General features: G+C 41.3%; 1 protein-coding gene across 1 annotated transcript; it reads right to left on the bottom strand.

The window, feature by feature from the left end:
* Window positions 1-22,734: 22,734 nt before the first annotated feature.
* On the bottom strand, window positions 22,735-70,849 carry fam49ba (family with sequence similarity 49 member Ba). The gene is made up of 11 exons (XM_029642273.2): window positions 70,707-70,849; window positions 53,320-53,409; window positions 51,170-51,291; window positions 50,374-50,479; window positions 47,128-47,264; window positions 28,114-28,191; window positions 25,299-25,415; window positions 24,824-24,903; window positions 24,429-24,555; window positions 24,002-24,072; window positions 22,735-23,235 (listed from the first exon to the last, which is right to left on the bottom strand). The coding sequence occupies exons 2-11, from the start codon at window positions 53,390-53,392 to the stop codon at window positions 23,166-23,168; spliced, it is 981 nt and encodes a 326-aa protein (XP_029498133.1). The 5' UTR covers window positions 53,393-53,409; window positions 70,707-70,849; the 3' UTR covers window positions 22,735-23,165.
* Between the last annotated feature and the right edge of the window lie 1,240 nt (window positions 70,850-72,089).

Here is a 72,089-nt window from a genome sequence, read left to right as displayed (position 1 = left end):
GTTGAGTAGAGTTTTGGAGGCTATTTTGTAAATGACATCGCCGAAGTTGCGGATCGGTAGGATGGTCAGTTTTACGAGGGTATGTTTGGCAGCATGAGTGAAGGATGCTTTGTTGCAAAATAGGAAGCCGATTCCAGATTTCATTTTGGATTGGAGATGCTTAATGTGAGTCTGGAAGGAGAGTTTACAGTCTAACCAGACACCTAGGTGTTTGTAGTTGTCCACATATTCTAAGTCAGAACCGTCCAGAGTAGTGATGCTGGGCGGACGGGCAGGTCCTGGTAGCGATCGGTTGAAGAGCATGCATTTTGTTTTACTTGCATTTAAGAGCAGTTGAAGACCAGGGAAGGAGAGTTGTATGGCATTGAAGCTCATCTGGAGGTTAGTTAAACATTGTGTCCAAAGAGGGGCCAGAAGTATACAGAATGGTGTCGTCTGCGTAGAGGTGGATCAGAGAATCACCAGAGGCAAAGGGGGACATCATTGATGTATACAGAGAAGAGTCTGTGGCACCCTGTGGCACCCCCATAGAGACTGCCAGAAGTCCGGACAACAGGCCCTCCAAATTGACACACTGAACTCTATCAGAGAAGTAGTTGGTGAACCAGGCGAGGCAATCATTTGAGAAACCAGGGCTGTTGACTCTGCCAATAAGAATGTGGTGATTGACAGAGACGAAAGCCTTGGCCAGGTCGAACCTAAAACTCTCTGTGGATAGAAACTGGACCTCTACCAGTTTGAATAGTGGTTGGGAACCTAAAACTCTCTGTGGATAGGAAACTGGACCCCTACCAGTTTCCTGCATCACTGCTTGGTAATATCCACAGTGGTCTGCAGTATAGCATAACTGCTTGGTAATATCCAGAGTTGTCTTTAGTACTGCATCACTGCTTGGAGTGGCTTGCATCACTATCCAGAGTGGTATTTAATACAGCATCACTGCTTGGTACTATCCAGAGTTGTCTGCAGTACAGCATCACTGCTTGGTACTATCCAGAGTGGTCTGCAGTACTGAATCACTGCTTTGTACTATCCACATTGGTCTGCAGTACTGCATCACTGCTTGGTACTATCCACATTGGTCTGCAGTACTGCATCACTGCTTGGTACTATCCAGAGTGATCTGCAGTACTGAATCACTGCTTGGTACTATCCATATTGGTCTGCAAAAAAGTAGTACTGCATCACTGCTTGGTACTATCCAGAGTGGTCTTTAGTACAGCATCACTGCTTGGTACTATCCAGAGTTGTCTGCATTACTGCATCACTGCTTGGTACTATGCAGAGTGGTCTTTAGTACAGCATCACTGCTTGGTACTATGCAGAGTTGTCTGCAGTACTCTATCACAGCTTTCTACTATCCAGAGTGGTCTGCAGTACAGCATCACTGCTTGGTACTATCCAGAGTGGTCTGCAGTACTGAATCACTGCTTGGTACTATCCATATTGGTCTGCAGTACTGCATCACTGCTTGGTACTATCCAGAGTGGTCTGATGTACTGCGTCACTGCTTGGTACTATCCAGAGTGGTCTGCAGTACTGCATCACTGCTTGGTACTATCCAGAGTGGTCTGCAGTACTGAATCACTGCTTGGTACTATCCAGAGTGGTCTTTAGTACAGCATCACTGCTTGGTACTATCCAGAGTTGTCTGCAGTACAGCATCACTGCTTGGTACTATCCAGAGTGGTCTGCAGTACAGCATCACTGCTTGGTACTATCCAGAGTTGTTTGCAGTACTGCATCACTGCTTGGTACTATCCAGAGTGGTCTTTAGTACTGCTTCACTGCTTGGTACTATCCAGAGTTGTCTGCAGTACATCATTATTGCTTGGTACTATCCAGAGTGGTCTGCAGTACAGCATCACTGCTTGGTACTATCCAGAGTGGTCTTTAGTACTGCATCACTGCTTGGTATTATTTACATTAGTTTGCAGTTCTTCATCACTGCTTGGTGCTATCCAGAGTGGTCTGATGTACTGCGTCACTGATTGGTACTGTCCAGAGTGGTCTGCAGTACTGAATCAGTGCTTGGTACTATCCATATTGGTCTGCAGTACTGGATCACTGCTTGGTACTATCCAGAGTGGTCTGCAGTACAGCATCACTGCTTGGTACTATCCAGAGTGGTCTGCAGTACAGCATCACTGCTTGGTACTATAATGAGTTGTCTGCAATACTGCATCACTGCTTGGTACTATCCAGAGTGGTCTGCAGTACTGCATCACTGCTTGGTACTATCCAGAGTGGTCTGCAGTACAGCTTCACTGCTTGGTACTATCCAGAATTGTCTTTAGTACAGCATCACTGCTTGGTACTATCCAGAGTTGTCTTTAGTAAAGCTTCACTGCTTTCTACTATCCAGAGTGGTCTTTAGCACAGCATCACTGCTTGGTACTATCCAGAGTTGTGTGCAGTGCAGCATCACTGCTTGGTACTATCCAGAGTTGTCTGCAGTACAGCATCACTGATTGGTACTATGCAGAGTTGTCTGCAGTTCTGCATCACTGCTTGATACTATCCAGATTGGTCTGCAGTACTGCATCACTGCTTTCTACTATCCAGAGTGGTCTGCAGTACAGTATCACTGCTTGGCACTATCTAGAGCGGTCTTTAGTACAGCATCACTGCTTGGTACTATCCAGAGTTGTCTGCAGTACTCCATCACTGCTTTCTACTATCCAGAGTTGTCTGCAGTACAGCATCACTGCTTGGTACTATACAGAGTGGTCTTTAGTACTGCAATAATGCTTGGTATTATTGACATTGGTTTGCAGTACTTCATCACTGCTTGGTACTATCCAGAGTGGTCTGATGTACTGCGTCACTGCTTGGTACTGTCCAGAGTAGTCTGCAGTACTGAATCACTGCTTGGTACTATCCATATTGGTCTGCAGTACTGCATCACTGCTTGGTACTATCCAGAGTGGTTTGCAGTACAGCATCATTGCTTGGACCTATCCAGAGTGGTCTGCAGTACAGCATGACTGCTTGGTACTATCCCGAGTGGTCTGCAGTAGAGCATCACTGCTTGGTACTATCCAGATTGGCCTGCAGTACTGCATCACTGCTTTCTACTATCCAGATTGGTCTGCAGTACTGCATCACTGCTTTCTACTATCCAGATTGGTCTGCAGTACAGTATCACTGCTTGGTACTATCCAGAGTGGTCTTTAGTACAGCATCACTGCTTGGTATTATTTACATTGTTTTGCAGTACTGCGTCACTGCTTGGTACTATCCAGAGTTGTCTGCAGTACTACATCACTGCTTGGTACTATCCAGAGTTGTCTGCATTACTGCATCACTGCTTGGTACTATCCAGATTGGTCTGCAGTACTGTATCACTGCTTTCTACTTTCCAGAGTGGTCTGCAGTACAGCATCACTGCTTGGCACTATCTAGAGTGGTCTTTAGTACAGTATCACTGCTTGGTACTATCCAGAGTGGTCTTTAGTACAGCATCACTGCTTGGTACTATCCAGAGTTGTCTGCAGTACAGCATCATTGCTTGGTACTATCCAGAGTGGTCTGCAGTACAGCATCACTGCTTGGTACTATCCAGAGTTGTTTGCAGTACTTCATCACTGCTTGGTACTATCCAGAGTGGTCTGATGTACTGCGTCAATGCTTGGTACTATCTAGAGTGGTCTCTTGTCCAGCATCACTGCTTGGTACTATCCAGATTGGTTTGCAGTACTGCATCACTGCTTTCTACTATCCAGAGTGGTCTGCAGTACAGCATCACTGCTTGGTACTATCCAGAGTGGTCTTTAGTACAGTATCACTGCTTGGTACTATCCAGAGTGGTCTTTAGTACAGCATCACTGCTTGGTACTATCCAGAGTTGTCTGCAGTACAGCATCATTGCTTGGTACTATCCAGAGTGGTCTGCAGTACAGCATCACTGCTTGGTACTATCCAGAGTTGTTTGCAGTACTGCATCACTGCTTGGTACTATCCAGAGTGGTCTTTAGTACTGCATCACTGCTTGGTACTATCCAGAGTTGTCTGCAGTACATCATTATTGCTTGGTACTATCCAGAGTGGTCTGCAGTACAGCATCACTGCTTGGTACTATCCAGAGTGGTCTTTAGTACTGCATCACTGCTTGGTATTATTTACATTAGTTTGCAGTTCTTCATCACTGCTTGGTGCTATCCAGAGTGGTCTGATGTACTGCGTCACTGATTGGTACTGTCCAGAGTGGTCTGCAGTACTGAATCAGTGCTTGGTACTATCCATATTGGTCTGCAGTACTGGATCACTGCTTGGTACTATCCAGAGTGGTCTGCAGTACAGCATCACTGCTTGGTACTATCCAGAGTGGTCTGCAGTACAGCATCACTGCTTGGTACTATAATGAGTTGTCTGCAATACTGCATCACTGCTTGGTACTATCCAGAGTGGTCTGCAGTACTGCATCACTGCTTGGTACTATCCAGAGTGGTCTGCAGTACAGCTTCACTGCTTGGTACTATCCAGAATTGTCTTTAGTACAGCATCACTGCTTGGTACTATCCAGAGTTGTCTTTAGTAAAGCATCACTGCTTTCTACTATCCAGAGTGGTCTTTAGCACAGCATCACTGCTTGGTACTATCCAGAGTTGTCTGCAGTGCAGCATCACTGCTTGGTACTATCCAGAGTTGTCTGCAGTACAGCATCACTGATTGGTACTATGCAGAGTTGTCTGCAGTTCTGCATCACTGCTTGATACTATCCAGATTGGTCTGCAGTACTGCATCACTGCTTTCTACTATCCAGAGTGGTCTGCAGTACAGTATCACTGCTTGGCACTATCTAGAGCGGTCTTTAGTACAGCATCACTGCTTGGTACTATCCAGAGTTGTCTGCAGTACTCCATCACTGCTTTCTACTATCCAGAGTTGTCTGCAGTACAGCATCACTGCTTGGTACTATACAGAGTGGTCTTTAGTACTGCAATAATGCTTGGTATTATTGACATTGGTTTGCAGTACTTCATCACTGCTTGGTACTATCCAGAGTGGTCTGATGTACTGCGTCACTGCTTGGTACTGTCCAGAGTAGTCTGCAGTACTGAATCACTGCTTGGTACTATCCATATTGGTCTGCAGTACTGCATCACTGCTTGGTACTATCCAGAGTGGTTTGCAGTACAGCATCATTGCTTGGACCTATCCAGAGTGGTCTGCAGTACAGCATGACTGCTTGGTACTATCCCGAGTGGTCTGCAGTAGAGCATCACTGCTTGGTACTATCCAGATTGGCCTGCAGTACTGCATCACTGCTTTCTACTATCCAGATTGGTCTGCAGTACTGCATCACTGCTTTCTACTATCCAGATTGGTCTGCAGTACAGTATCACTGCTTGGTACTATCCAGAGTGGTCTTTAGTACAGCATCACTGCTTGGTATTATTTACATTGTTTTGCAGTACTGCGTCACTGCTTGGTACTATCCAGAGTTGTCTGCAGTACTACATCACTGCTTGGTACTATCCAGAGTTGTCTGCATTACTGCATCACTGCTTGGTACTATCCAGATTGGTCTGCAGTACTGTATCACTGCTTTCTACTTTCCAGAGTGGTCTGCAGTACAGCATCACTGCTTGGTACTATCCAGAGTGGTCTGATGTACTGCGTCACTGCTTGGTACTATCCAGAGTGGTCTTTAGTACTGCATCACTGCTTGGTATAATTTACATTAGTTTGCAGTTCTTCATCACTGCTTGGTGCTATCCAGAGTGGTCTGCAGTACTGAATCAGTGCTTGGTACTATCCATATTGGTCTGCAGTACTGGATCACTGCTTGGTACTATCCAGAGTGGTCTGCAGTACAGCATCACTGCTTGGTACTATAATGAGTTGTCTGCAATACTGCATCACTGCTTGGTACTATCCAGAGTGGTCTGCAGTACTGCATCACTGCTTGGTACTATCCAGAGTGGTCTGCAGTACAGCTTCACTGCTTGGTACTATCCAGAATTGTCTTTAGTACAGCATCACTGCTTGGTACTATCCAGAGTTGTCTTTAGTAAAGCATCACTGCTTTCTACTATCCAGAGTGGTCTTTAGCACAGCATCACTGCTTGGTACTATCCAGAGTTGTCTGCAGTGCAGCATCACTGCTTGGTACTATCCAGAGTTGTCTGCAGTACAGCATCACTGATTGGTACTATGCAGAGTTGTCTGCAGTTCTGCATCACTGCTTGATACTATCCAGAGTGGTCTGCAGTACAGCATCACTGCTTGGTACTATCCAGAGTTGTCTGCATTACTGCATCACTGCTTGGTACTATCCAGAGTGGTCTGCAGTACAGCATCACTGCTTGGTAGTATCCAGAGTGTTCTTTAGTACAGTATCACTGCTTGGTACTATCCAGAGTTGTCTGCAGTACAGCATCATTGCTTGGTACTATCCAGAGTGGTCTGCAGTACAGCATCACTGCTTGGTACTATCCAGAGTTGATTGCAGTACTGCATCACTGCTTGGTACTATCCAGAGTGGTCTTTAGTACTGCATCACTGCTTGGTATTTTTTACATTAGTTTGCAGTTCTTCATCACTGCTTGGTGCTATCCAGAATGGTCTGATGTACTGCGTCACTGATTGGTACTGTCCAGAGTGGTCTGCAGTACTGAATCAGTGCTTGGTACTATCCATATTGGTCTGCAGTACAGCATCACTGCTTGGTACTATAATGAGTTGTCTGCAATACTGCATCACTGCTTGGTACTATCCAGAGTGGTCTGCAGTACTGCATCACTGCTTGGTACTATCCAGAGTGGTCTGCAGTACAGCTTCACTGCTTGGTACTATCCAGAATTGTCTTTAGTACAGCATCACTGCTTGGTACTATCCAGAGGTGTCTTTAGTAAAGCATCACTGATTTCTACTATCCCGAGTGGTCTTTAGCACAGCATCACTGCTTGGTACTATCCAGAGTTGTCTGCAGTGCAGCATCACTGCTTGGTACTATCCAGCGTTGTCTACAGTACAGCATCACTGATTGGTACTATGCAGAGTTGTCTGCAGTACTGGATCACTGCTTGGTACTATCCAGAGTGGTCTGCAGTACAGCATCACTGCTTGGTACTATAATGAGTTGTCTGCAATACTGCATCACTGCTTGGTACTATCCAGAGTGGTCTGCAGTACTGCATCACTGCTTGGTACTATCCAGAGTGGTCTGCAGTACAGCTTCACTGCTTGGTACTATCCAGAATTGTCTTTAGTACAGCATCACTGCTTGGTACTATCCAGAGGTGTCTTTAGTAAAGCATCACTGATTTCTACTATCCAGAGTGGTCTTTAGCACAGCATCACTGCTTGGTACTATCCAGAGTTGTCTGCAGTGCAGCATCACTGCTTGGTACTATCCAGCGTTGTCTGCAGTACAGCATCACTGATTGGTACTATGCAGAGTTGTCTGCAGTTCTGCATCACTGCTTGATACTATGCAGAGTGGTCTGCAGTACAGCATCACTGCTTGGTACTATCCAGAGTTGTCTGCATTACTGCATCACTGCTTGGTACTATCCAGATTGGTCTGCAGTACTGCATCACTGCTTTCTACTATCCAGAGTGTTCTTTAGTACAGTATCACTGCTTGGTACTATCTAGAGCGGTCTTTAGTACAGCATCACTGCTTGGTACTATCCAGAGTTGTCTGCAGTACTCCATCACTGCTTTCTACTATCCAGAGTTGTCTGCAGTACAGCATCACTGCTTGGTACTATCCAGAGTGGTCTGCAGTACTGCATCACTGCTTGGTACTATCCAGAGTGGTCTGCAGTACAGCTTCACTGCTTGGTACTATCCAGAATTGTCTTTAGTACAGCATCACTGCTTGGTACTATCCAGAGTTGTCTGCATTACTGCATCACTGCTTTCTACTATCCAGAGTGTTCTTTAGTACAGTATCACTGCTTGGTACTATCTAGAGCGGTCTTTAGTACAGCATCACTGCTTGGTACTATCCAGAGTTGTCTGCAGTACTCCATCACTGCTTTCTACTATCCAGAGTTGTCTGCAGTACAGCATCACTGCTTGGTACTATCCAGAGTGGTCTGCAGTACTGCATCACTGCTTGGTACTATCCAGAGTGGTCTGCAGTACAGCTTCACTGCTTGGTACTATCCAGAATTGTCTTTAGTAAAGCATCACTGATTTCTACTATCCAGAGTGGTCTTTAGCACAGCATCACTGCTTGGTACTATCCAGAGTTGTCTGCAGTGCAGCATCACTGCTTGGTACTATCCAGCGTTGTCTGCAGTACAGCATCACTGATTGGTACTATGCAGAGTTGTCTGCAGTTCTGCATCACTGCTTGATACTATCCAGAGTGGTCTGCAGTACAGCATCACTGCTTGGTACTATCCAGAGTTGTCTGCATTACTGCATCACTGCTTGGTACTATCCAGATTGGTCTGCAGTACTGCATCACTGCTTTCTACTATCCAGAGTGTTCTTTAGTACAGTATCACTGCTTGGTACTATCTAGAGCGGTCTTTAGTACAGCATCACTGCTTGGTACTATCCAGAGTTGTCTGCAGTACTCCATCACTGCTTTCTACTATCCAGAGTTGTCTGCAGTACAGCATCACTGCTTGGTACTATACAGAGTGGTCTTTAGTACTGCAATACTGCTTGGTATTATTGACATTGGTTTGCAGTACTTCATCACTGCTTGGTACTATCCAGAGTGGTCTGATGTACTGCGTCACTGCTTGGTACTCTCCAGAGTGGTCTGCAGTACTGAATCACTGCTTGGTACTATCCATATTGGTCTGCAGTACTGCATCACTGCTTGGTACTATCCAGAGTGGTTTGCAGTACAGCATCATTGCTTGGACCTATCCAGAGTGGTCTGCAGTACAGCATCACTGCTTGGTACTATCCAGAGTGGTCTGCAGTAGAGCATCACTGCTTGGTACTATCCAGATTGGTCTGCAGTACAGCATCACTGCTTGGTACTATCCAGAGTTGTTTGCAGTACTGCATCACTGCTTGGTACTATCCAGAGTGGTCTTTAGTACTGCATCACTGCTTGGTATTATTTACATTAGTCTGCAGTACTTCATCACTGCTTGGTACTATCCAGAGTGGTCTGCAGTACAGCATCACTGCTTGGTACTATCCAGATTGGTCTGCAGTACTGCATCACTGCTTGGTACTATCCAGATTGGCCTGCAGTACTGCATCACTGCTTTCTACTATCCAGAGTGGTCTGCAGTACAGTATCACTGCTTGGTACTATCCAGAGTGGTCTGCATCACTGCATCACTGCTTGGTACTATCCAGAGTGGTCTGCAGTACAGCATCACTGCTTGGTACTATCCAGAGTGGTCTGCAGTACAGCATCACTGTTTGGTACTATCCAGAGTGGTCTGATGTACTGTCATGAGTCTCAGTGCTATCGTGACGGCATACACTCACAGCCCAAGAAAAGCTTTGATATGGTCACAGGAGCATGCGTGCATGCTCTGAAACAGACACACACTCATTGACATGAACACACTCTCTCACGCACACACACATACATGCACACACACCCCTCCAACCTTATCTCTCCACAGTGTATTGCAAGCCTGCACTAGTGCATTAGGATCCATATCAAGTTCACTCATTCGAGACCCTCAGTTCGTGAATCCATAAATCGTCAGCTCCCATCTTCATTTTCCCTACAGGGAACACACACAGTAGTAGTCAGCAAAAACAAGGATCAGACCAATATGCTGCGTGGTAGGTGTCCATGGTTTTTAACAAGAAAAACTAAACATGAACATAAATACAAAATAATAAAGTGAACTGGCAACGAAACAGTCCCGTGTGGCACAAACACTGACACAGGAAACAATCACCCACAAAATACCCAAAGAACATGGCTGCCTAAATATGGTTCCCAATCAGAGACAACGATAAACACCTGCCTCTGATTGAGAACCAATCCAGGCAACCATAGACTTACATAAACACCTAGAATGAACACATTGAACGCAAGGGAAGCCAGTGAGCATTGATAAAAAACTAAAATAATAATATCCAATCAGCATTGAGCTAAACTGACTGAGCTCAACTGTGAATGGTCCTGGCGCACCAAAAAAAAGTATTTGGCTTCACACCAATCACAACGCATCAAATATGAAACATAATTTACAGAAAAAAACGTCAATTGATGGAGATAAGAATTTAATTATACTTGCGGTTTTACTTAATTCTCCGTACTGGTCAATGATTATAACGGAGACTCTGATCCAACCATCAATTCATACCCCTGGTCTGAGATGATGGAAGTTTATTATGTAGCTAGATGTAGTAGGCTAATGTTAACTAGCTGGTTCATCGTTGCCTGTGTCGTGAAAGGAAGTTAGCCTAGCGAGCAAGCATTTTAGCCAGGTAGCCAGGTACAACAAAAAATTAAAAGTGTGTACTGTATGACAGAGTCATAGACCGTTTCGCCAACATGAAACAGTTGGCATTGAGACAGAGTATATTTTGCCAATGTAGTTGTTCATCCCACCATTTGATACAAGGTCCATCGACTAGTTCATCGACTACAGCTCAGCCTTCAACACCATGGTACCCTCCAAGCTCATCACTAAGCTCAGGGTCCTGGGTCTGACCCCTCCCTATGCAAGTGGGTCCAGAACTTCCTGACGGTCAAGGCTCATCCTACATATAACTACTGCTATACACACACCTTTTCTATTCAGGTCCATACTGTCTATACACACCATTATATACAGTGCCTTCAGAAAGTATTCACACCCTTTGACTTTTTCCACAATTTCTTGTGTTACAGCCCTAATTTAAAATGGATCAAATTTAGATTTTGTGTCACTGGTCTACACATAATAAAATCTTAAATGTATTGAGTCAATAAGTATTCAACCCCTTTGTTATGGCAAGCCTAAATACTTTCAGGAGAAAAAAAAGTCACAAAATGTTGGTTGGACTCACTCTGTGTGCAATAATAGTGTTTAACATGATTTTTGAATATATATATATATTTTTTACCTTTATTTTACTAGGCAAGATCAGTTAAGAACAAATTCTTATTTTCAATGACGGCCTAGGAACAGTGGGTTAACTGCCTGTTCAGGGGCAGAAGGACATATTTGTACCTTGTCAGCTCAGGGGTTTGAACTTGCAACCTTCCGGTTACTAGCCCAACGCTCTAACCACTAGACTACCTCATCTCTGTATACCACACATACAATTATCTGTATGGTCCCTTAGTCGAGCAGGGATATTTTAACACAGTTTCAACCACAAAGACCAGGGAGGTTTTCCAATGGCTAACAAAGAAGGGCACCTAAAATAAAAAGCAGACATTGGACATCCCTTTGAGCATGGTGAAGTTATTAATTACACTCAGTATAAGGATATAGGTGTCCTTCCTAACTCAGTTGCCAGAGAGAAAGGAAACCACTCAGTGAGTTGGCTGAGGATGGCTGAGGATGAATCAACTACATTGTGGTTACTCCATAATGCTAGTCTAAATGACAAAGTGAAAAAAAGGAAGCCTGTACAGAATACAAATATTCCAAAACATGCATCCTATTTGCAATAAGGCACTAAAGTAAAGCTGCAGAAAATGTGGCAAAGAACTACATTACATTATGTCCTGAATACAAAGTGTTGTGTTTGGGGCAAATCGAACACATCACTGAATACCACACTCTTCATATTTTCAAGCATGGTAGTGGCTACATCATGTTATACACTGGAATTGTTTACCAAGATGACATTGAATGTTCCTGAGTGGCTGAGTTACAGTTTTGACTTAAAATGGCTTGAAAATCTATGGCAAGAAGTGAAAATGGCTGTCTAGTAATGATCATTATACACTGTCCATATTTGAAATGTGTAACTAAACAAAGTGATTGAGTTATATATCTCAACATTTTATCAAATGAAAATAATGTTGAATAAAGTTATTTAAAATGGGACAGATTATATTATTCTGCCGTTTAAGATGAACTGTTTGTATGAAGTATAGATCTAATACTCAACTAATACTATATTCAAATCAATTGTTTCGTTCGCAATCAATCGTTCGTAATCAACAGGTGTAGACTAACAGTTGACTGCTTACAGTTTACATTCATCAGGCTAAAGATTCTGATGCTCCTACTTTGTTGTTATTTCAATGGGGAAATAGAGAATCTAGCGATTTTCCTACCAAATAGTCTGCCGAGGTCCTTCTGGTAGATTACGCAATTTAGATAATGGACTGGGAAAAGATCTGCAATGGCAGGGAGGGGATAAACTATAGCTCTAAGGTGGGCAGCTATCCTCATAGATACAGGTAGATAAGACCGTTACTAGCCCTCTCATTGAAATGTCTTTACACATTCTATAAAGCAGACACTTGATGTGAATGGTCTTGGGGTCAGAATAGGGAATGAATGGGTAGGTAAAAATAAATGGCCACTGTAGTCTTACAAAAACATAATAGAAACACTTTCTGTGATATGGTTGTTTATAATGCATTATGAGTCATTATGATTGCACTTCTAGTGCCTGTTATCACCCCATAGTGCATCAAAATACTTTCCAGAAGCATAAGAGCTCAACTGTGACCAAAGTTAGTGTATAGGGAAGAAAGATCTACTCATTATATGAGAGTATAAGGTCTGTTTCCAAGTGAGAAATATTATTTTAAACTTGCAGTAGAAAAGTACAGTCAGTGTGTCAGAAAGGGATTCTGTTCATCAAGAGGCATCTATAGTGTCTGCTTTGTGGGGGTGTAGGGAGAAGTTGCCTTTGACGCTGACATTGGATCAGTTTTGCATGTTCCCCATTGATGGTTAGGTTTAGGATTGGAGAAGGGGAAGCAGATCCTAGATCTATACCTGGTGGAAACTTCACCCCCAGAGCCACTGCAGGGATAAATATGTGACTGTCTCCAGACTAACAAGTGTCCACTGCCACCTGCAGATCCCTGACTGCATTTATGTTCATATTCGTCTGTCATGAGTCTCAGTGCTATCGTGACGGCATACACATCACAGCCCAAGAAAAGCTTTGATATGGTCACAGGAGCATGTGTGCATGCTGAAACAGACACACACTCATTGACATGAACACACTCTCTCACGCACACACACCCCTCCAATCTAATCTCTCCACAGTGTATTGCAAGCCTGCACTAGTGCATTAGGATTCATATCAAGTTCACTCATTCGAGACCCTCAGTTCGTGAATCCATAAAACGTCGGCTCCCATCTTCATTTTCCCTACAGGGAACACACACAGTAGTAGTCAGCAAAAACAGACAAAGGCTGCATACCGAAACATGTTTTGCCATTCTCTCTGCATGCTTGAAAGGTAGCAGATGCCAGGAGAACACTACCTGGCTGAATGCATAGTGCCAACTGTTTGGAGGAGGAATAATGGTCTGGGGCTGTTTTTCATTGTTCGGGCTAAAAACCTTAGGGAAATCTTAATGCTACAGCATACGATGACATTCTAGATGATTGTGTGCTTCCAACTTTGTGACAAGTTTGGGGAAGGCTCTTTCCTGTTTCAGCATGACAATGCCCCCGTGCACAAAGCAAGGTCCATACAGAAACAGTTTGTTGAGATCGGTGAGGAAGAATTTGACTGGCTTGCACAGAGCCCTGACCTCAACCCCATTGAACACCTTCGGGATGATCACCCAACATCAGTGCCCGACCTCACTAATGCTCTTGTGGCTGAATGGAAGCAAGTCCCTGCAGCAATGTTCAAACTTCTAGTGGAAAGCCTTCCCAGAAGAGTGGAGGCTATTATAGCAACAAAGGGTGGACCAACTCCATATTAATGCCCATGATTTTGGAATGAGATGTTCGACGAGCAGGTGTCCACATGCTTTTTGTCATGTAGTGTATTTTTTCTTTAAGAATAAAATCATTTATCTTTCATCTCTTTGTGTTTCATCATTTTCTTTAAATTCGCAAAGAGGCTTAATTTGTCTCACCGGAGAAAACATCAGAGCGAGCAAAACAGTGCCCCAGTATGTGTAGCACATTTATCTTATGTTGTCTGGCCCAAAACTGTATGACAATGTTGTCACCCATAGCATTGAATTCAGTAGCAAGGGAAGCCAGCGGTCACTTGGCCTCCTTTGATAATTAAAAAAGTATAATAATAGCGAATCAGCATTGAGCTAAACTGAGTGAGGTCAACTGTGAATGGTCCTGGCGCACCAAAATAAAGTGTCAATGGAATCCAGTTTAGATTTGGCTTCAGACCAATCACATCAAATCAAAAGCAAAACGTCAGAAAAAAATGTAATTGTGGCATCTCATTGTGTCGTTGTCCTCCGTTGGATAGCTAGAGAGCTAACATCTTCCCTTTCCTAAATATCCATGGATGGATTTGGACTTGTGGTTTTACTTAATTCTCCGTACTGGCCAATGACTATAATGGCAATTCTGATCCAACCATAAATGCATACATTTTGCCCCTGGTCTGAGAGGATAAAGTTCAAAATGTTCATTGGAAAACCTCTCTGGTCGTTGTAGGTGAATATGTGTTTGAAATGCATTGCTCGACTGAGGGACAGATAATTGTATGTGTGGGATACAGAGATGACGTAGACATTCACAAATCATGTTAAAAACTATTATTGATGATACTTCCTGAATTATTTAGGCTTGCCCTAATTAAGGGGTTGAATACTTATTCTCAAGAAATTTCTGCTTTTCATTTTCAATTATTATTAATTTTTTTAACAAATAAACTCAGCAAAAAAATAAACGTCCTCTCCAACTGCGTTTATTTTCAGCAAACTTAACATGTGTAAATATTTGTATGAACATAACAAGATAGAACAACTGAGACATAAACTGAACAAGTTCCACAGACATGTGACTAACAGAAATGGAATAATGTGTCCCTGAACAAAAGGGGGGGAATCAAAATCAAAAGTAACAGTCTGTATCTGGTGTGGCCACCAGCTGCATTAAGCACGGCAGTGCATCTCCTTCTTGTGGACAGCACCAGATTTGCCAGTTCTTCCGGCTAGTGGCCAGAGACTTTAATGTAGGGAAACTTAAATCAGTTCTACCAAATTTCTATCAACATGTTAAATGCACAACCAGAGGGAAAAAATTCTAGATCACCTGCACTCCACACACAGAGACGCGTACAAAGCTCTCCCTCGCCCTCCATTTGGGAAATCCAACCACAACTCTATCCTCCTGATTCCTGCTTACAAGCTAAAATTAAAGCAGGAAACACTTGTGACTCGGTCTATAAAAAAGTGAAAAGATGAAGCAGATGCTAAACGATAGGACTGTTTTGTTATCACAGACTGGAACATGTTCCGGGATTCTTCCGATGGCATTGAGGAGTACACCACATCTGTCACTGGCTTTATCAATAAGTGCATCGAGGACGTCGTCCCCACGGGGACTGTATGTGCATACCCCAACCAGAAGCCATGGATTACAGGTAACATTCGCACTGAGCTAAAGGGTAGAGCTGCCGCTTTCAAGGTGCGGGACTTACAAGAAATCCTGCTATAACCTGCGACGAACCATCAAACAGGCAAAGCGTCAATACAGGGCTAAGATTGAATCGTACTACACCGGCTCTGACGCTTGTCTTATGTGGCAGGACTTGCAAACTATTACAGACTACAAAGGGAAGCACAGCCGTGAGCTGCCCAGTGACACGAGCCTACCAGACGAACTAAATCACTTCTATGCTCTCTTCGAGGCAAGCAACACTGAGGCATGCACGAGAGCATCAGATGTTCCGGACGACTGTGTGATCACGCTCTCCGTAGCCGTCGTGAGTAAGACCTTTAAACAGGTCAACATTCACAAGGCTGCGGGGCCAGACGGATTACCAGGACGTGTGCTCCGGGCATGTGCTGACCAACTGGAAGGTGTCTTCACTGACATTTTCAACATGTCCCTGATTATGTCTGTAATACCAAAATGTTTCAAGCAGACCACCATAGTCCCTGTGCCCAAGAACACAAAGGCAACCTGCCTAAATGACTACAGACCCATAACACTCACGTCCAAACAGATCCACAGATAATGCAATCTCTAATGCACTCCACACTGCCCTTTCCCCCATGGACAAAAGGAACACTTATGTGAGAATGCTATTCATTGACTACAGCTCAGCATTCAACACCATAGTACCCTCAAAGCTCATCACTAAGCTAAGGATTCTGGGACTAAACACCTCCCTCTGCAACTGGAGCCTGGACTTCCTGACGGGCCGCCCCCAGGTGGTGAGGGTAGGTAGCAACACATCTGCCACGCTGATCCTCAACACTGGAGCTCCACAGGGGTGCGTGCTCAGTCCCCTCCTGTACTCCCTGTTCACCCACGACTGCATGGCCAGGCACGACTCCAACACCACAGTTTGCAGATGACACAACATTGGTAGGCCTGATCACCGACAATGACGAGACAGCCTATAAGGAGGAGGTCAGAGACCTGACCGGGTGGTGCCAGAATAATAACCTATCCCTCAAAGTAACCAAGACTAAGGAGATGATTGTTGACTACAGGAAAAGGAGGACCGAGCACGCCCCATCTACGGGGCTGTAGTGGAGCCGGTTGAGAGCTTCAAGTTCCTTGGTGTCCACATCAACAACAAACTAGAATTATCCAAACACACCAAGACAGTAGTGAAGAGGGCACAACAATGCCAATTCCCCCTCGGGAAACTAAAAAGATTTGTCATGGGTCCTGAGATCCTCAAAAGGTTCTACAGCTGCAACATCGAGAGCATGGTTGCATCACTGCCTGGTACAGAAAATGCTCGGCCTCCGAATGCAAGGCACTACAGAGGGTAGTGCGTACGGCCCAGTACATCACTGGGGCTAAGCTGCCTGTCATCCAGGACCTCTACACCAGGTGGTGTCAGAGGAAGGCCCTAAAAATTGTCAAAGACCCCATCCACCCCAATCATACACTGTTCTCTCTACTACCGCATAGCAATATGTACCGGAGTGCCAAGACGAGGACAAAAACGCTTCTCAACAGTTTTTACCCCCAAGCCATAAGACTCCTGAACAGGTAATCAAATGGCTACCTGGACTATTTGCATCGTGTGATCCCCCCCCCCAACCCCTCTTTTTACACTGCTGCCACTCTCTGTTTATCATATATGCATAGTCACTTCAACTATACATTCATGTACATACTACCTCAATTGGGCCGACCAATCAGTGCTCCCACACATTTGCTAACCGGGCTATCTGCATTTTGTCCCACCACCCACCACCCACCAACCCCTCTTTTACGCTACTGCTACTCTCTGTTCATCATATATGCATAGTAACTTTAACCATATCTACATGTACACACTGAAGCATTTCACTGTAAGGTCTACACCTGTTGTATTCGGGCGCACGTGACGAATAAACTTGGATTTGATTTGAGATGTTACCCCACTCTTCCACCAAAGCACCTTTCTGGGGGGGAATAGCCCTAGCCTTCACGCTGGTGAGGATCTGCGTTACAACAGACCTACAAGCCCTCAGTCCAGCCTCTCCCAGCCTATTGTGGACAGTCTGAGCACCGATGGAAGGATTGTGCATTCCTGGTGTAACTCGGGCAGTTGTTGTTGCCATCCTGTACCTGTCCGGTAGGTGTGATGTTCGGATATACCGATTCTGTGCAGGTGTTGTTACACGATCAGTTGTCCGTCCTGTCTCCCTGTAACGCTGTCTTAGTCGTCTCACAGTACGGACATTGCAATTTATTGTCCTGGCCAGATCTGCAGTCCTCATACCGCCTTGCAGCATGCCTAAGGCACATTCATGCAGATGAGCAGGGACCCTGGGCATCTTCCTTTCAGTAGAAAATCCTCATTAGTGTCCTAAATGTTTAAACCCTTTACAATGAAGATCTGTGAAGTTATTTGGATTTTTTACTAATTACTTTGAAAGACAGGTTCCTGAAAAATAGTTGTTTCATTTTTTTCTGAGTATTTGTAATAATTCCACTTTGACATTATAGGGTATTGCGTATAGACCAGTGATGGAACAAATCACAAATTAATACATTTTGAATTCAGGCTGTAAAAACCAAATGTGGAAAAAGACTAGGGGTGTTAATACTTTCTGAAGGCACTGTATGTCCATATTATATATGATAATTACCAGATTTAAATTGTAACCCCCCATCGACTCAAGATGAGTGGTTTTGAGCTCTGGAAAGTTTTTCTTCACTCCCGCGCACCACTGTTGTGGTTCAGTGCAGTTAGAAAGCACTAGTTGCCACACTGCTGTATAAAATGAAAACGCACCTGCAAAAGAAAAGTGTTTTGTTGTGCTGTTCTTACGTTTGTATCGTTGTTTCATGTCCGATTGTGTTGGTCCAATAGTGTTGTTGCATATCATTTGAGCTGTATGCATCACAGGCAAATTCATTCTGTCATTTCAATTTGACCGTCAGAACCATGATGAGCTTGTCTGATTAGGCTTCTCAGTAAAGCAGACTGATTCTGAGTAGCCTTCCATCAGCCTACTAAACGTTCCTGTAGCTCGCCATCTGTCAATGAGTAGCTCGCAAATAGATACTGAGAAATAATCAGTAGGTCCATTATTACATGATTAAAACAGTGAAATATTTTTCCTCCCCAAGCTGTTTACAGGCCTTTAACCTCTTGCCTCTACTTGGGACGCTTGCGTCCCAACTAGAGCTCTGGAAATGCAAATGTGCTACGCTAAATGCTAATAGTATTAGTTAAAACTCAAAAGTTCATTAAAATACACATGCAGGGTATCAAATTAAAGCTACACTCGTTGTGAATCCAGGCAACAAGTCAGATTTTTAAAATGCTTTTCGGCGACAGCATGAGAAACTATTATCTGATAGCATGCACCAATACACTACAACAGAAAAGCACAGCAGGGGACGTAAACAAAATAATTAGCATTTCGGCGTTACACAAACCGCACAATAAAATAGAAAACAGTCATTACCTTTCACCATCTTCTTTGTTGGCACTCCTAGATGTCCCATAAACACTATTGGGTCTTTATTTCGATTAAATCGGGCCATATAAAGCCAAGATATCGTTATATGTAGACTGTGTGATAAACGAAAAAAACAGCGATTTCACAACGTAACGTCATTTTTTTAAATTCAAAAAGTAGACGATAAACTTTCACAAAACACTTCGAAATACGTTTGTAATGCTACTTTAGGTATTAGTAAACGTTAATAAGCGATAAAAATCATCCATAGGCGATGTAGAAATCATTAGCTGTCGTCTTGGAAAAAATTTCAGGAGAGAGCTCTTCCGGAATGATCTGGGCGGAGACCGGAGGTAAGTCGTGCCCCTCTTTCGGTTCAACCAAGAATCAAAGATGATTCAATTCACAAGACTCTAGACAACATGGGGATGCTGTGGGAGTTGAATGCTCGGTCTTATCTAATTCGGCTCACTGTTAACAATTGCTGGAAGTGGCGCAAGGATATTTATTTCCATTTTCTGTGATCAGGTTTTCCTGCGCTTTCCGATGTAACGCACGTTATGTAATAGCCACAGTCGTGATTTAACCAGTTTTAAAAACGTCCGAGGGTTTCCTATCCACACATTCTAACCATATGAACGTACTATATTCCTGGCATGAGTAGCAGGGCGCTGAAATGTTGCGCGATTTTTAACAAAATGTTCAAAAAAGTAGAGGGTCGACTGAAGAGGTTATCCTGTTGGGGCTAGGGGGGCACAAGGAGTTCCCTGAAGGGAACACACCCTCCCATTCAGCTGATAAAAATATTCTTTCGAAATATTTAACTGTCACACATTAACAAGTCCAATACAGCAAATGAAAGATAAACATCTTGTTAATCTACCCATCGTGTCCGATTTTTAAAAATGTTTTACAGCGAAAACACAACATGTATTTATGTTCGATGACCACCAAATTCAAAGACACACAGAGCGATATTTCATTGTCTGAAGAAAAGCATAGGAACGCAAGAGGAACGACCGCGCGTAATGAGACAGAGGCTTTCTGCCAGACCACCCACCCAAAGAGCTATTATGATCCCCTCCTTCATAGTAGAATCATACAACCAGAATCTAAAGACGGTGACATCTTGTGGAAGCCCTAGGAAGTGTATTCTCGTCCATATCTAAGGTGGGCATCCAATGGCACTGTTTTCTAAATTGAGTTCTCACTTCCTGTTTGGATTTCTTCTCAGGTTGTTGTCTGCCATATGAGTTCTGTTATACTCACAGACATAATTCAAACAAAAAATATTTTCCACCATAATTTGCAAATAAATTCATTAAAAATCCTACAATGTGGTTTTCTGGATTTTTTTTCTAATTTTGTCTGTCATAGTTGAAGTGTACCTATGATGAAAATTACAGTCCTCTCTCATCTTTTTAAGTGGGAGAACTTGAACAATTGGTGGCTGACTAAATACTTTTTTGCCCCACTGTATAAAAGCAACAGATACCATTAATAAGAAGGGGCTAGAAGCGTCTTATATGGTGAGCTACCAAGTGGCTGGGACAGGCAAGCCCCATACTATTGTGGAGGACTTAATTCTTCCTGCTGCTGCGGATATGGCTGCGTCAATAATGGGGAGAAAAGGCCCAACAAACTACAGACAATTCCTTCATCAAACAACACTGTTTAATGATGCGTCAGTTACTGCGTCACATACAAGCCAGTGAGTTCTATGCGTTCCAGCTGGATGAGTCAACAGACGTGGCGGGCCTGGCACAGATCCTGGTATATTCCGAGCCGGTCATGGGTGCATCTCAGGTACTAAACGATATCATAACCGCCATCGATAAAAGACAGGACTGTGCAGCCGTCTTCATCGACCTGGCAAAGGCTTTCGACTCTGTCAATCACCGCATTGTGATCAGCAGACTCAACAGCCTTGGTTTCTCAAATGACTGCCTCGCCTGGTTCACCAACTACTTCTCAGATAGAGTTCAGTGTGTCAAATCGGAGGGCCTGTTGTCCGGACCTCTGACAAACTGGCCCGTCTATAGGGGTGCCACAAGGTTTAATTCTCGGGCCGACTCTTTTCACTGTATACATCAATGATGTCGCTCTTGCTGCTGGTGATTCTCTGATCCACCTCTACGCAGACGACACCATTCTGTATATGTCTGGCTCTTCTTTGGACACTGTGTTAACTAACTTCCAAACAAGTTTCAATGCCATACAACACTCCTTCCGTGGCCTCCAAGTGCTCTTAAATGCTAGTAAAACTAATGCATGTTCTTCAACCAATTGCTGCCCGCACCAGCGATGTTGCTTTCATTTACAACTGCGACCTGGCCAAGACAAAGCAAAGCATATGTACATATTTACCTCAATTACATTATACCCCTGCACATGGACATGGTAGCGGTGACCCGTGCATTTAGCCACGTTATCGTTACTCATTGTGGAATTTTTTTCTTCTACTATATATAATTTCTTTCTCTCTGCATTATCGGGAATGGCTCGTAAGTAAGCATTTCATTGTTAGTCCACGCCTTTTGTTTAATTTGAATTGATTTGAAAAGAACATCTCGCTCTGGTTAAGAAGACTTCAAGACTGCATGCTGTTTTTGATGTGACAATTCTAAATGACAAAGAGGATAATCCAGGGTGTTCTATGAGACAGGGCTTCTCTACAGTAGCTACTGAGGATACTACCTTGGATCACTTTCCTTTATTAACACATCCCACCAACGAACTACTGCGTCTTGCTCTACATCATCGGAGGCACAGTGGAATCGAGTTAGAAGTAGGAGAGGATTTTGTCACATGGAATGCCGCTGGAGAGACGAAGCAGGTACGGGGAGTAAAACATTTAATAAATAACGCACAAGGAACGAGACAGGAACAGCGTCAGCAAACAGGTAACGCAAACAAAAAACTATTAATGCAGAAGGCGGGGAACAGAGCTGGGGAACAGACAAATATAGGGGAGGTAATAAACAGGTGATTGAGTGAGTCCAATATCGCTGATGCGCGTGACGAGGGAAGGCAGGTGTGCGTAATGGATGATAGGAGTGCGTGATGCAGGGCAGCCTCGTGCCGTCAAGCGCAAGGGGGGGAGAGCGGAAGCAGACAGTGACACATTTGCAGTTATCGAACTGTTTTCGGTTATCGAACTGTTTTACAACTCTGAGCCCCAAGCAGATCTTGTCTGCTAAATGAACTAGTGTAGCCCACAGCCACTTGGCATAGATAGATCAGGACCTAACATAAGGACAACTCAGAGTATGCTATTCTGTTCTTCTGAAATAGACTACATTTTCTTCATATCATGTTTCTTATAAATAAATAATGGATTTATCGTGAAGGTGTAGGCTATATTACATGGATTGATTAGACTTCGCAAAATGTAGATGTTCTAAAGGTCTGCATTAGTGGCTTGTTAGGCTGTGTGTGGAAGCCAGGAGATGCTAAATGTATTTGTTAATTAATGGTCATTTACCATGAGACTGACAGTTATTTGCTTGACAATCACCGGCTGACTAAATGTTGTGAACGCCACAGCCCTGGTTGTGTCAATGCCAGGCTATAAAATAAAGTGTTACCAAATGATCTATTAATCCTACATAATTTCATAAGAACTACTAAATGGCCTAGGACTGCGTTTCTGAGAAAGAGTTTCCCAAACTGTTCATGTTTCTCATGGGGTTGTAGGGTGTGGTATTCATAAGGGAAATAGTTTGTACTTAAATAGTGAGGTAGGAGTCAGTAATGGTGACACATTATTTGAACCCGTAAATCTATTAAGAAATAAGTGATCAGAGAAAAGCTTTAGAAAAATCACAAAAGCTTTATTTTCCCTCTCACATGAATTGTCATTGAAAAATAACTTGACATTATATTATACAAATACTGTAAAACTCCCCCTGTAAAAATTCTAATACAAGATTTATGCTGCCATCATATAAAATGAATTCCCTTGAGCAGTATCTTCTTCAATAAAAGTACCTCATACTGTGAAATTATTACAAATGATTATTGTTTCAGTCAAAATGTTCCAGTGAAATGACTTTCCTTACTGATCCACAAATGTCCAGACATCCAGCTGATGAGACACTAAGTCAGTAGCTGCTACTTGATATGGCCTTGTTACATGAATGATTTCTTTACAACAGTACCAAACATGGTGCCTCTCACTGGAAATAGAAGATCATCCTTATTCCAGAAACTACAGAACGTTGGATGCTATTTCAACATTCTCTCAGTTAACTTGCAACATATTTTTGATTTGCTTGGAGGTAGTCTCGTCATTCAGATGTTTTGTTGTGTACCTGAACGTGAAGAAAGAGAGTACAGTCTGAACATCTATCCAAAACAACTCTAGTGTTACCTAAAAACAATATTAACAGTAGATTGCAGCTAAATGGTATAAATCATCTTAACATCCACATATTTGCTCTGAAGAATTGCTGAGTCATTTGATGTACTGATGGAAAGGTCTGGACTCTAGGGTAAGATAACATAGATAAGAAAGCATTTTATTGTCTGCTTCACGGAAATGTGACTCATAAATAAACTCCTTGCAGGACATAAAAATAGATAACATCCAACATACAAAAGCATGTGGCGGGCAGGGGACTGAACAGAATGGCTAAGTCAGTATAAAATATCATCACTTCTGGCAAAACGGTGTTCAAGAACAAATCAACAACATGCTAGTATAGTAGTGGCCTGAGGGAACACACTTAATGTGTTATAGCTGCTGCCTTACCAGGAAGTAACGGAGATCCTTAATAAATACAAATACAAACACAAACAATGTAATATAACATGGGTGGACAACTTCAGTCATGGGTGGCTGCAATGCCAAACTCTTACACATCTGATTAATCTAATCATGGTCAACTTTGAAGACCCATAAATTGGTTGATTACATGAGTCAGGTGTGTTAGTGTGGCCCTTTAACACGGAAGTTGTGACCCCTGTCATTGAAAAGTAATTTAACATGTAGTTAGCGTGTAAGTACACACACACACACTATTATACATTCAAGATGGCAGATAACCATAGCATGTATAGGACAGAGAAGCCACTTACCTGAGAGCATTTAGCAGGCCTTCCACACTGCTTTGAGGCTGATCCTTTAAGACTTTGATGCACCCTTTCATCTATATCAAAACAAAGTCAGTTACACATTTATGGTTCCATATGTCAGTGTCCCTGTATGTATTCCTGCGGGATCCCTAGGAGGTGCACATTTTTGTTTTAGCCCAGCAGTAACACACCTGATTCAACTAATCATGGGCTGGTTGTTAGTGGATTATTTAATGTGTGTTGTTGGACTAGAACAACGTTTCCCCTCCCTGTTGATACAACAGTGATACATTATATATATGATTAAGTATCAGTTTGGCCTTTTAGATCACAATGAATCAGATTACATAGACAGGGGAGACCTGATCCTAGATCAGCAGTCCTACCCTGAGACGCCACAATAAATGTCATAAGAACTCTGTTAACGCACCTCGATCTTGGAGGACTTGACGAAGGCTCCAGCAGGGTGAACATAGTCATAAAGAATGATCACTCCCACCATCACACGCAAACAGAAGGACACAGTATCCTCGCTGGCAAAACGGCTACGGTATTCCCTGTGGACGCACACACACACACAAACACGCGTGCGCAAAGACACGTGTGTAGACACACAAGCGTACACACGCAGTCACATGCATGCCCCCAAACACACAGACAGATTTTAGATAATGTTTAGTGTTCAAAGAAATTAAACCTCAAAGCAGATGCAACAAAGCAGACAGACTTCATGGTAGAAAGTACAGTACAGAGTCATTTGTGATCTGACTTTCTGAATGTCACAGAGAGGAAAATAAATTGGACTAGAAAAGAGGTCTGTCTCACGGAGTTTCCAGCATGACTTTGCACACGCTGGCCATCGTGCACAAGCAGTCCGTTGTGTTTTCAATGGGTAGATCTGTGTTCTGGTCAAATCAACAGAAAACACCATCTTATTGACACAGTTTTTGTAACCTTTCACATTGATGTTTTCCTAAAGCAAAACAGCACTAAACGGTGCAATTTTATTTGACTGTACGATACTGTTTAAAGAAAAACTGCTGTACGATAAGCCAGAAGATGAGAATAAACTACGTAGCTTACATATTTTGCCATGTCTGTTTTCCATGATCACTGTCAAATAAACTGATACTGTAGCTCCCTCTTTATCAGAGACAAATGCTGCCCTGTTCCATTACATTTGGCAAATTACAATTCAACTAAAGTATCATCAAGTTGTCCAGTGAACTGCCTATCCAGGACTTTCACACTATGAAATAGGAGCTATTATTCTTAAACAATGTAATGCTTTTTCACTTACGTCTGAAACAAACTTTGTTGTAGCGTCGCTTAGCGTTTTCAGCATGGGCGTGGCATTGGCGTAGAACAGAGACATCCGATTGGCCAGCTCATTGTTGACTTCGTTCTCCTCCTCTGCCTGAAAGCAAAAGAGTTGGGCCAGGATTGAATCAGATCAGTGGTAACCCATGTTAGCAGACAAACACGTAGCTTTTCATGGATTTTGTTTCAGCGGTGTCTGAGATGTAACTGCGTTAGAGCTGTCAAATCGGTGACCGCATGGCTGATCTTATGGTCATTGTCACAAAACAACACCGTCAAGAGTTAGAAGCTCTAAACAAGAAAGTCAGGCTATCTAGAAATAATGACACTCAAATGTAAAATCATTAAAGAAACTGATAGGGATTTCTATCAGCCTAATTGAGGTGTAGAGTACATCATGCATTCCTGTGTTCAAACTTGTAATGTGGCTGCATGGGATTTCTACTAATGCGACATCAATAGCATCCAATAGCAATGTCCGCGATAAGTAACGTAAGGAGCCGCTTGTGTATTTGACAGCTCTAATGTAGTTATACCTCAAAAACAAAACAAAAGCAATGAAAAGCTATGTGTTTGTCGGCTAACATGGGTTACAGCTGATCTAATTGAATCCTGGCCTTGGTGTCTTTCAAAAATAGAATTGAAAGAAGTATACAACAGGATTAGTGCTGTTAGGATGTCATAAATGTTTTATCATTCTTTAAAAAGTATTTTTAAAAGTGTTAATATAACACCATACTTCACAAGAAGGCCGGACAGAAAAACACCAGCATCAAAACTTATGGCTATATCCTTAAATATTGCACTTAAAAAATATGTATTTGTTTTACAAATATTTAATTTAGTATATCATTTCAAATTCGTATGCAAAATACAGTTGAAGTTGGAAGATTACATAGACTTAGGTTGGAGTCATTAAACATAATTTTTCAACCACACCACAAATGTCTTGTTAACAAACTATAGTTTTGGCAAGTCGGGTAGGACATCTACTTTGTACATGACAAGTAATTTTTCCAACAATTGTTTACAGACAGATTATTTCACTTATAATTCACTGTATCACAATTCCAGTGGGTCAGAAGTTTACATGCACTAAGTTCACTGTGCCTTTAAACAGCTTGGAAAATTCAAGAAAATTACGTCATGGCTATAGAAGCTTCTAATTAATGTAATTTGAGTCAATTGGAGGTGTACCTGCAGGTACCACGTTCATCCGTACAAACAATAGTACGCAAGTATAAACACCATGGGACCACGCAGCCGTCATACCGCTCAGGAAGGAGACGCATTCTGTCTCCTAGAGATGAACGTACTTTGGTGCGAAAAGTGCAAATAAATCCCAGAACAACAGCAAAGGACCTTGCAAAGATGCTGGAGGAAACAGGTACAAAAATATCTATATCCACAGTAAAATGAGTTCTATATCGACATAACCTGAAAGGCCGCTCAGCAAAGAAGGAGCCACTGCTCAAAAACCGCCATAAAAAGCCAGACTACGGTTTGCAATTGCACATGGGGGCAAAGATAGTACTTTTTGGAGAAATGTCCTCTGGTCTGATGAAACAAAAATATAACTGTTTGGCCACAATTACCATTGATATGTTTGGAGGAAAAAGGGGGACGCTTGCAAGCCGAAGAACACCATCCCAACCGTGAAGCACGGGGGTGGCAGCATCATATTGTGGGGCTGCTTTGCTGCAGGAGGGACTGGTGCACTTCACAAAATAGATAGCTTCATTAGGAAGGAAATGTATGTGGATATATTGAAGCAACATCTCAAGACATCAGTCAGGAAGTTAAAGCTTGGTCGCAAATGGGTCTTCCAAATGGACAATGACCCCAAGCATATTTCCAAAGTTGTGGCAAAATGGCTTAAGGACAGCAAAGTCAAGGTATTGGAGTGGCCATCACAAAGCCCTGACCTCAACCCTATAGAAAATGTGTGGGCAGAACTGAAAAAGCATGTGCGAGCAAGGAGGCCTGCAAACCTGACTCAGTTACACCAGCTCTGTCAGGAGGAATGGGCCAAAATTCCCCCCCAACTTAATGTGGGAAGCTTGTGGAAGGCTATCTGAAACGTTTGACCCAAGTTAAACAATTTAAAGGCAATGCTACCAAATACTAATTGACTCTACTGTATGTAAACTACCCACTGGGAATGTAATGAAAGAAATAAAAGCTCAAATAAATAATTCTCTCTACTATTATTCTGAAATGTCACATTCTTAAAATAAAGTGGTGATCCTAACTGAACTAAGACAGGGAATTTTTACTAGGTTTAAATGTCAGGAATTGTGAAAAACGGAGTTTAAATGTATTTGGCTAAGGTGTATGTAAACTTCTGACTTCAAGTGCAACTTGTGAATTTTGGGCAATTCATTCTATCAAAACTGTAATAAGACATTACACAGTCAGCACACTACTTGCTGTGCTGTTCTGCATGCATTCTACGTGTCATTTACGTGTCATTTTACATGCGCTCTTCTGCCTCATTACATAGGCCCTCAAGTAATTATTCACAAGTCGCATGGGCTCTTCATTGGAGACACAAGGTCAATGAGCCACCTGTCTCGTCAACGCCCATGGGGCTTTCCCTTTGACAAATGGGAGGATGAGGTGACTAATGTACTACTGTTAAAATCCATTTACTGTGGGTATGTTTAACTGTGTGTGTGTGTGTGTGTATATACAGTATCAGTCAAAAGTTGATATGAAAAAGTATGCACTCACAAATGTAAGGCGCTCTGGATAAGAGCATCTGCTAAATGACTTAAATGTAAATGTACACTCACGGCAACATTGTTGATGCGCATGCGGTTGAGTGTTCTCCTGTAGTAGCTGAAATCATTCTGGATGGCAGGGTTCGTCATCTGTAGTAGAGGGTGCAAAAGTCAACACAAAATCACACATAATTATCTTCAATGTCCCACAGTGGAGAGTAGAGGAGGAATTGTGCCAATTTGAAATCCAGTTATTAGTACTTAGCCTGTCGTACTAGCCTATCTCCTGAGGGGCGGCAGGGTAGCCTAGTGGTTAGAGCGTTGGACTAGTAACCGGAAGGTTGCGAGTTCTAAACCCCCGAGCTGACAAGGTACAAATCTGTCGTTCTGCCCCTGAACAGCCACTGTTCCCAGGCCGTCATTGAAAATAAGAATTTGTTCTTAACTGACTTGCCTGGTTAAATAAAGGTAAAAAAAAATAATAAAACTAAAAAAAAACTCTGACTGTCTTGTTGAGGCCTATCTCCTGAACTCTGACTGTCTTGTTGAGGCCTATCTCCTGAACTCTGACTGTCTTGTTGAGGCCTATCTCCTGAACTCTGACTGTCTTCATGCTGCGCTGGAACAAAAGTGTGACAGCAACACTTGGCTTGCTTAAAAATATATTGTTCTTGTTCACAATTCATTGTATCGTCTGTCTCGCAAACAAACATAACAACACCTTAGCCAGCTGCACAGACGAAATATAGCAATTTGATGGCATTTCAAGCCGAGGAGTGAGATTACCAATCAATCTAGAATGGGTAACTACTAATTGGCTGGTGCTATTTATCTCCAAAACTAAAAGCTTCGCTCAACCCTAAACCTCATCTGGATCTATTATTGAATAATGTGGCTATTGAGCAAGTTGAAGAGACTAAACTGCTGGGTTTCACCCTAGATAACCAACTCTCATGGACAAAACATATAGCCTCAATGGTACTAAAATGGGAAGAGGTCTGTCTATGATAAGGCATTGCTCTGCTTTCTTGACATCTCAATCAACCAGACAGGTCCTACAGGCCCTAGTTTAGTCGTACCTGGACTACTGTCCAGATGTGTGTTCATGTGCTGCAAAGAAGGACATAGGCAAATTGCAGTTGGTCCAGAACAGAGCAGCATTCAGTTGTCCACATATTGCACTTAGATGTCCACGAATGTCAATGACATGCATGTCAATTTCTCCTTGCTTAAAGTTGAAGAGAGATTGACTGCATCACTATTGATCTTTGTGCAAGGTGTTGATGTGTTGAAGGTACCGAACTGTCTGTTCCAGCAGTTGGCACACAGTTTGGACACTAACTAGTATCACACACATAACCAAAGGTCTACTCACAGTCCCCAAATCCAGAACAGAGGCTGGGAAACACAGTATTAAATAGAGCCATGGCTACATGGACACTCTGCCACCCCAGGTAACTCAAGCTAGCAATAAAAACAGAAAAGAACGGATAACAGAACACCTTACGACACAACGGGGACTGTGAAAAGACACAAATTTTTATATATTTTGAATGGTATAATGTATTGTAATGTATATTATGTATTGTATTATGTACTGTATATTATAAATTGTTATGTATATTATGTAATGTATTATGTTGTGCTATGTATATGATGCATTGTATTATCATGCCGTGTATTATGGATTGTTTTATGTTGTGCTATGTATATGATGTATTGTATTATAGTGTATTGTATTATGTATTGTGTTATGTATATTATGTAGTCTATTATGTATTGTATAATATGTTATGTGCTGTATAATATGCATTGTATTATGTAGTGTTATGCATATATTACGTATTGTATTATGTAGTGTATTATGCAATGTTATGTATATTATGTAGTGTATTATGCAATGTTATGTATATTATGTATTGTATTATGTACTGTATATTATGTATTGCTATGTATATTATGTATTGTTTTATATATTGTTATGTATATTATGTAATGTATTATGCATTGTATTATGTTGTGCTATGTATATGATGCATTGTATTATCATGCAGTGTATAATGTATTGCATTATGTAGTGTTATGTATATCATGTAGTGTATTGTGTTGTATTATGTAGTGTTATGTATATTATGTAGTGTATGATGTGTTGTATTATGTATTGTGTTATGTATAATATGCATTGTATTATGTAGTCTATTATGTATTGTATAATATGTAGTGTTATGTACTGTATAATATGCATTGTATTATGTAGTGTTAAGCATATTACGTATTGTATTAAGCAATGTTATGTATTGTATTATGCATTGTATTATGTAGTGTTGTGCATATTACGTATTGTATTAAGTAATGTTATGTATTGTATTATGCATTGTATTATGTAGTGTTAAGCATATTACGTATTGTATTAAGCAATGTTATGTATTGTATTATGCATTGTATTATGTAGTGTTATGCTCATTACGTATTGTATTAAGCAATTTTATGTATGTTATGTATTGTATTATGTAGTGTTATGTAAATTATGTATTGTATTACGTACTGTATTATGTAGTGTTATGTAAATTATGTATTGTATTACGTACTGTATTATGTAGTGTTATGTAAATTATGTATTGTATTACGTACTGTATTATGTAGTGTTATGTAAATTATGTATTGTATTACGTACTGTATTATGTAGTGTTATGTAAATTATGTATTGTATTACGTACTGTATTATGTAGTGTTATGTAAATTATGTATTGTATTATGTACTGTATTATGTAGTGTTATGTAAATTATGTATTGTATTACGTACTGTATTATGTAGTGTTATGTAAATTATGTATTGTATTACGTACTGTATTATGTAGTGTTATGTAAATTATGTATTGTATTACGTACTGTATTATGTAGTGTTATGTAAATTATGTATTGTATTACGTACTGTATTATGTAGTGTTATGTAAATTATGTATTGTATTACGTACTGTATTATGTAGTGTTATGTAAATTATGTATTGTATTATGCAATGTTATATATTATCTATTGTATTATGTATTGTGTTGTGTATAATATGCATTGTATTATGTATTGTATTATGTAGTGTTATGAATATTATGCATTGTATTGAGTTATGTATATTATGTGTTTTATTATTATGCAGTGTTATATATATTATGTAGAGTATTATGTACTGTATATTATGTATTGTATTATGTAGTGTTATATATATTATGTAGAGTATTATGTACTGTATATTATGTATTGTTATGTAGTGTTATATATATCATGTATTGTAATATGTAGTGTATTCCGTACAGTTATGTAGAGTATATTATGTATTGAATTATGTAGTGTAATGTATATTATGTATTGTATTACGCAGTGTTATGTATATTATGTACTGTATTATGTTCTCTGCTGCCTGCGACTGGAACGAATTGCAAAAAATCTCTGAAATTGGAGACTTTTATCTCCCTCACCAACTTTAAACATCTGCTATCTGAGCAGCTAACCGATCGCTGCAGCTGTAAATAGGTATATAGCCCACCCAATCCACCTACCTCATCCCCATAATGTTTTTATTTGATTTGCTTTTCTGCTCTTTTGCACACCAGTATCTCTACCTGCACATGTTCATCTGATCATTTATCACTCCAGTGTTAATCTGCTAAATTGTAATTATTCACTCATATGGCCTATTTATTGCCTACCTCCTCATGCCTTTTGCACACACTGTATATAGATTATTTTTGTTCTACTATGTTGACTTGTTTATTGTTTACTCCATGTGTAACTCTGTGTTGTCTTTGTCGAACTGCTATGCTTTATCTTGGCCAGGTCGCAGTTGCAAATGAGAACTTGTTCTCAACTAGCCTACCTGGTTAAATAAAGGTGAAATAAATAAATAATATATGGTACATAACTGTACATTTTTTATTTTATATATTGTATTATGTAGTGTTATGTATATGACATATAGTATTATGCATTATGTATTGTATTATATTATGTAGGGTTACGTATATTATGTATTGTATTATATTATGTAGTGGTATGTCCAGTGCATTCAGAAAGTATTCAGACCCCTTCACCTTTTCCACATTTCGTTACATTACAGCCTTATTCTAAACTGGATTAAAACAAATATTTCCCTCAATCTACATACAATACTCCCCCAAAAAACACGTTTTTTTTATTTGTGCAAATCTATTAAAAATAAACAACTGAAATATCACATTTACATAAGTATTCAGACCCTTACTCAGTACTTTGTTGAAGCACCTTTGGCAGCGATTACAGCCTTGAGTCTTCTTGGGTAGGACGCTATAAACTTGGTACACCTGTATTTGAGGAGTTTCTCCCATTCTTCTCTGTAGATCCTCTCAAGCGCTGTCAGGTTGGATGGGGAGTGTTGCTGCACATCTATTTTCAGATCTCTCCAGAGATCTTTGATAGGTTTCAAGTCTAGGCTCTGGCTGGGCCACTCAAGGATATTCTGAGATTTTGTCACGAAGCAACTCGTGCATTGTCTTGGCTGTGTGGCCTGATTGATGGAGTTCTGCAGAGATGGTTGTCCTTCTGGAAGGTTCTCCCATCTCCACAGAGGAACTCTAGAGCTGTCAGACTGACCATCGGGTTCTTGGTCACCTCCCTGACAATGGTCTTTCTCCACCAATTGCTCAGTTTGGCCGGGCGTCCAGCTCCAGGAAGAGCCTTGGTGGTTCCAAACTTCTTCCAAGAAGAATGATGGAGACCACTGTGTTCTTGGGGACCTTCAATGCTGCAGAAAAGTTTTGGTAGCCTTCCCCTGCTGTCTCGGAGCTCTACGAACAATTCCTTCGACCTCATGGCTTGGTTTTTGAACTGACATGCACTGTCAACCAACTGTGGGACCTTTATATGGACAGAGGTGTGTGCCATATAATGTCAAGAACAGCTCAAATAAGCAAAGAGAAATGACAGTCCATCATTACTTTAAGACATGAAGGTCAGTAAATCTGGAACATTTCAAGAACTTTGAAAGTTTCAAGTGCAGTCGCAAAAACCATCAAGTGCTATGATGAAACTGATTCTCATGAGGAATGGCACAGGAAAGGAAAACCCAGAGTTACCTCTGCTGCAGAAGATATGTTCATTAGAGTTAATTGCACAGATTACAGCCCAAATAAATGTAGTAACAGACACAGTAACAGACACATATCAACATCAACTGTTCAGAGGATACAGCGTGAATCAGGTCTTCATGGTCAAATTGCTGCAAAGAAACCACTACTAAAGAACACCAATAAGAAGAAGAGACTTGCTTGGGCCAAGAAACACAAGCAATGGACATTAGACCTTACACACCACCAGGCTGTGTAAGGGCTATTTGACCAAGGAGAGTGATGGAGTGCTGCATCAGATGACCTGGCCTCCACAATCACCCGACCTCAACCCAATTGAGATGGTTTGGGATGAGTTGGACCACAAAGTGAAGGAAAAGCAGCCAACAAGTGCCCAGCATATGTGAGAAGTCCTTCAACACGGTTGGAAAAGAATTCCTCATGCACCTGTTTGAGAGAATGCCAAGAGTGTGCAAAGCGGTCATCAAAGATAAGGGTGGCTATATTTGTGGTGGCAGGTAGCCTAGTGGCTAGAGCGTTGGACTAGTAACCGGAAGGTTGCAAGATAGAATCGCCGTAGCTGACAAGGTAACAATCTGTTGTTCTGCCCCTGAGAAGGCAGTTAACCCACTGTTCCTAGGCTGTCATTGAAAATAAGAATGTGTTCTTAACTGACTTGCCTAGTTAAAAGAAAATGTATTTTGATTTGTTAGACACTTTTTTGGTAAACTCAGCAAAAAAAGAAATGTCCTCTCATTGTCAACTGCTTTAATTTTCAGCAAACTAACGTGTAAATATTTGTATGAACATAACAAGATACGACAACTGAGACATAAACTAACAGAAATTGAATAATGTGTCACTGAACAAAGGTGGGGTCAAAATCCAAAGTAACAGTCAGTATCTGGTGTGGCCACCAGCTGCATTAAGTACTGCAGTTCATCTCCTCCTCATGGACTGCACCAGATTTGCCAGTTCTTGCTGTGAGATGTTACCCCACTCTTCCACCAAGGCACCTGCAAGTTCCTGGACATTTCTAGGGGTAATGGCCCTAGCCCTCATCCTCCGATCCAACAGGTCCCAGACGTGCTCAATAGGATTGAGATCCGAGCTCTTCGCTGGCCATGGCAGAAGACTGACATTCCTGTCTTTTAGAAAATCACGCACAGAACGAGTATTATGGCTGGTGGTATTGTCATGCTGGAGGGTCATGTCAGGATGAGCTTGCAGGAAGGGTACCACATGAGGGAGGAGGATGTCTTCCCTGTAACGCACAGCATTGACATTGCCTACAATGACAACAAGCTCAGTCCGATGATGCTGTGACACACCACCCCAGACCATGACCCTCCACCTCCAAATCGATCCCGCTCCAGAGTACAGGCCTCGGTGGAACACTCATTCCTTCGACGATAAACGCGAATCCGACCATCACCCCTTGTGAGACAAAACCGTGACTCGTCAGTGAAGAGAACTTTTTACCAGTCCTGTCTGGTCCAGCAACGGTGGGTTTGTGCCCATAGGCAACATTGTTGCCGGTGATGTCTGGTGATGTCTGGTGAGGACCTCTCTCAGCCTATTGCAGACAGTCTGAGCACTGATGGAAGGATTGTGCATTCCTGGTATAACTCGGGCAGTTGTTGTTGCCATCCTGTACCTGTCCCGCAGGTGTGATGTTCGGATGTTCCGATCCTGTGCAGCTGTTGTTACACGTGGTGTGCCACTGCGAGGATGATCAGATGTCCGTCCTGTCTCCCTGTAGCGCTACCTTAGGTGTCTCACAGTACGGACATTGCAATTTATTGCGCTGGCCACATCTGCAGTCCTCATGCCTCCTTGCTGCATGCCTAAGGCACGTTTACGCAGATGAGCAGGGACCCTGGGCATCTTTCTTTGGTGTTTTTCAGAGTCAGTAGAAAGGCCTCTTTAGTGTCCTAAGTTTTCATAACTATGACCTTAATTGCCTACCTTCTGTAAGCTGTTAGTGTCTTAACGACCGTTCCACAGGTGCATGTTCATTAATTATTTATGGTTCATTGAACAAGCATGGGAAACAGTGTTTAAACCCTTTACAATGAAGATCTGTAAAGTTATTTGGATTTTTACAAAATCTTTGAAAGACAGGGTCCTGGAAGAGGGGCGTTTATTTTTTTGCTGAGTTTACATGATTCCATATGTGTTAATTCATAGTTTGGATGTCGTCACTATTCTACAATGTAGAAAATAGTCAAAATAAAGAAAGACCCTTGAATGAGTAGGTGTGTCCAAATTTTTGACTGGTATTGTATGTAAATAAGGTATTTATGTTTTATATTTTTAATACATTTGCAAACATTTCTAAAAACCTGTTTTCACTTTGTCATTATGGGGTATTGTGTGTAGATAGCTGAGGATTAAAAACAATTGAATCCATTTTAGAATAAGGTTTAACTTTAATTTTCCCTTAACATTTCTTATTCTCCTTTCTATTTTTCTATAGTGCTCTGCTATCTCTCTCTCCCTTCCTCCTCACTTCGGCCTAAATTCAATCATATCCCAGCATATCCCAGCTAGCATAGCTGTTGTTTTGGCAGTGTCGGAGGTGGAACTGTGTTAGAGCTGTGAAGATCCACAAGTGGCTCCCGGCATTACACCTAAAGCGGACATTGCCATTGGATGCACCGAGTTGCATTAGTAGAAATCTCATACAGCTGTGTTACAAGTGTGGACACTTGTGAAGTAATCTACACCTCAAATTAGGCTGATAGAGATCCGTATAATTTGGGGTAATGGTTTTCAATTTGAGCATCACTGTTTCTATATAGCCTACACTTTTTTGTTCTGAACATAATACGCAGGTGGAAAGGGTGTGGCTTCATGATAATGACCACAAGAGAAGCCGCTCAACGTTTTGACAGCTCCAACGCAGTTACTCCTCCGAGACTGCCAAACATCAATATGCGGGTGTTGGCAAGTACAAGTAAATACTTTGTCTGATTGAAACTAGGCTTTGCTTACACATTGTCCTCCCTTTCTGCCTTATTTTATCTGACTCTTGTCTCCTCTTTCTTGTGTTTATATTCAGTCCCTCTCAGATTCAGTTCCCCTGGTTCGTTTTCTGCATTGCACTGAATGATGACATGGATATTCAGCTAGCAGGATACACACTGCACCGGCTAGATAGAACAGATAGAACAGAACACTCCGGTAAGAAGAGGGGGGGCGGTCTGTGCATATTTGTAAACAACAGCTGCTGCACGAAATCTAAGGAAGCCTCTAGATTTTGCTAGCGTGAAGTATTTTATGATAAACTGCAGACCACACTATTTGCCAAGAGAGTTTTCATCGATACTTTTCGTGGCTGTTTATTTACCACCACAGACGGACGCTGGCACTAAGACCACACTCAGTCAGCTGTATAAGGAAATAAGCAAACAGGTAACCATTCAATGCAGGGAAATTAAATCAGTTTTATCTCATTTCTATCAACATGCGCAACCAGAGGGAAAAACATTCTAGATCACCTGTACTCCACACACAGAGATGAGTACAAAGCTCTCCCTCGCCCTCCATTTGGAAAATCCGAACACAATTCTATCCTCCAGAATCTTGCTTACAAGGCAAAATTAAAGCAGGAAGCACCAGTGGTCTACAAAAAAAAGTGGTCAGATGAAGCAGATGCTAAACAACAGAACTGTTTTTCTATCACAGACTGGAACAGGTTCCGGGATTCTTCCGATTGCATTGAGGTGTACACTCAATCAGTCACTGGCTTCATCAACAAGTGCATTGACGACGTCGTCCCCACAGTGACTGTATGTACATATCCCAACCAGAAGCCATAGATTACAGGCAGCATTCGCACTGAGCTAAAGGGTAGATCTGCCGCTTTCAAGGTATGGGACTCTGACCCGGAAGCTTATAAGAAATCCTGCTATGCCCTCTGACAAACCATCAAACAGGCTAAGCTGCCTGCCATCCAGGACCTCTACACCAGGCGGTATCAGAGGAAGGTGTCAAAGACCCCAGCCACCCCAGTCATAGACTGTTCTCTCTACTACTGCATGGCAAGCAGTACCGGAGTGCCAAGTCTTGGACCAAAAGGCTTCTCAACAGCTTTTACCCGAAAGCCAAGACTCCTGAACAGGTAATCAAAACCAAACCCCTCTTTTACGCTACTGCTACTCTCTGTTTATCATATATGCATAGTCACTTTAACCATACCTACATGTACATACTACCTCAATTAGCCCGACTAACCGGTGCCTGTATATGTATTTTTTACTTCACCTTTATTTAACCAGGTAGGCTTGTTGAGAACAAGTTCTCATTTGCAACTGCGACCTGGCCAAGATAAAGCAAAGCAGTGTGGCACAGACAACAACACAGAGTTACACATGGAGTAAACAATATACAAGACAAAAACACAATAAACAAGTCAATGACACAGTAGAAAAAAGAAAGTCTATATACAGTGTGTGCAAAAGGCATGAGGAGGTAGGCAATAAATAGGCCATAGGAGCGAATAATTACAATTTAGCAGATTAACACTGGAGTGATAAATGAGCAGATGGTGATGTGCAAAAGAGCAGAAAAGTAAATAAAATAGAAACAGTATGGGGGTGAGGTAGGTAAATTGGATGGGCTATTTACAGATGGACTTTTACAGATGGACTATGTAACAGCTGCAGTGATCGGTTAGCTGCTCAGATAGTTGATGTTTAAAGTTGGCGAGGGAAATAAAAGTCTCCAACTTCAGCGATTTTTGCAATTCGTTCCAGTCACTGGCAGCAGAGAATTGGAAGGCGGCCAAATGAGGTGTTGGCTTTGGGGATGATCAGTGAGATATACCTGCTGGAACGTGTGCTACGGGTGGGTGTTGTTATCGTGACCAGTGAACTGAGATAAAGCGGAGCTTTAGCTAGCATAGACTTATAGATGACCTGGAGCCAGTGGGTCTGGCGACGAATATGTAGCGAGGGCCAGCCGACTAGAACATACAGGTCACAGTGGTGGGTGGTATAAGGTGATTTGGTAACAAAATGGACGGTACTGTGATAGACTGCATCCAGTTTGCCGAGTAGAGTGTTGTAAGCTATTTTGTAGTTGACATCGCCAAAGTCGAGGATTGGTAGGATAGTCAGTTTTACTAGGGTAAGTTTGGCGGCGTGAGTGAAGGAGGCTTTGTTGCGAAATAGAAAGCCGATTCTAGATTTGATTTTGGATTGGAGATGTTTAATATGAGTCTGGAAGGAGAGTTTACAGTCTAGCCAGACACCTAGGTATTTATAGTTGTCCACATATTCTAGGTCGGAACCGTCCAGGGTGGTGATGCTAGTCGGGCGGGTGGGTGCGGGCAGCGAATAGTTGAAAAGCATGCATTTGGTTTTACTAGCGTTTAAGAGCAGTTGGAGGCCACGGAAGGAGTGTTGTATGGCATTGAAGCTTGTTTGGAGGTTAGTTAGCACAGTTTCCAAGGAAGGGCCAGAAGTATACATAATGGTGTAGTCTGCGTAGAGGTGGATCACGGAATCGCCCGCAGCAAGAGCGACATCATTGATATATACAGAGAAAAGAGTCGGCCCGAGAATTGAACCCTGTGGTACCCCCATAGAGACTGCCAGAGGTCCGGACAACAGGCCCTCCGATTTGACACACTGAACTATGTCTGCAAAGTAGTTGGTGAACCAGGCGAGGCAGTCATTAGAAAATCCAAGGCTATTGAGTGTGCCGATAAGAATACGGTGATTGACAGACGAAAGCCTTGGCCAGGTCGATGAAGACGGGTACACAGTACTGTCTTTTATCGATTATGATATCATTTAGTACCTTGAGCGTGGCTGAGGTGCACCTGTGGAGTTTGGAGTTAGAGCTACAGGATGTGAATTTCTGCTTGAAAAAGCTAGCCTTTGCTTGCTAGCTTTTGCTTTCCTGACTGCATGTAATGGTTCTTGACTTCCCTGAACAGTTGCATATCGTGGGGACTATTCAATGCTATTGCAGTCCGCCACAGGATGTTTTTGTGCAGTCAGGTCTGGAGTGAACAAAGGGCTATATCTGTTCTTAGTTCTGCATTTTTTGAATGGGGCATGCTTATCTAAGATGGTGAGGAAATTACTTTTAAAGAATGACCAGGCATCCTCTACTGATGGGATGAGGTCAATATCCTTCCAGGATACCCGGGCCAGGTCGATTAGAAAGGCCTGCTCGCAGAAGGGTTTTAGGGAGTGTTTGACAGTGATGAGGGGTGTTCGTTTGACTGCAGACCCATAGCGGAAACAGGCAATAAGGCAGTGATCGCTGAGATCCTGATTGAAAACAGCGGAGGTGTATTTGGAGGGCAAGTTGGTCAGGATAATGTCTATGAGGGTGCCCATGTTTACGGATTTAGGGTTGTACCTGGTGGGTTCCTTGATGATTTGTGTGAGATTGAGGGCATCTAGCTTAGATTATAGGACTGCCGGGGCGTTAAGCATATCCCAGTTTAGGTCACCTAACAGAACAAACTCTGAAGCTAGATGGGGAGGCGATCAATTTACAAATGGTGTCCAGGGCACAACTGGGAGCGGAGGGGGGCAACAACAGTGAGATACTTATTTCTGGAGAGGTTCATTTTTCAAATTAGAAGTTCAAACTGTTTGGGTATAGACCTGGAAAGTATGACTGAACTTTGCAGGCTCTCTCTGCAGTAGATTGCAACTCCTCCCCCTTTGGCAGTTCTATCTTGACGGAACATTTTGTAGCTGAGTATGGAAATCTCAGAATTGTTGGTGGCCTTTCTAAGCCAGGATTCAGACACGGCAAGGACATCCGGGTTGGCGGAGTGTTCTAAAGAAGTGAGTAAAACAAACTTAGGGAGGAGGCTTCTGATGTTGACATGCATGAAACCAAGGTTTTTGCGATCACAGAAGTCAACAAATGAGGGTGCCTGGAGACACGCAGGGCCTGGGTTTACCTCTACATCACCCAAGGAACAAAGGAGGAGTGGGATGAGGGTACGGCTAAAGAATAAAAGGTGCAGATTTCTGGGCGTGGTAGAATAGATTCAAGGCATAATGGGTATGGTGGGGTGCGGGGGTAAGCCCAGGCACTGAGTGATAAGAGAGGTTGTATCTCTGGATAAGCTGGTTATATAGCCTCGCTATATAGCCTCGCTACTGTTATTATTTCTCGCTACTGTTTTTTATTTCCTTATCTATTGCTCACCTAATACCTATTTCTTACTTAAAGAAGTTTCGACTATTGGTTAGGGCCTGTAAGTAAGCATTTCACTGTAAGGTCTACACCTGTTGTATTTGGCACACACAAATAAACTTTGATTCGATTTATTCTCCCTGTCATCTTCTCTCCCTCTTTCATTCTCTCCGTATCATCTCATTCATTTCATATCTCTATCACTTTCTTTGTCGCTGATAATTTACACTTAATACCATTATACAAAAAAATGACCACAGTGGAGATCATTGAGAAAATCGATTTAGTGTTTCATTCATACTATTTCCTCGTGATCTCTGATTTCTTGTAGTCTTTCATTCAGAATATCGTTATTTTCTCCCTGCGAAAATAATGCTATGCAGAGGAATGTGCATTTGAAAGGAGTTGAGGATACAGTCGCTGACAACCGCAGACTAAAACATGGAAACTCTTCTATTCTTACCAGTAGGAAAAAATATATATATAACCCATTCCCAAACAATGTTCTGCGCTTACCTCTATCGTTTGGTTAAAAACAAACTTGACAACTATCTCTTCTCTTTGGGCTTCCTACTTATGAAATGTGTCTTCCGCATTTAATCCAACCCCTCAATCAGAGGTGTGGTGGGCTGCCTTTACCGACACCCACGTCTTCGGCACCTTGGGAACAGTGGGTTAACTGCCTTGCTCAGGGCAGAATGACAGATTTTTACCTTGTCAGCTCGGGTATGAGCATTTAAAGAGATAAACATTTAAAAGAGGTGGAGGGTATACAATCAAGGGAGAACTACCCTCTCCCCTCTCTCTCTATTCCCCTTTCTTCCCATGAATAATCCTAAAGATCAAAAACAGAGAGAAAGAGTGCAACATGAGCTGAAGGGCAGAAAGGTGGTTCTCATATCCATAGCAGTGCAGTTGACAGGCAGAAGTCTGGTACATGGGGAGGTTGGTAGAGATCAGTCAATCTACAGTACCTTCAGAAACTATTCACATCCCTTGAATTTTTACACATTTTGTTGTTACAAAAAGGGAATAAAATGGATTCAATTGTCATTTTTTTGTCAACGATCTACACAAAATACTCTGTAATGTCAAAGTGGAAGAGAAATTCATGAAAAATAAAACACGACTATATCTTGATTAGATAAGTATTCAACCTCCTGAGTCAATACATGTTAGATTCACCTTTGGCAGCAATTACAGTTGAGTCTTTCACGGTAAGTCTATAAGAGCTTTGCACTCATGGATTGTACAATATTTGCACATTATTAAAAAAAATATATATATTCTTAAAGCTCTATCAAATTGGATGTTGATCATTGCTAGACAACCATTTTCACTTCTTGCCATAGATCAAAACTGTAACTTGGCCCGTCAGAAACATTCACTGTCTTCTTGCAATCGCTATTGCAACAAGCGTTTCTGTGAAAATTGAATTTAATCAGAAGCCACTGCCAGATTTCTGGATAGGGCTGCACTCAGAGTTTCTTGCCTTGGCAAATCGCGCTGTTAGGACACTGATGCCCTTTGCAACCACATACCTATGTGAGAGTGGATTCTTGGCCCTCACTAGCATAAAACTAAATACAGGCACAGACTGTGTGTGGAAAATTATTTAAGACTGAGACTGTCTCCAATACAACCCAACATTGCAGAGTTATGTGCATCCTTTCAAGCACACCCTTCTCATTAACCTGTGTTTTGAGTTAATCACCATTTGTTAAGAACAAATACGGTTTTATATGTAAGATGGCTAAATAAAGAGCAAAATTATTGATTATTATATTATTATTTGTGCCATGGTCCTATAAGAGCTCTTTGTCACTTCCCACAAGCCGTGTTGTGACAAAAACTCATACTCAATCTTATGTATAATAAATGTGTCGTAAAGTGTGTGTGTGGAAGGCTTACAATAATGGCAAAAAACAACATCTGTGAGTGTGCTGACCTTGGTGATAAAGGGGGAACGCAGCTGGAGGTTGAATTTTTGAAGGGGTACGGGACTATAAAAAGTTTGGGAACCACTGCCAGAGAGAAAGAGGTGAAATGAAATTAGCTTGGTTCATTAGAAATGGTAGGTTGTTAATATTGTGTGGTAGCCAGGCTGTGTGGTATATTGGTATATTGTGTGGTAGCCAGGCTGAAAATTGAAAAACTTGATGGGAAGAGGATTAAAAGGCAGGTCCCTGGTGCTTATGCTAGATTGAGAGGAGTTTTCACTGGGGTCCCAATATCTATGTCCACTAGATATTAAAGAAAATGTGAAGGGAGGCAGACTGATTGAGGCCAAAAGGTTGATCAGTAGGAAAGAGGGACAAAGAAGTGAAAGCTTATCAGTGCTGCTGAGGTTTTAGAAGGAATTGACTGGAAAACTACAGATAGGATTCCTTAGTTTCAATATCAGAGAATTTGTCCCATCCCCATTGCGGTCTTTCAAATGCCAAAGAATATCCCATGTAGCTGCTCAGTGGAAAGGAAAGAAAAGATGTGTGGATGAAAACATGATTACGGTGACTGTGGAAGCAATGTGAAGGTTAACTGTTGTAATTGTGGGGGGAACTTAGTGCAGCATTTGGTGGATGCCAGGTACAGAGAGAGTAAAGAATGGCCCAGAGATGTAGAAACAATCATAATGTATCATACGCAGAGGCTGTAAGACAGATTGGTGGAACTAATAGGCAGACTGATGGAGCTACTATGGCTGCTCCTATAGTGAGTGGATCTACTGTCAGACTGATGGAGTTACTATGGCTGCTCCTGTAGTGAGTGGATCTACTGTCAGACTGATGGAGTTACTATGGCTGCTCCTGTAGTAAGTGGATCTACTGTCAGGCTGATGGACTGATGGAGCTACTATGCCTGCTTCTGTAGTAAGTGGATCTACTGTCAGACTGATGGAGCTACTATGGCTGCTCTTGTAGTAAGTGGATCTACTGTCAGACTGATGGAGCAACTATGGCTGCTCCTGTAGTAAGTGGATCTACTGTCAGACTGATGGAGCTACTATGGCTGCTCCTGTAGTAATGGGATCTATTGTCAGACTGATGGAGCTACTATGCCTGCTCCTGTAGTAAGTGGATCTACTGTCAGACTGATGGAGCTACTATGGCTGCTCCTGTAGTAAGTGGATCTACTGTCAGACTGATGGAGCTACTATGGCTGCTCCTGTAGTAAGTGGATCTACTGTCAGACTGATGGAGCTACTATGGCTGCTCCTGTAGTAAGTGGATCTACTGTCAGACTGATGGAGCTACTATGGCTGCTCCTGTAGTAAGTGGATCTACTGTCAGACTGATGGAGCTACTATGGCTGCTCCTGTAGTAAGTGGATCTACTGTCAGACTGATGGAGCTACTATGGCTGCTCCTGTAGTAAGTGGATCTACTGTCAGACTGATGGAGCTACTATGGCTGCTCCTGTAGTAAGTGGATCTACTGTCAGACTGATGGAGCTACTATGGCTGGTAGTATGGATCTACTGTCAGACTGATGGAGCTACTATGGCTGCTCCTGTAGTAAGTGGATCTACTGTCAGACTGATGGAGCTACTATGGCTGCTCCTGTAGTAAGTGGATCTACTGTCAGACTGATGGAGCTACTATGGCTGCTCCTGTAGTAAGTGGATCTACTGTCAGACTGATGGAGCTACTATGGCTGCTCCTGTAGTAAGTGGATCTACTGTCAGACTGATGGAGCTACTATGGCTGCTCCTGTAGTAAGTGGATCTACTGTCAGACTGATGGAGCTACTATGGCTGCTCCTGTAGTAAGTGGATCTACTGTCAGACTGATGGAGCTAATATGGCTGCTCCTGTAGTAAGTGGATCTACTGTCAGACTGATGGAGCTGCTATGGCTGCTCCTGTAGTAATGGGATCTATTGTCAGACTGATGGAGCTACTATGGCTGCTCCTGTAGTAAGTGGATCTACTGTCAGACTGATGGAGCTACTATGGCTGCTCCTGTAGTAAGTGGATCTACTGTCAGACTGATGGAGCTACTATGGCTGCTCCTGTAGTAAGTGGATCTACTGTCAGACTGATGGAGCTACTATGGCTGCTAGTAAGTGGATCTACTGGCTGATGGAGCTACTATGGCTGCTCCTGTAGTAAGTGGATCTACTCTAGACTGATGGAGCTACTATGGCTGCTCCTGTAGTAAGTGGATCTACTGTCAGACTGATGGAGCTACTATGGCTGCTCCTGTAGTAAGTGGATCTACTGTCAGACTGATGGAGCTACTATGGCTGCTCCTGTAGTAAGTGGATCTACTGTCAGACTGATGGAGCTACTATGGCTGCTCCTGTAGTAAGTGGATCTACTGTCAGACTGATGGAGCTACTATGGCTGTTCCTGTAGTGAGTGGATCTACTGTCAGACTGATGGAGCTACTATGGCTGCTCCTGTAGTAAGTGGATCTACTGTCAGACTGATGGAGCTACTATGGCTGCTCCTGTAGTAAGTGGATCTACTGTCAGACTGATGGAGCTACTATGGCTGCTCCTGTAGTAAGTGGATCTACTGTCAGACTGATGGAGCTACTATGGCTGCTCCTGTAGTAAGTGGATCTACTGTCAGACTGATGGAGCTACTATGGCTGATCCTGTAGTAAGTGGATCTACTGTCAGACTGATGGAGCTACTATGGCTGCTCCTGTAGTCAGTGGACCTACTGTCAGACTGATGGAGCTACTATGGCTGCTCCTGTAGTAAGTGGATCTACTGTCAGACTGATGGAGCTAATATGGCTGCTCCTGTAGTAAGTGGATCTACTGTCAGACTGATGGAGCTACTATGACTGCTCCTGTAGTAAGTGGATCTACTGTCAGACTGATGGAGCTACTATGGCTGCTCCTGTGGTAAGTGGATCTACTGTCAGACTGATGGAGCAACTATGGCTGCTCCTGTAGTAAGTGGATCTAGTGCCAGACTGATAGAGCTACTATGGCTGCTCATGAATGTACACTGTCAAATGTACGCTGTCAAAGGACAATTTGATAATGAATAAAGTTGACTTCATAGCTTTTATTGGTAAGGTTATCAATACAACTCAGGTTGTTGAAAGCAGAATTGCCAGGTTGAAGGTTATTGTGGAGACAACAAAAGAGATATCGGGGGTAACAGATGTTACTGTTGAAATGGCTGTTGACATACTAAACAATCCTAAGGGTGTGTTTCAGCATGATATAGATAACGTTTCATGGGGTAGCATGGTTGGGGAGGGGTTTTTGGAGGAGGGTGTGGTAGAAGTTAGGATTGATTTGGTTTAGAGTTTTATTACCATGGTGGTACAGAATTGAGCAGATCATGATTGATCGTACATTCCAGCACAGTAGGTGGCGGCAAGTTCTTAAACGATAGTTTGCGGACCGCCATGACATTATAGAAGAAGAAGAAAGGGGAACTGTTAAAAAAAACGTTTAAATTAAAATAGTTCAGTAATTGTTCTGCTGGGCTATTGGCCGGGAAAAGGGGAATTACTGGACACATAAGCACAAGGATTAAACACCAAGGAGTAGAGAGCGTATCACATTGCATGTCTCTCCTGCTCTTCCCATTGGATAATAATGTCCCATTGGATAATAAAGTCTCTTTTTTGTGTATTTGCAATTTTGGGGAAACAACTCTTAAAAGAACTGCATTTAATTATTTTAGCGAATCTTGAATTGAAAGAGATTTTTGGTTGAACTGAATATCTTTCTGTCTTTGACCATTGAACTTTAGACTATTGACTTTGATTTGATTACTGGATATTTCCAGTACAAAAAACCCCATTGCATCAATATTGAGTTGGTTTAAGATTGCTGTTGCTGATCTATTGCTGCTTTATCAAAGCTTTAAGATGATACTTCAAAGTGGCAATCAGCAGTAGAAACAGTAACAAAGCGGCCTCCCCACCCCTGGTTCGGTAAAAAGCTGGGGGATGGGGCTAGAGAAATGTAACTCATTAGCGCAGCTATGGATGCAGGGACTGAACATCCATGATATCACAATTATAGTTTTAACCATGTTTTGAGGCTATATGATGTTTGTTTACATTTCCTTTGTTTAGAAACAAATAAGTTATATTCTTCAAGGATCAGTAGGTAATATTCATTTTCTAAGTTTTAAAAAATGGCTGTAGCAGATTTAATAAAAAGGTACGTCACGTTGAACAACAAAGAAGCTGATTGGCTGACACTGCCATTCCACAATGGCGGCATTGGCTACTGCTAGCTAGCATGTGGACAAAAAAAGAACAATTTTCAGGATAAACTAGCAGCTCGGTGTCATCAAACGTAAAGGTAAGGTTGGAATCTGCTGGCTAACATTAAAGGTGCTTTGGTTGGGGTTGTGCATATTTTTACTTTCTCTAAATTGCTAATAGGTCTAGGGGTCAAGGTATTGCTTATAAGTGAACAGGGTGAGTGGAGGGTAATGCTTCCTTGCTGTTACCTGTGTATATTCACCAGGTACTACTTAGACTGACCAAACTAACAAAAATCTGTACATTTCAACACAAAAAAGTCAGATATCCATACATTTGTTAAGAGTTGTGGCAGCATTGGATGTTGTTACAGGGAGGAGTATCCTGGGGAAGGTAAAAGGCTACAAATTGCCACAATTACTTCTCACCTCTCCAGTGTGATAATTGATATGTGGTGAGCATTCTGACTACTCTCATAATTTAAAGCTTTTTGGAGTGTAAGAAAAAGCATTTTATTATTTACTTGACATGTTTATTTTAAGTGTACATTTAAGATAAATGATAAGGAGATTATTTCATAAAAGCAAAGAAGGAAGAAGCACTCTGTATATCTCGCTCATTGGAGAGGATAGAAGTACCTTGAGCTCATCGAAGCGCAGGGTGAAATGCAGGATCTCTGCAAACTGTCGAGCCAATGCCTGCTCCTGCTCCAGATGCTGGGTGGGACTGCAGCGAGCGCTCGTCAGAGCCTTCAGGAGACCATGCAATGACCCCTCTGTATCAAAGAGATGGGGGGGATGGAATAGGGGAAGTGAGAGAAAGAAGGGAGAAAGGGAATGAATGGAGAAAGAGATAACGGGGGGGTGAATGGTGAAAGGGAGGGAGAGAGAGAAAGTAAGGGAAGAAAATAGGGGATATAATGGATAGATATACAGGGGGAGAGAGGAAAATAGAGGGTAGAGAGGGAGGGAGACCAGGTGAAAGAGAGGGGAAAATGGGAGATAGAGAAATGACATGGAGGGATTAGAATGAGCATATGCAGGCCAGATGGGATGAATGCGATCAGGATAGATGGACAGAGGAGGTGGAGGAAAAGATGGAGGGACATAGGGACAAGGAGGGGTAAAAAGAGGGGAAGATGCAAGTTAAATGAGAACTTGGAGAGGTGGATTAGAGATGGAGGGAGAGTGAGATGCAGAAATGGATAGAGGGATAGGCGAAAGTAAAACTAGGATATGGAGTAGTGTAACAGGAAATGATGAATATGAGAAGGACAGATGGAGCTACAGTAAAGGAGAATGGAAGGATGGAGGAGAAATCAAATAGAGTGGTAAAGCTAGAGAGGGCAGGATAGTGCAAATTATACTGTCAGTGAAAGTTGTCAAACATTGTAGGCAATAAGTAGGCAGTTCAACTTCATGGGAATTAACTGCAAATCAACATAATTACCATTGACCACCAATGACCATTATTCTCAGAATTACAATGGAATTGACTCAATCCCTTTCAAAATGCTGCAGAAGATTCTGACAATATTTCCTTGTCCCTATAAAATAATAATGGGAAAGAGAAAAGACTTGATCCTAGCTAGCTAGACTATAATATTAGTCTTTGAGGAATGACGTAAATGTGCTCCCTACAATGGGCGGTACTGCCTTTACCAAGCTGTCAATCATTTGCTTATTTGACTCAATGACCTTATCAAGCTCATTTTGATGTAGGAAGCAAATGGCCTTTTTTGAATAAGAGTAACAACCGTATTGTGGCGGCCCTGAATTTGTCTGAACCGTCTCAGTGCTTCTCCTTCCAATAGGGCGCTTCCCCTTCAAATCCCAATTAAATAGTGCTTCTCCTTCCAATAGGGCACTTCCCCTTCAAATCCCAATTAAATAGTGCTTCTCCTTCCAATAGGGCGCTTCCCCTTCAAATCCCAATTAAATAGTGCTTCTCCTTCCAATATGGCGCTTTCCCTTTAATTCCCAATTAAATAGCCAGCATCAGCTGCGCAAAAGGCGGGTTGTGATGGAGACGTGAATGAGGATGTGTTCATCCCTCAGTTCCGAAGCTTCTCTATTCCGTTTGTTTTGTAGCCTAATAGAGTTTACCCAGGACCGGATCCACTCTTTGCGTCCGTGGACTACACCTCTCTGTTCTTCGTGACCTTTCTCCGCTGGAGATCTGTTAGCGGATTGATTATTTAATTGACTATTTAATTGGGAATTGAAGGGGAAACCCCTATTGGAAGGAGAAGCACTGAGACGGTTCAGCCGTCACACTATGCAACAATGGACAGTACAAGGTAAACCCATTGACTCAGTGGCCTCATCTGATCTGAACTGACCATCAGATGGATGGTGAGAAACAGCCCTCCCTCTAGACTGACCATCAGATGGATGGTGAGAAACAGCCCTCCCTCTAGACTGACCATCAGATGGATGGTGAGAAACAGCCCTCCCTCTAGACTGACCATCAGATGGATGGTGAGAAACAACCCTCCCTCTAGACTGACCATCAGATGGATGGTGAGAAACAACCCTCCCTCTAGACTGTGCAACATTTGCACATTTTATTTTCAAAATTCTTCAAGCTCTGTGTGTGTGTGTGTGTGTGTGTGTGTGTGTGTGTGTGTGTGTGTGTGTGTGTGTGTGTGTGTGTGTGTGTGTTGAGAACTGTGTAGCACAAATGGAATTACTACAATGTTGTTGATCCATCCTCAGTGTTCTCCCATCACAGCCATTGAACTCTGTAGCTGTTTTAAAATTACCAATGGCCTCATGGTAACATCCCTAAGCAGTTTCATTCCTGTCCTGCAGCTCAGGATGACTGTGTCTGGGTGGTTTAATACATCATCCACATAATAATTATTAACATGACCATAGTTAAAGAGATATTCTATGTCTGATTGGTAGACGTGTAACAATAAACAATCACTGCCCTTCTTTGATGCTTTTGAAAAGCTCTCTGGTATTTGATGTTGACTCTGTGCTTTAAATTCAATACTTGACAGATGTTGTATGTATGGGAGACAGATAAATGGTTAGTCATTCAAAAATCATGTCAACCCCTATTATTTCACACTGAGTGAGTCCATATAAATTATTATGTGATTTGATATGCCACATTTTTGTCCTGAAGTAATTTAGGCTTGCCTAAACAAAGGGGATAAATACTTATGCAAAGACTATATTTTAGTTATCATTTATATTAATCTTGAAAATATATATATATTTCTACTTCTACTTTGAATATTACAGAGTATTTTGTGTGCATGGTTGACCAAAAAATTACAATTAAACGCTTTTGAATCCCACTTTGTATGACTACTTTTGCAAGGCACTGTAACTAGAGTGCTGATGTGCACCTTGTGTATTCTATATACTATCCTAACTCACAACAGTAAGTTGAGACCCCAACTGAGTCCCCCACCAAAAATAATAATAATAATCATTTGGAAGTTGATCCGAGGATGTTAAAAGGGGGGACGGAGTTACCCATCCCTGCCCTAGATGCTGTCAATTGCCCAACTTATAGGCATGCCCAATTAAGGCATATCTTTTAACAACGTGATGTTGTGCTCCAAAGGAATATCTTGAAATAACATGTAGGTTGATCAAATAATCCAAATAAAAAGATGATTATGTATTAGCCTAGTGGTCATATGTATTTAGGCACATCGTGTAGATTAAGTCGCAATGGATAGCCTACTGTTGCATGTAACTGGTTAGAACAGCTCATGAGGTGTCCTAAATATCTGTCGACTAGGTGTGACTATTATGACTAAAGAGGCTTCATGCGAAGCTTTTATTTTTACCCATAAAAGTAGGAGTAAAATGTCTCTATTCTCAGCACTTATGACCGCTTTGGGGTTGTCAAGGCATACTTACCCAACCTCAGAGAGAACTCATAGAACTTCTTTAGTTTCCCGACCAGTGGGACCACAGCAGCCCAGGCTCGCTCCTGTACCTGGTCCTCACTTGGGTTCTGTATCGCCTGGATGAGAGTGAATGAGTGAGTGAGAGGATTAAAATGTCAGATGAAACTCCTCAATGGACCCCCTTTACACACAATGAGACGGTTTGAACAACAACAACAACAAACAAACAAAACATTTGTAAGAAGAATTCAGAACATTTGCACAGAAAAAAAGTGATCAGTAGCTGAAGACAAACTGGCTCCCCTGTTTCCATGGCAACCCTGAACAGTAGCCTGTATCAAGCCATATTTGGCTTCTGGTAATGAAAGCCATAGAGTTTGGCATAACATTTCTAAATGTCCTTTGCATTTAATTCAGTGGTATTAAAATGTTGTGCAAAAGGCGACACAGGGACCCCCATCATATGTTAGCAAAATGTCCATGTCAAGAAAGCTAACCAGCTGCCAGGTACTCGTGGGAGCTTTTTCAAAGCCTGGCAGATACTCCAATGAGTGTAATTTGCTCAATATTTATTGAGAAATAAAGTTCACATCTTAAAAAATATGAATACTGAAGGTACATTCATAAAATGTTTTTTAAATGTTTTTTAAAAGAATATTGCCTACTAACTGCTGTACCTCGGGGCCGCGGACCTCAGGTTGAATACCTCTGCACTAGAATGCTAAAATATTCCAGTATTTTTTCCAGAACATTTGCTAAGATTGAGGAAATTTAACCAAACTCTGGTGTTTATTAACTTAACCCACCTGTCGTATCTCTTCTCCTGCTCCGTTGTAGGACTGCAGGTCATCTAGGATAGCCAGAGCCTCCATCAGTACCTCGTTCACCTGCTCCCATACTGCCCTCTCTGCCTCTGTAGGCTGGGCATCTGGAGTAGGTCAGGAAGCAATTCAGAGCAAACATTGATACAACTTTTATAGTATGTTGAAGCAAAGTGGCGCAGAGTACCAGTATTCGTCTGTGCATCAGTGAGAGCATTGGGCATTTTCTGGTGTGATTCCTTTTTAGTTGTTAATTATCTCTACATGCAAAACAGACTAAAATAGTGCAGGGTAGCACTTAATAATAACATCATGTAATATAGCATTTATAATGGATTAGTAGATAGTTTATTCACCATTTAGTAATAATTACTCCCAAATTTGTAAAGTAAATTTGTAAAGTTAGTGACCTAGGTATTCACACATTTATAAATAACTATTTTATAGTGTTTAATAATGATTCCATTTATAAGATGTTTAATATAGGTTCTTATAAACCATTAACTAATCATTAGTTGAGTATTTTTGCGTGACCTCATCTAAATTGTGGGCTATTTATGAATACCTTATAAATGTATTGGGCTATTTATACTTTATAAATACTTTATAAATGTTTTGAATGACCAGTGTAATTTCTCACAAAAGGATGGACATGCCATTTGTAGACATTCCAGCAGTACCTGATGATGCTTAAGGATTTATTTTGAGACCTTAAGGAGCATCAGGTAGTTTCGGAATGTCTACCAATGGCAAGCCCATCTTTTTGTGAGAAATTACACTGGTCATTCAAAACATTTATAAAGTATTTATAAAGTATAAATAGCCCACACTAGATGAGGTCATGCAAAGACTTAACTAATGATTAGTAAATGGTTTATAAGGATATTAATATCTTAAAAATGGAGTAATGATTACTAAATAATGAATAAACTATTTACTAATCCATTATACAGTACATTAAGTGGAGATATTATTAAGTGCTGCAAAATAAACTTGATTTCCCACCCAAGCTCGTCCCCTCACCCCAAAGGGCATGGCTACTCCCTCACCCTACTCCCCGATATCTAAAGAAAGAAAAACAGAGAGCTGGATGGATTTTTTATTATGGATTTTTTATTTATTTTTTCAAGCCCATTTTTGCCAGCTTTTGTACACTCGGGGGTGCTCTTGCATCATTTCATCAGCAACACTGCCTTCTTGTATTCATTTGATACGTAATGTTTCTTTGACTAAATGCATCTTGTATGGGCTAGTCTCCCCGGTCCTATTAATAGGATCATTAATCCTTTTGTTGTCACGGAGCAGGTAGCTCTTTCCTTCTCTGTATCCTACCTACGCGGGCCTTCTAAAGATTATTTGATCCATTCTACCAGATTTTTAATCCCGACTCGCTTCTCTGCATTTCTCCCTCTCTCGCCCTGCTAAATCCCATAAACTAACCCTCAGCTAATTCCAAAAACTGAACTAAGCTGCAAGATGAGGGAGAGAGGGGGGAATAGAGAGAGCTGGGAGAGGTTTATGAAGACACAATCTGATCCTCCAATCAGATTTCATGCCAGGTAGCATTTCTAGACCCTGCTGTGCCTTTGAAGCCCTTAAAAATATTTGATCTAAATTTGATAGGTAAGCCTGATGCTCCTATGCTTTTCGCAACCCAATCCAATAGATTCACCAGATACTCTGTGAGGAAAAAAACTCCAGTTGTTATGGAAACGTGGATAAATAGAACAGACTGGTATTTTAGCCTTGAATTGCCTTAAGAGAACTATGCAAATCAAGGATCTGAATTGAACCGGATGGAAGTCATAAGTAGTCTCCAACATGTTGGACCAGAATTAAGAGGAAAAAGAGGGCCATGGATTTCATACTTTGCTAATAACATGGTTGAGTTTGTACAGGGACGAGCTGAATGCATGGAACGCAATCTTTTAGACAACTTCTAGATAACATCAGGGCTGAGGATATTTTAGGCTTGGGTAGTTTAGAGTAGTCAATTCAGGAAATGAAATGAAGGTAACACGTTTGTTTTAAATATCATTTCACCCCAATACACCACCCTACCAGTACTTTTTTCTTTGGAGGAATCAGTGACGCTATAGATGTAGTGTGTGCATGAATGCGTGTAAATCACTTACTCTCAAAGTCCAGGAAGAAATTCCCTGCATTGTTGTCTATGTCCCTGGTCAACACCTTGATCAGGTTCCCCATACTGGCAAATCAAGAACCTAAACACAGGGGGGTGGGTAACATTAGACATGCATGACAGGCTCGTCCTTATTTAGTACCCTCACCATTCCTGTGGGCATTGCGGGGCATGTACGTCTGTGTGATTGTGTGTCTTTGTGAGACCATCTGTCCAGAAAAACGTGCATATTGCATGACGACTTCAAGATTAACATACAACAGAGTCTGCTTGTTTGAGTGTATAAAATGCGTCTGTGTACGTGCCTGCCTAACCCTCTCTCAGCCACCTGCTCAGTCACGATGGACACATCTGGACGCCACAGAGAGCGTGACAGAAAACAGCTGCAACTTGGGGACAGGAACAGGGGGAGAGGAGTGTGTGCATATGTTTGTCGTGTGTGTGTGTGTCAAGCGTTCGTGTGACACCACATTAACTCTTCCCTCACTGCCAACTGCCACCTACAACAGGGCTTAACCTGACTAATTCATCGTAAGCACAGGGCTATACTACAAAGAAGGATCGATGAGTTAGCCAGCTAACTTGCCTAAATATTCTGAAATAACTTTTTATTTTGAAGATGGATAAGCTTGAAATGGGCATGGTTTAATTGATGTAACAAACGAAAATACATACAGTTGAAGTCAGAAGTTTACATACACCTTAGCCAAATACATTTAAACTCAGTCTTCAATTCCTGACATCTAATTCATAAACAATTCCCTGTCTTAGGTCAGTTAGGATCACCACTTTATCTTAAGTATGTGAAATGTCAGAATAATAGTAGAGAGTATGATTTATTTCAGCTTTTATTTATTTCATCACATTCCCAGTGGGTCAGACGTTTACATTTTGAAAAGAAGGTCGACGACATCCGATCCTCGTTTGCTAAGTCAAATGACACCGCTGGTTCTGCTCACACTGCCCTACCCTGTGCTCTGACCTCTTTCTCCCCTCTCTCTCCAGATGAAATCTCGCGTCTTGTGACGGCCGGCCGCCCAACAACCTGCCCGCTTGACCCTATCCCCTCCTCTCTTCTCCAGACCATTTCCGGAGACCTTCTCCCTTACCTTACCTCGCTCATCAACTCATCCCTGACCGCTGGCTACGTCCCTTCCGTCTTCAAGAGAGCGAGAGTTGCACCCCTTCTGAAAAAACCTACACTCGATCCCTCCGATGTCAACAACTACAGACCAGTATCCCTTCTTTCTTTTCTCTCCAAAACCCTTGAACGTGCCGTCCTTGGCCAGCTCTCCCGCTATCTTTCTCAGAATGACCTTCTTGATCCAAATCAGTCAGGTTTCAAGACTAGTCATTCAACTGAGACTGCTCTTCTCTGTATCACGGAGGCGCTCCGCACTGCTAAAGCTAACTCTCTCTCCTCTGCTCTCATCCTTCTAGACCTATCGGCTGCCTTCGATACTGTGAACCATCAGATCCTCCTCTCCACCCTCTCCGAGTTGGGCATCTCCGGCGCGGCCCACGCTTGGATTGCGTCCTACCTGACAGGTCGCTCCTACCAGGTGGCGTGGCGAGAATCCGTCTCCTCACCACGTGCTCTCACCACTGGTGTCCCCCAGGCTCTGTTCTAGGCCCTCTCCTATTCTCGCTATACACCAAGTCACTTGGCTCTGTCATAACCTCACATGGTCTCTCCTATCATTGCTATGCAGACGACACACAATTAATCTTCTCCTTTCCCCCTTCTGATGACCAGGTGGCGAATCGCATCTCTGCATGTCTGGCAGACATATCAGTGTGGATGACGGATCACCACCTCAAGCTGAACCTCGGCAAGACGGAGCTGCTCTTCCTCCCGGGGAAGGACTGCCCGTTCCATGATCTCGCCATCACGGTTGACAACTCCATTGTGTCCTCCTCCCAGAGCGCTAAGAACCTTGGCGTGATCCTGGGCAACACCCTGTCGTTCTCAACTAACATCAAGGCGGTGGCCCGTTCCTGTAGGTTCATGCTCTACAACATCCGCAGAGTACGACCCTGCCTCACACAGGAAGCGGCGCAGGTCCTAATCCAGGCACTTGTCATCTCCCGTCTGGATTACTGCAACTCGCTGTTGGCTGGGCTCCCTGCCTGTGCCATTAAACCCCTACAACTCATCCAGAACGCCGCAGCCCGTCTGGTGTTCAACCTTCCCAAGTTCTCTCACGTCACCCCGCTCCTCCGCTCTCTCCACTGGCTTCCAGTTGAAGCTCGCATCCGCTACAAGACCATGGTGCTTGCCTACGGAGCTGTGAGGGGAACGGCACCTCAGTACCTCCAGGCTCTGATCAGGCCCTACACCCAAACAAGGGCACTGCATTCATCCACCTCTGGCCTGATCGCCTCCCTACCACTGAGGAAGTACAGTTCCCGCTCAGCCCAGTCAAAACTGTTCGCTGCTCTGGCCCCCCAATGGTGGAACAACCTCCCTCACGACGCCAGGACAGCGGAGTCAATCACCACCTTCCGGAGACACCTGAAACCCCACCTCTTTAAGGAATACCTAGGATAGGATAAAGTAATCCTTCTCACCCTCCCCCCCTTAAAATATTTAGATGCACTATTGTATAGTGGCTGCTCCACTGGATGTCATAAGGTGAATGCACCAATTTGTAAGTCGCTCTGGATAAGAGCGTGTGCTAAATGACTTAAATGTAAATGTAAATGTACATACACTCAATTACTATTTGATAGCATTGCCTTTAAAATCTTTAACTTGGGACAAATGTTTCGGGTAGCCTTCCACAAGGTTTCCACAATAAGTTGGGTGAATTTTGGCCCATTCCTCCTGACAGAGCTTGTGTAACTGAGTCAGGTTTGTTGGCCTCCTTGCTCACACACACTTTTTCAGTTCTACCCACACATTTTCTATAGGATAGAGGTCAGGGTTTTTTGATGGCCACTCCAATACCTTGACTTTGATGTCCTTAAGCCATTTTGCCACAACTTTGGAAGTATGCTTGGGGTCATTGTCCATTTGGAAGACCCATTTGCGACCAAGCTTTAACTTCCTGACTGATGTCTTGAGATGTTGCTTCAATATATCCACATAATTTCCCTTCCTGATGAAGCCATCTATTTTTTGATGTGCACCAGTCCCTCCTGCAGCAAAGCACCCCCGTGTTTCACGGTTGGGATGGTGTTCTTCAGCTTGCAAGCATCCCCCTTTTTCCTCCAAACATGACGATGGTCATTATGGCCAAACGATTCTATTTTTGATTCATCAGACCAGAGGACATTTCTACAAAAAGTATGATCTTTGTCCCCAAGTACAGATGCAAATCGTAGTCTGGCTTTTTTTATGGCAGTTTTGGAGCAGTGGCTTCTTCCTTGCTGAGCGGCCTTTCAGGTTATGTCGATATAGGACGCGTTTTACTGTGGATATAGATACTTTTGTACCCGTTTCTTCCAGCATCTTCACAAGGTCCTTTGCTGTTGTTCTGGGATTTATTTGCAGTTTTCGCACCAAAGTACGTTCATCTCGAGGAGACAAAACGCGTCTCCTTCCTGAGCGGTTTGCATACTATTGTTTGTCCAGATGAATGTGGTACCTTCAGGCTTCTGGAAATTGTTCCCAAGGATGAACCAGACTTGTGGAGGTTTACAATTGTTTTTCTGAGGTCTTGGCTTATTTCTTTCGATTTCCCCATGATGTCAAGCAAGAGGCACTGAGTTTGAGGGTAGACCTTGAAATACATCCACAGGTACACCTCCAATTGACTCAAATGATGTCAACTAGCCTATCAGAAGCTTCTAAAGCCATGACATAATTTTCTGGAATTGTCCAAGCTGTTTAAAAGGCACAGTCAACTTAGTGTATGTAAACGTCTGACCCACTGGAATTGGGTTTTACACATGCAATGCAGCCCAGACAATGCCCTAAAAAAATTGTGATATTCTAAATAGACAGAATGCAGCTCGTGATTACGGCATGTAATGCTTATTCGTGCTGTTGACCTCATATCCACATCCATATTGTCATCTACTCATGGAAATTGTTAAAAGGAAAATTGAGAATATTAAGGTTTTTTAAATGCTGCCCAGACAGTAATTCAAACACACAGTATTTTAGATATGTTTGTAGCATACAGTAAATCCAAAATGATTGATTTTATACATGTATAGTACCAATCAAAAGTTTGGACACATCTACTCCCATTCAAAGGGTTTTCTTTCTTTTTAAAATGTTGTAGAATAATAGTGAAGACATCAAAACTATGATATAACACATATGGAATCATGTAGTAACCAAAAAAGTGTTAAACAAATCAAAATATATTTTATATTTCAAATTCTCCAAAGTAGCCACCTTTCGCTTGATGACAGCTTTGCACACTCTTGGCATTCTCTCCACCAGCTTCATGAGGTAGTCACCTGGAATACATTTCAATTAACAGGTGTGCCTTGTTAATAGTTAATTTGTGGAATTTCTTTCCTTCTTAATGCATTTGAACCAATCAGTTCTGTTGTGACAAGGTAGGGGGAGTATACAGAAGATAGCCCTATTTGGTAAAAGACCAAGTCCATATTATGACAAAAACTGCTCAAATAAGCAAAGAGAAATGACAGTCCATCATTACTTTAAGACATGAAGGTCAGTCAATCCGGAGAATTTAAAGAACTTTGAAAGTGCAGTCGCAAAAACCATCAAGCACTATGATGAAACTGGCCATCATGAGGACCGCCACAGGAAAGGAAGAAACCCGGAGTTACCTCTGCTGCAGAGGATAGGTTCATTAGTGTTACCAGCGTCAGATATTGCAACCCAAATAAATGCTTCAGAGTTCAAGCAACAGACACATCTCAACATCAACTGTTCAGGGGAGTCTGCGTGAATCAGGCCTTCATGGTTGAATTGCTGCAAAGAAACCACTACTAAAGGACACCAATAATAAGAAGAGACTTGCTTGGGCAAAGAAACACAAGCAATGAACATTAGACTGGTGGAAATTTTTATTTTGGTCTGAATAGTCCACATTTGAGAATGTGGGGGTGCTGTGCTGGTGACAGTCAGTGATTTATTTAGAATTCAAGTCACACTTAACCAGCATGGCTACCACAGCATTCTGCAGCGATACGCCATCCCATCTCGTTTGTGCTTAGTGGGACTATCATTTGTTTTTCAACAGGACAATGACCCAACACACATCCAGAAGGAGAGTGATGGAGTGCTGCATCAGATGAACTGGCCTCCAAAATCACCCGACCTCAACCCAATTGAGATGGTTTGGGATGAGTTGGACCGCAGAGTGAAGGAAAAGCAGCCAACAAGTGCTCAGCATATGTGGGAACTCCTTCAAGACTGTTGGAAAAGCATTCCAGTTGAAGCTGGTTGAGAGAATGCCAAGAGTGTGTGAAGCTGTCATCAAGTCAAAGGGTGGCTATTTGAAGAATATAAAATATATTTAGATTTGTTTAACACTTTGTTGGTTACTACATGATTCCATATGTAGTATTTCATTGTTTTAACGTCTTCACTATTATTTGTCAATGTAGAAATGAGTTTTAAAAAATAGGAAAATCATTCAATGAGTTGGTTTGTCCAAACTTTTGACTGGTACTGTATATAATCTGGTCTGTCTGTTGGTCTTACAGAATAGCTTGATTTATACTGAACGTACGTATACTCTATCATATATAGACCTACTAGGCCAGAATGTGTGCAGCTAATCATGGTCTTCAGATCACCACCCTGAACCACTCATTTCTAATAGGACTCCCTGTTTAAATAAAGGTTAGAACCACAATTTGATGAATCAGGTGTTACTGCTGGGTTGGAACAAAAGCATACGAAACAAAACAGAAGTTGTTTTGGAGACTCCTGAGGGGTATACTACAAAGCAGAATCAATGAGTTAACTTTGATAAGCAACCAAAATGAACTAGAGATGTTCTGGTTCGTTAAGAAAGCTTCATTTTGGTTGCTTATCAAAGTTAACTACAGATGTTCTGGTTCATTAAGAAAGCTTAACTTTGAAAAGCAACCAAAATGAACTACAGATGTTCTGTTTCGTTAAGAAAGCTTAACTTCAATATGTGTGTTTGGTTGTATCAATTAGATCATGCCCACTTAAAGCTTACATTTCAAAAATGTAATTCATAATTTTTAGGAACATTTGCTGGCTAACTCCTTGATCCTGCTTTGTAGTTTACCCCTCTAGTCTACTGCATACCCATGTATCTGTGTATCTTTGTAGTTTACCCCTCTAGTCTACTGCATACCCATGTATCTGTGTATCTTTGTAGTTTACCCCTCTAGTCTACTGCATACCCATGTATCTGTGTATCTTTGTAGTTTACCCCTCTAGTCTACTGCATACCCATGTATCTGTGTATCTTTGTAGTTTACCCCTCTAGTCTACTGCATACCCATGTATCTGTGTATGTTTATCTAGTCTACTGTATCTTTGTTGTAGTTTACCCCTCTAGTCTACTGCATACCCATGTATCTGTGTATCGTTGTAGTTTACCCCTCTAGTCTACTGCATACCCATGTATCTGTGTATCTTTGTAGTTTACCCCTCTAGTCTACTGCATACCCATGTATCTGTGTATCTTTGTAGTTTACCCCTCTAGTCTACTGCATACCCATGTATCTGTGTATCTTTGTAGTTTACCCCTCTAGTCTACTGCATGCCCATGTATCTGTGTAACTTTGTAGTTTACCCCTCTAGTCTACTGCATACCCATGTATCTGTGTATATTTGTAGTTTACCCCTCTAGTCTACTGCATACCCATGTATCTGTGTATATTTGTAGTTTACCCCTCTAGCCTACTGCATACCCATGTTTCTGTGTATCTTTGTAGTTTACCCCTCTAGTCTACTGCATATTCATGTATCTGTGCCATGGAATAAAAGGGGAACGAGAGAGCACAGAAAAATGCCAAGAGCAGAAGAGGTGTGATCCGCAACTTGGGGGAAACCTGTGTGAACTTGCCACCCATCGCGTGACTGTGCATACATGTCTGACTGAAACATGCGTCTGAATGAACATACTTTGCAAATCTAGTTGAATGCTTTAGTGGGATCCACAACAAAACATTGTGACATACTAGACAGAATTAACATTTTGTAGAGGTGTACTATTTACGCATCGCAGGTGTAGGCCTATGGACTTGTGTGCTTGAAGTACAACTCAATGCATCATTTCACCAGTTTATTCAATTAGGGAGAGGCCTACATACAGTATTGTTTATTCCACCAAGGCATGCTACCACCAACTACTGAATCTGAGCGTTAGCCTCCTTTTTCCAGAGGCAGGCCTGCTATGCAGCCTCTGTGTCTTGAACTCATGTACACACACACACACACGTACACACTAGAGGTCGACCGATTATGATTTTTCAACGCCGATACCGATACCCATTATTGGAGTTCCAAAGAAAGCAGATACCGATTAATTGGTCGATTTTTATATATTTGTAATAATGACAATTACAACAATACTGAATGAACAATGAACACTTTTATTTTAACTTAATATTATACATAATTAAAATACATTTAGTCTCAAATAAATAATGAAACATGTTCACTTTGGTTTAAATAATGCAAAAACACAGTGTTGGAAAAGAAAGTAAAAGTGCAATATGTGCCATGTAAGAAAGCTAACGTTTCCGTTCCTTGCTCAGAACATGAGAACATATGAAAGCTGGTGGTTCCTTTTAACATGAGTCTTCAATATGCCCAGTTAAGAAGTTTTAGGTTGTTGTTATTATTGGAATTATAGAATTTCTCTCTACACCATTTGTATTTCATATACCTTTGACTATTGGATGTTATTATAGGCACTATAGTATTGCCAGCCTAACCTCGGGAGTTGATAGGCTTGAAGTCATAAACAGTGCTGTGCTTCAAGCATTGCTAAGAGCTGCTGGCAAACGCAGGTAAGTGCTGTTTGAATGAATGCTTACGAGCCTGCTGCTGAATGCCGATTACTGATTGTTATGAAAACTTGAAATCGGCCCTAATTAATCAGTCGACCTCTAGTACACATGCACAAACAAAACTATTTTTTTTACCATGGACACTTCTACAAAGGTTTTGTAAAGGATTTATAAAATAGTAAAACGCAACTACAAAGGAGCTACTTTAGCTTCATAACCAATTTGAATGCTTGCCAGTTATTGAACCTCAGCAACATAAAGCATTCACAAAAGATTATGGAGAAAACATGAAGCAAAGCAAGCATGTAAATAAATTCTTTAGGAAGTGTGTACATTATGTTGTTCCTAGGCCGTCATTGAAAATAAGAATCTGTTCTTAACTGACTTGCCTAGTTAAATAAAGGTAAAATAAATTTTAAAAAATGTACAGATAATATCTCATTAATATCTATAAACAACAGAAATCTCTTTAGAAAACTACATCTTATTGACCAAGCACAGTGTTTAGAATTTTAAATCTAGGAGCTCTGAGAAGGTGTAATATTAGGCATTGTTATTGCCTAGGGGTTTAAACTCAGTGATGCACAACAGCAATAGTTGCTTTGACATTCTGACTGCCGATACCACATTTTACAATAAGTATTATGGTAAACACATTAAAGGGCACCCTCCCACTGTTTTAGTACAACGCTGAGGGATGGGGCCTGGGAAATGTAACCACTCTCAAATTCATAGACAGAGCTATTGATGCAAGGACTGACCATCCATGGGATACAAATTATAGTGTTATCCTTGTTTTGAGGCTAGGCAGTGTTTGTTCACAAACAATGGAGTACAAAATACTTATATGTTGGATTCTGATGGGTTAGACATTTGAACTATTCTAACTATTTTAAGTTATATTCTATTCTATATAATTATTTAAACGTCCAAAAATGGATGTACCAATCACAGATTGGCACTGTAAATGGATACATTTCAGAAGAATGTAACTTTACTAGAGTCAAGCTGGGATTCAATCCGATCATACTTGTAGACCATGTGTATTTTAAAGAAAATGTTACGGTTTCTGCAGAGATCGCATTCAAGGTAAATGCTGCAGATATTGGCTCAATTGAAAATTACCTTTAAAGCCACAATATGTAGAAATGTCTCCGCCATTTCCTGGTTGCTAAAATTCTATCATGTTCGACTAATTTCAGTTTTTGACAAAATCATTGTACAATCTAAATCACTGAGAAATAGCGCACACAGAAGGGATCTACCGCTTGCTGTCAATGAGAATGACAGATCGATAAACACACATTTATTTTTGCATTTGGTCAGGTCGCCCACAAAGCTACATACTGGAACTTTAAAATGTCAAGCATGCTACAGCATAATTTTGGATTGAACCCTGCCTATGTGTTACCCTCAATTCAATGTATCATGCTAATTTCTAAAGGAGGGTAAGATGACGAAAAAGACAACTCAAAATATGTTGAAGGCTTCTGGGGACTAGTTCACATTGCTTTAGTCCTGCAGCGTGTTGCAGAGTGTTTAAAGACGGATGTGTCAATTTTATAGTGTGACAAATGTGCTACATCAGACACAAGCCACCCAGGAAGTTACAAAGTATCAGACTGGCATTTCCTCTGTATTTGTGTTTGGCTGTCTCTCTTGTCTTCTCCACTCAATTCTTTTTTTGGCAATGTGTCAGTGTCTATCTTCAGTCTGTCAAACAGACATGCCAAGCTTAACAACACATTGAACAAATTGTAGCCAACTAACAAAGGTAAACGCTACATCTGTTGGTGACATACACCAGAGACAAACTCCAATTTCTCTTTCAGACCAGCAATAGACCATTAGTATAGCAGCAATGTGGTCTAGGAAAATCCAGATGTTTACTTAACAGATGTGACATGCAGTGTGTGATTGTGATAACATGTTGTTGTATTCATAATGTAATCATCATGCTACATCCATGTTCTCTGCAACTTTATGTAAAAAATTATATCACAGGTAAACCTAAAACATTCAAGGAAGGAATAAAAACGTCATAACACCAGTACAAGCAGTGCATCTTCATTACCAAAACACTAGCATCCATGAAAGACCCCTGGCATACAGGAGAGAGACAAGAGGCCAAACACAAATCAACACTTACAGAACTAGCTAGTCAGACAAGTATCTTTGCCTTAAGGCTATGTCAAGCCGCACTTAAGTTACGCTGCAGCACATAGGAATGCACAGCCAAAACCTAGACTTTCACTGACACAATAATGGCCACCTTCTGGTCCTGCCCTATGCAGACTAAACCTTGCTCTCCTATCATTTTGATTTCCATAACACTTCTTAGGCTCAACATTATAGTATTCACACACCAGAGATACAGTTACCTCTACATACAGTACCTTGAACACGTATGCATTCTTCTGCTGCAAGGTAAATGTTAAGGCAGAATCTACAGTTGAAGTAAGAAGTTTACATACACCTTAGCCAAATACATTTAAACTCAGTTTTTCATAATTCCTGACATTTAATGCTAGTAAAAATGCCCTGTCTTAGGTCAGTTAGGATCACTACCTTATTTTAAGAATGTGACATTTCAGAATAATAGTAAAGAGAATTATTTATTTCAGCTTTTATTTCTTTCATCACATTCCGAGTGGGTCAGAAGTTTACATACACTCAATTAGTATTTGGTAGCATTGCATTTACATTGTTAACTTGTGTCAAATGTTTCGGGTAGTCTTCCACAAGCTTCCCACAATAAGTTGGGTGAATTTTGACCCATTCCTCCTGACAGAGCTGGTGTAACGGAGTCAGGTTTGTTGGCCTCCTTGCTCGCACACGCTTTTTCAGTTCTGCCCACAAATGTTCTATAGGATTGAGGTCAGGACTTTGTGATGGCCCCTCCAATACCTTGACTTTGTTGTCATTAAGCCATTTTGCCAAAACTTTGGAAGTATGCTTGGGGTCATTGTCCATTTGGAAGACCCATTTGCGACCAAGCTTTAACTTCCTGACTGATGTCTTGAGATGTTGCTTCAATATATCCACATAATTTTCCTTCCTCATGATGCCATCTATTTGTGAAGTGCACCAGTCCCTCCTGCAGCAAAGCACCCCCACAACATGATGCTGCCACCCCAGTGCTTCACAGTTAGGATGGTGTTCTTCAGCTTGCAAGCCTCCCCCTTTTTCCTCCAAACATAACAATGGTCATTATGCCAAACAGTTGTATTTTTGTTTCATCAGAACAGATGACATTTCTACAAAAAGTACAATCTTTGTCCCCATGTGCAGTTGCAAACCGTAGTCTGGCTTTTTTATGGTGGTTTCAGCTTCTTCCTTGCTGAGCGGCCTTTCAGGTTATGTCAATAAAGGACTCATTTTACTGTGGATATAGATACTTTTGTACCTGTTTCCTCCAGCATCTTCACAAGGTCCTTTGCTGTTGTTCTGGGATTGATTTGCACTTTTCGCACCAAAGTACGTTCATTTCTAGGAAACAGAAGGTGTCTCCTTCCTGAGTGGTATGACGGCTGCGTGGTCCCATGGTGTTTATACTTGCGTACTATTGTTTGTACAGATGAACGTGGTGCCTTCAGGCATTTGGAAATTGCTCCCAAGGATGAAACAGACTTGTGAAGGTCTACCATTGTTTTTCTGAGGTCTTGGCTGATTTCTTTTGATTTTCCTATGATGTCAAGCAAAGAGGCACTGAGTTTGAAGGTAGGCCTTGAAATACATCCACAGGTACAACTCCAATTGACTCAAATGATGTCAATTAGCCTCTCAGAAGTTTCTAAAGCCATGACATCCTTTTCTGCAATTTTCTAAGCTGTTTGAAAGCACAGTAAACTTAGTGATTGTAAACTTCATGCACAAAGTAGATGTCCTAACCGACTTGCCAAAACTATAGTTTGTTAACAAGAAATTTGTGGAGTGGTTGAAAAATGAGTTTTACTGACTACAAGTGTATGTAAACTTCCGACTTCAACTATATTTCCTGCTATTCAATGGCTATTTAATTTAATGATACAGAATATTTTGAGTAGAATATAACTTATAAACGCCTCAGAATAACCCAATAATGTAATTTTTCACCCCCAAAAAATATTGGTAGACCGAGAGCTGTCTATTCTTTCGACCAATCGATTGGTTGACATTTCTTAATTCGATTGTGCTCAGACATGCTGTGCTGTGTTTAAAAAATGACAGCGAGTGAATGTGTGACTAGCACCCGTTGTCTCTCTGTCCTCCCTGCTGCTGCGACAACTACAGAACTTCATCAGTGTTTATCGTGCTGTCCATGTTGCTGAAGCCTCAACATAATTACAGCAATTTCTGACTGAGAAGTCCTGATACCGAAACTGATTCCCTATTCCTCAACTCTTGCTGTCTTTACATGACACATGTATGCATCGCATGTAGGTGACCAATAGGGCCTGAACTATAGCATATCATAGTCACATCAATATATTGGTTATAACAAACTCTGAACACATGTGACAGCAAAATGGATGCAGAGGACGTGGCAAATAAACTCTAAACAGGGGCATGTTTACTGGTTGCTTGCGAGGTAAAGGGGAAGTCAGATGTGTGGAATAAATTTGACTGGAAAATACTGGAGATCAAGAAAAAGAAGGTAAGGAGAAAGTACTGCGTGCATAATATGTGGATCAAACATGTGCTGTTAGATTACAATATAATGTTCTGACCATTTGGAACAATGTAAACAACACTAAATACATGACAAGCGTACCAGAGAGTCTGTCGTAATGTTTTTTTTCGTAAAGCCTTTATTACAGCGAAGACTAAAAACAGTCACATTCATTTGTGAATGCAATTTCCAAAATGGAACGGTGTATTTTTTGTTTATGCTAATTCTCCAAGGGTCGCTTTATTTTAAAACTAAAACTAAAATGCTTGATTGCATTTCAAATCATGAATGACTCGTCTGCTGTGTGATGACATGAACAAATTAATGACTATGATACATAACCTATATCATTTTAAAATATAGGCCTAAGTGAGTTACGGTTTTAAGAGTAAACAGGATGCACTCTTTGGCCTGCAGCTCGGTGGTGGTTACACAAAGCTGCTATACTAAGCCTACTAATAATAACAACATAATAATAACGATACGGAGATCAAGAAAAAGGAGGGTTATTATTATTATAAATATTACTTTTCTGACAATTTGGAAGAGTGTAAACAACACTAAATAAATGATAAGTAATACCAGAGAGGCTGTTCTAACTAATAAAACGTGTAAAGCCTTTATTTCAGCTTAGCAAACATTAAAAACAGACACATTTGTGAAATTGTTTAACTGACACGTGGTTGTGTGAAGCTTGGTGTGAAGCTTGGTGTGAAGCTTGGTGCTCACTGAAACAGTAGGCTATTAAAAACACACAAGCAGAAACAGGATCTGTCTTATTTCTGTAGATATATATATATGGATGATTTATAAAGACAGCCACATTTAACAGTTAGGTTATTGATTACAGACCTAATTAAGTTGGGGTTTCCTCTCTCCTCACTTTTCTTAGACAATAAGGCAGGGGCTGTTTTCTCGTCTCCTAACTCCGCTTCTCCCTCTACCGCATTGTTCTCAACACCAATATGCTGGTTAACTTTGCTATTATGCACATAGCAACATGGTCTAGGAAAAGGCGCAATTCAACAGCGCACTGATGTTTCAGAACCGCAGACAATGACCGCTATCCAATGCAGGAGAAAGTGCATTTGTTATAAAATAATAAAATGTTTATTAGTATTGCACCATTGTTCTTTCATAATAAAACAATATACCATTTCAGTAGCACAAGTCTTAGTGATGGACCGTGCCATCCTCCACAATGGATTAGTCCACTCAGACAGGAACCAATCAGACTGGTGTCTTGTACACCATTCAAATATTTAATTGGTTTGCTACTGCTCGACTAAAGAAATCTGTCAACATACTATCGACCAAACAATCAACCAGTCAACTAAATGGAGACGGACCTATTTAAAATGATGTCAGTCTTTACATCTATGAATTTGAAAGTGGTTAGATTTCTCTTGCCCAGTGACAGGGCTGCCGTTGGGCTGATACATCTAGAATGCCATGATGTGTAAACATTCTGCCAGAGCAGATGTAGAAGCATGAACAAACTCAATCACTATGTTACAACTCATAATCATTCCAATATTAGGAACTTCATCACTATGTTACAACTCATAATCAGTCCAATATTAGGAACTTCATCACTATGTTACAACTCATAATCATTCCAATATTAGGAACTTCATCACTATGTTACAACTCATAATCATTCCAATATTAGGAACTTCATCACTATGTTACAACTCATAATCATTCCAATATTAGGAACTTCATCACTATGTTACAACTCATAATCATTCCAATATTAGGAACTTCATCACTATGTTACAACTCATAATCATTCCAATATTAGGAACTTCATCACTATGTTACAACTCATAATCAGTCCAATATTAGGAACTTCATCACTATGTTACAACTCATAATCAGTCCAATATTAGGAACTTCATCACTATGTTACAACTCATAATCATTCCAATATTAGGAACTTCATCACTATGTTACTACTCATAATCATTCCAATATTAGGAACTTCATCACTATGTTACAACTCATAATCATTCCAATATTAGGAACTTCATCACTATGTTACAACTCATAATCATTAAAATATTAGGAACTTCATCACTATGTTACTACTCATAATCATTCCAATATTAGGACTTCATCACTATGTTACAACTCATAATCATTAAAATATTAGGAACTTCACCACTATGTTACTACTCATAATCATTAAAATATTAGGAACTTCATCACTATGTTTACTACTCATAATCATTCCAATATTAGGAACTTCATCACTATGTTACTACTCATAATCATTCCAATATTAGGAACTTCATCACTATGTTACAACTCATAATCAGGTAAATATTAGGAACTTCATCACTATGTTACTACTCATAATCATTAAAATATTAGGAACTTCATCACTATGTTACAACTCATAATCATTCCAATATTAGGAACTTCATCACTATGTTTACTACTCATAATCATTCCAAGTTGAACTGGACTGACCACTTGCTCAGATTCTCTGCACCTTGGCACACATGCACCCACTCATGCACACAACCACACAGACGTACACACACACATCACAACTGCTGCTACCAGACTCTTAATAAACTGCTGAATTTAAAAATGTCTCCCCCATCCCCATCCTTCCCCGATACACGTGTAAATATTGAACTATAAATTGGGCCTTCCTGTATTATACTGATGCTAAAATGTTTATTCTATTCCACTGAGCCATTTACTTTATGTTCGTATTCTTATAATTTATTATTTATTATTGTTGTTGCATTGTCTAGAAGGAACCTGCAAGTAAGCATTTCGTTGGACAATGTATACCATGTGTATCCTGTACATACGACTAATAAAACTTGAACTTAATTTAGCAAAAGGTTTACTCTAAAACATGACTTCTTACTTAGAAAAATCAATATCAATAAAAGTTACATCTCCCAAGAAGACTTCCACTATTGGCTGGCTGTTCCAAATGTGGACAGACCTGAAAGGACGGCACAAACTGAGAAGAGCCCATAGCGGCAGTCTTGGTTGATTTGAAGGAAGTCACCTTGCTGTGGATCTCATGTAGCTGAGTAATAACTCTAACCACAAAGTGGTCCCACTTTGAAATGGAATTACAGTCTAGTATACTACATAAACCAATATAGTACTTATAACTGCAATACCTGTTTGCAGCATGCACAATTTCAAGGGTTTGCAAATAAACAGACAATAGCTGAACATGAGGTGTTTACTCTATCCACTAGTAACTGACACCACAGCAAAGAGATTGAGAGGTTCATCTCATTACAAAGGATGTATACCAAAAGATAGCATTGCAGTAGAGTCAGACATCAACTCCCACACTGAAGCTTTCAGTAAGTTCTCTGCACAGGTTTTTAACTCAAATAAAGTATGATCTGTGAAGTACAAGGCAATACACAACTCCAGCAAGCAGAACTAACAGACAAAGAACATTCTTAGTATGATGAGCCTTTAAAGCTGCAATATGTAACTTTTTGGGCTGTCCGACCATATTCACATAGAAATATAAGTGTTAGATCTGTCATTCCCATCGAAAGCAAGTCTAAGAAGCGGTAGATCTGTTCTATGTGCGGTATTTCTATACTTCCCGTTCTTAAGTTTCGTTTTTGCGTCTTGCACTTTCGGTTTTGTACACCAGTTTCAAACAGGTGAAAAAAACTATATTTTTGGTTCTGGAAAATATATTTCGCCGCTGTTTAGATGGTACAATGACTCTCTACGCTATACTTTCGTGTCTTGTCACTTAAACCGAATTTAGGCTAATTATTCGAATTTTAAGAACCAGGAAATGGAGGAGCTATATCTGCATAGCGCATCTCAAGTCCTTTGATTTCCATGCAGAATCATCAACCTTGTTCTTACAGATGCAATGCATGTCAAAGCACAGGTGACAGTGTCCTTTCTGTTTCATCACTGGCTATTGCTTCCTAAAATCTGCTAAACGTCCTTCTGCATATATTGTACCATCATTCAAGTGAATGCCTATACGACCTCTTATCTTTGCATATATCGTAGTATCATTCAAGTGAATGCCGATAAGACCGCTTCTCTCCTGCTGCTTACCTTCTTTCTCTCCTGGGAAATGTTATCAAGGCTGAATAACTGTTTGTAGTCTACTTGTAACCTTCAATAAAAAAATCTATTGTATTGTATCGTTACACAAAATTACATTGTTGCACAAAATAACCCATCTCAAACTACAAGTAACAATGCATAAGATCGGCAAAGCAAATGAGAGAACTTGGCGAATTAAATGCGTGTTTTGAATAAACAAAATGAGGAAGTGGTATAATTACTTTTGAAAAGCTGCCTTCACATTGAGGAAGTATGAGAATAGTTTTGCTTTTTTCCTTTCAATTTGTAAAGACTGGTTCTATTCTCACACCAGCAGAACTTCAGTTCTGTGTTCAACTATAACCATTTCGCTAATTATTTGACATAAGCATGATCATTCTTTGAGATGAGAATTTAAATCAACAAATTGCTTTCTCTTAGGCTATGCAATTTTCAGCCGTCGAGTTCATATCTGAGTTTGCTTTATCAGTTTATAACAATTTGAAGTATATAGGCCTAGGCTATCACTCAGGCGCCCAACTTCATTTGTTTACAGACAAAGTGTTTCAACATGCTACAACCAAAACATTAACACATTTTTTTAGTCATGATACCTGTTGCTAATGCCTGAAATTATGCTGCGCGTTTGTAGTAACCCTACAAAGATGAATTGAAGACACTTTAGTACCTTCAAAGTGAAAGCACAACAGTAGATTACAGTCCAGATAAACACATACCTTCAAGATCGAGAAAGTATAGGTCTACACCTGGAATCGATAAGGAAATCTTCGTATTAACACGTAGAACTCAAAACAACCAGGTACGCGGTCCCGTGTGCCTCCTTTTGCATGACAGGCCAACCCGGAAAAATGATGGTTGTCAATTGCACAGGTTCCTTCTAGTACTGCGGATTATTTGTATGACGTCACCAGCCATCACCGAGAGGGCTGAACCGAGGTAAAGTAGGTTTTATATCAGACATTCAACAGACATTTGACGTTAAATCTCTTGCTCACAATCGCTTTTGCATTGTCATAGAAACATCAAAACAAGTGCTAATTATTTAAAAAATGGCTGGCCTACTTTTACAACCTTTGATTTGCATAAACAGTTGTGTTGATTTGATAGAAATAATCAAATCATACAAAAATGCATTTTAATATTTTATCCTCAATACATTTTTTATGGATCATCATAGAAGCATCAAACTAAAACTAAATGATTCAAACCATCAATGGAACTGACACAAGGCATCACCGCCATACAAGTTTTGGTTTCGCTAATTGTGTTACAGAATTACCTGCCGGTGACTTTTAGCACACCATCTCACAGCCCTCTCTCAGAGACAAAATATGTAACTGGCCCTTCCCACCTCTGGCCCGAACCAAACCGATTGGTTGCTAGGGATCAGGTTGCCAGGTGCCTTATCATACCGTGGGGTCAGCCAATAGAGGGAGGGACATTGTAGTTGTGTATATTACTGCTGGTTGGTCAGTAGTAGTAGAGGGAGGGACATTGTGGTTTTTCCCACATGCTACAAGTTGCACTGTGCCAGGGTGTCTTCAGACCAGGGTATCTGTGATGGGATTTGGTTTGTTAGTTTGATGTGAGGACTGTTAATGATGTTTGTTGTACTAATGATTCTGATGTGCTGCTTGAAACATGAAATCTGTTAATATCAAGCAAAGGAAACCCAGTGCCTAAATGATGGTCCAAATGCAAACCCTCAGTCCAGCTACAGTACATATATATACTGTACGTACTGGGCATGTCATGGTTGCATCCACACTGGTAGGAGGAAAAGTGTCATGGTTGCATCCACACTGGTAGGAGGAAAAGTGTCCCCTGTCCTCGCTCCGTCTGTCATGGCCCGGTATGTTTCTACTTGCCTGTCAGCAGGGGCCCATTTCATAATGGAGGATTTGTGGGACTTTAAAGTTTATGAATTGATGTTCTCATATGAATGGCATGTCATTTATGCTATATGAACAGCTGTTCTTGGAAGATGTTAAACTACTATATGAATCTGTTACTTTGAGGTTCTGGTCCTGTGAAACAAATTGTCAACAGGAAGAGGAGACATTGCCCTGCCCTATAACTCCCTAGACTCCAAGGGCACG

The sequence above is a fragment of the Oncorhynchus nerka genome, linkage group LG9b (genome assembly GCF_034236695.1).
Source record: "Oncorhynchus nerka isolate Pitt River linkage group LG9b, Oner_Uvic_2.0, whole genome shotgun sequence".
NCBI classification, from domain to species: domain Eukaryota; kingdom Metazoa; phylum Chordata; class Actinopteri; order Salmoniformes; family Salmonidae; genus Oncorhynchus; species Oncorhynchus nerka.
Note: the sequence above shows the minus strand (reverse complement) of the source record. Positions and strands in the feature narration are given on the sequence as shown.

Coding starts and splice junctions, on each gene's coding strand:
- fam49ba (XM_029642273.2), bottom strand. CDS start 53,392: ATGGGGAACCTGATCAAGGTGTTGACCAGGGACATAGACAACAATGCA. Junction 47,265..50,373: donor TGAGTTCTCTCTGAGGTTGG/GTAAGTATGCCT, acceptor TCTTTGATACAG/AGGGGTCATTGCATGGTCTC. Junction 25,416..28,113: donor TGCGCATCAACAATGTTGCC/GTGAGTGTACAT, acceptor TTTTGCTTTCAG/GCAGAGGAGGAGAACGAAGT.